Source organism: Clarias gariepinus, chromosome 21 (genome assembly GCF_024256425.1).
Source record: "Clarias gariepinus isolate MV-2021 ecotype Netherlands chromosome 21, CGAR_prim_01v2, whole genome shotgun sequence".
NCBI lineage: Eukaryota > Metazoa > Chordata > Actinopteri > Siluriformes > Clariidae > Clarias > Clarias gariepinus.
The window spans coordinates 19482224-19545187 of record NC_071120.1 but is presented as its reverse complement, the minus strand read 5'-3'; the positions used below and the strand labels follow the sequence as shown (position 1 = coordinate 19545187).

General features: G+C 39.1%; 1 protein-coding gene across 1 annotated transcript; it reads left to right on the top strand.

The window, feature by feature from the left end:
- The first annotated feature begins 24146 nt into the window (after nucleotides 1-24146).
- npffr2a (neuropeptide FF receptor 2a) lies at nucleotides 24147-53994 on the top strand. Its single transcript, XM_053481228.1, has 3 exons — nucleotides 24147-24462; nucleotides 31645-31744; nucleotides 52865-53994. Exons 1-3 carry the CDS (start codon nucleotides 24147-24149, stop codon nucleotides 53697-53699), a joined length of 1251 nt encoding a protein of 416 aa, XP_053337203.1. The 3' UTR covers nucleotides 53700-53994.
- Nucleotides 53995-62964: the final 8970 nt, after the last annotated feature.

The following is a 62964-nucleotide window of genomic DNA, read 5'->3' as shown; positions in this document are numbered from 1 at the left end:
AATCAGGTATGGAAAGAAATGAGAACTGTGTTTCAGAGATTGTGGGGAACAATAACTTAGAATATTCCTACAAAGGCACCGTTAATAAACAATCCTACCAATGAAACTATGAAATGCAACTGAATTTTGCAGGGACAGAAACCAGAGAGGTAAGGGGAAATGAAATCCTTTCAAAGCAATTTCTTACCATTTTGGTACGATTAATTCTATCCACACTCATATCCACCAAGTCTTCCTCACAGGGCAGTGTAAATGAGTGGGTTTTTCTATAATCCGTCAAACAGTAATTCTGTAATGTCAAAATGTCAACCCATCAGGCTTTGGTGTCAAGACTAAAGTAGTGCACTAAAGACTATGAATGAGAACAGTCTGGCCATTATATAGTAGAGAATCTAGTCTGTTTCCTTGTCTAGAAGAGAATGCTTACAAGAACCAATTTGTAAGGATGTTTAATGGGTGAGTGCCTACCAAAAGTAGTGTCATTTTGTAAAACGGGGACGTGAGATGGAGTGTCTACAGGGAACACTTTATGTAGAGATTTATTGTCAGACTAAGCAGCTACTCTATGTGCTGTAAAGATAGAGAAGTTAAAAGGTGAGCTGATTGAAAAATGCACTTGCTTTCAGCCTTTCAGCATATTTAAAGTACTTCAGACTACAAATGATGAAGATTGTTCCAGCTAATATTTATACTAGATGCTTTAGTGAAGTGAAGCATGTTCACCGCATATGTGCAATGGCGGCATAGTGTAATATCCATCAGTCGCTCGAATGTGACAGGTGCTCCATGCAGCCCAAACAGGAGTACTTGGTATTGCCAGTGTCCTGTACTCACTGCCTTGCAATGAGAGCCACCTGCTAGTATCCTTTTGTCAGGTCAAGTGTTGAAATGAAGCATGCTTTTCCCAGCTGTTCAATGAGGTTGTCAGGTTGGATTGTGCCGTCAGGTTTTGGAACCGACACAATGGGGCTAAACCAGGGGTTAGTGGACTCTTTGATGATGGCATTCTGTTTTATGCTATGGCACGGAGGTGGGCCTTTGGTGCTTGGTGCTTTGCATCTGGCGGACATTAACACCAGTTGACGTTTTAATATTGTGCCAAACCAGGTGGTTGAGTCCTGGTTCAGTGGAGAACATGTTGCTGAACTTATATTCCACTTCATTCAGCTCTCTGTTTTGGGCTGGAGTGAGATCCTCTCCATGCTGTACAATCTCACGTTTTAGCTGTTCAGGGGAGATAAAAGCAAGAACCGAAATGCGTGGTAACGGTTCAATCTATTTTTTTTAGTAAGTTTATGTGATAAAGCTTAGTGCTTTTCTGTAATTCACCAGTTCTACCACGGTGTAGGGACCTTGCCATCGGGCCAGGAATTTACATGTGTCCTGGACGGAACTCTGGGTCAATCGGTCATAGGCGTGCTTTTGTTCAGCTTGAGCCTTCTCCAGGTGTTCTTTCACTATAGGAAGTACATTCTTGATTTTATCTGCACATATTCTATTACTGACCTATAGGGAGATGGTTGTTCTTCCCAGGCTTCCTTGGCCACGTTAAGGCTTTACGGTCTGTCAAGCCTTCTTCCTCACAATAGCTTGAATGGCATAAAACCTGTAGATGCTTGTGGGTTTTCCTGCACCGCAAAGATTATGTACAGGAGGAGCTGATTCCAGTTTCAGGCACTCTTATCTATTGTGCGCGAAACATCTCCTTTAGCATCTGATTAAAGCTCTCTATCAGGCTGTCAGTTTGGGGATGGTAGATGGTAGAACAGCAGGTAAAATTGTATTTTTTTGTATGCATGTTGGCCAGCCAACTCATCTGACTTGAACCCTATAGACAAATTACGGGCTGTTGTCAAGATGAAGATGAGAAACACCTGACCCAACAATACGAATGAGCTGCTGTCAAAGCAGCATGGTGTTCAATAATGTTTCATGCAGCATTGATAATGGCCGTAATTCCTGCTAAAGAGTCCCAACCAAATAATGGGTGCACAAATGAACATTTCCATACATAAATTGACATTTATGTATTGTAAATAATTTTGCATTGATATAAGAAATATTCAATTATTTTGAAAAACTGAATTTTCTTTTTTCATGAAGTGTCAAAATGAAAACAAAATATTAAAATTGAAATATTTCATTCGATGTGTAATGAATCTACCTATCTAAATGTATGATATGGTCATCTGATTTTTATTAATATGGTCATATGATTTATATCAATAAAACATATGACCAAGTTTGGCCCTAATGGCTTCCCATAACCGCAGCACAGCTACCTGGCTGTGTGTGATGGCACGTTAATAGTACATATAACGCAGTTAATAATAAGATGACTGAGGAAACATCACCAGGTTTGCTGAATGGCAACTTTGCTTATAAAAAACATTTAGATGGATGTTTAGATAAAACCAAAAAGTTTTACAACACGACAGTTTTACAAAAGTTGTGTGTTCGAGGTACCTTCAAGGGGAACTATTTTTGCAAGAACACATTAAACATAAGTTGTGGGAGTGGTGGCTCATTCTCTAGGTTGGTCAGATCTGAGGAACTGGGTTCAAGCTTTATCGTCAGTAGGTTGCCACTCCCCATACTACCCAGCCACTGCACACGGTGCCGGTCCCATTTAAGAGATTTGAAATGTAAGTGTTAATGTTTGAGATATTATTATAATGTTTGAGATATTATAAGATAAGATAAGATATTATATTACTCAACACTGCCCACAATTTTCTTAAATGCATCAATTATTTAGAGTTGAGGACAATTTATTAATAATTAGTTATTAATAACTAATAAATAATAAACATGATTTAGTCTAAGAAATAAAACAATTTGTCTTTTCGCTTTACCTATTCACCTGAGGATAACCTGTCTATAAAACAGACATTTAATAGATACTATTATCATGAAATGAATTTTCATGTTATCTGTGAATAACTATATCAACCTAGAAACTCAATACTGTAACCTTTAAAAAATAAATAACTTGACTGCTTTCGAACTCACTTACCACTTTAAGAATTTCAATGCTCACTGCTCAGGAATATATAAAAAAAACAAAACCCATTAATACATGAGGGAAAAACACTATAACATGTTTCATTACCCCTGTACCTCTCCTCCCAAACTCAGACATCATACTTCACCCAACCACTTAACCACCCTCTACTGGCTACTGAATATGTTCCTACTGCTACTATTATTCATAATTCTGAGTAAAGGACCACTGTAAACTTAAAATGATTGATATATGCATCTTTGTTGTGCATACATCTGTGTTTGGTAAAGGTTGAGTTTTGGTCATATTCTGTTTTAATTACATTACTATCTTATTATATACCATTGTTTGATCCTTAGGCAATGCTGTCTATCTAGTGCACTTTATAAGCTCCCCCGATGCCTCACACTGTGTGCAGACATTGGTTTTACACCAGGAATGAAAGCAACTTCACACCACTCCAGTGTAAAAAAAAAGTGAAATGATAGTAGTTACAATGAGTATATAGTGATAGAAGTGGGTCGATAAAGGTGAGAACGGAAAAGAGTGGAAAGTACAGACAGGAAAAAGTCATCCTTAGTTGTGGTTTCCTGCAGAGATGCTAAAGATTTTGAGTTTGGTTTTGATTACACATTTTGCACACACAAGTCCTACACAGTCCCCACTCACCGACCAGACATGTTACACTGGCAGCACGGTACTCGTAACATCAAGGTGTGTGGTTCGAACACCGTTTACAAACAAACCTGTTCACCATGTGGTGTACATTTTAAAATCCATTCCAAGCTTGCCCTGGACTTTCTATAATCTGAGAAGTCCCAAAAGGGACTTAATCTCAAAACTTTTTCATACCCCCTTGTATATTGTAAGGCCCATAGTTTGAGTTTTTGAGTCCAATCCATCACATTGTCGCACTTGTTGGTGTGTCCGTATGACACACCAACAAGTGCGACAATGTGATGGATTGTTCTCTGTCAATCATTATGCAAAAGTTGACAAATGGTTTCGACATTTTCTGGGGTTGAGCTTGTTGAAGGTCTTCCTGATCTCTCATCATCTTCCAGTGGTGTCCTTCTGCTCGTGAAGCACGCATGCCATTCAAAACACCTCGAATGACTTAGCATTGCTGTAAACTTGCAGAATCATGTCAGACGTCTCTGTAACAGATTCGCCCAGCAGACATGGTAACGAACGTGGTCAGAATAGCAATAATTGCACAGCTCCTGATGTACCATGTTTTTTGGCACACTGACTTATGAAAGGTGATGCTCCCTGTGCATGAGGCCTTGTACTGCCATCTGTTGGCGTACTGTAGTCTTGAAACTTTTTGATACCTTATATCATGTTTTCTTACGCTGTATGTATCTTACAATTAGTTGATGATCAAGATGGTGCTAAGCTACCATAATACTTGTCAAGTGCTTAAACATATTTTTTGCATATTGGAGTTTTGGCTTTAACTGGCTGGAATTTACAGTATTAACAAATGAATCCAAAGCAATTTTAAAAACACTGTCACCAGGCAGCCCAGGGTCAACGTTCCAAAGAACAGAAGGGAGGGCAAGGCCATATTCAAATCTATTCAAGACGCTCGGATTCCACAAGATTGGCAGGCAAACTATAAAGCTATGCACAGAAGTCCAAGAAGAGAATCATTTGTGGGAGGGTGTCATCTGGTGTTTTGGAGGGAAAGTGCTACATGTGCTATAAATTTGCATCTATGCACACAAACCACATATTGTAGAACAATTAACTTGTAACTTTTTTTGTTTGTTTACTTTAATGTATTCTGTTGAGATTGCATTGAATCAAATGTTCAAGTCCATCTAGTTGATTGTCTCTTAAATGGTCTGGCCGAAATGTAATAAATTGACGTAATGCCTTTTAGAAGCCTGAGTTAATTATCAGTGCACATTGGACTGTTGAAGATCCAAAATTTAAAGGCAGTGCCTTTTTAATTTTGATACTATAGGAAACTTTAAGCAATTTCCAACAAGCAAAAGTATGTTGACATCTGTACAAATTTGTCACAGCAGTGTAGAGAAGGCCCATATAAGGACATGACAAGCTGTTGTTATGTTAAGTACGTTTTTGTAGTTCTGAAAGTGTTGCTGGAAAATCACAGTGCTGGTGTCATTCTATTTTAGTTTAAATATTCCTATGCAATTTTTTTCTCTTGCGGTAAACACATTTTGAAAGGCTATAACTTGGCGGTTGGAGCACTGGCACAAGTCAAATAAAACTTCATGAGAGCCTGTAGTTATTGTTAACAAAAAAAAAAAAAAAAAAACTCACCACACTAAGGTTTTATTTTTTAAGTCTTACACCACACCACATAACCGTTTTAAACTTAAAATTTTCAAATTGTTGGATGAAGCAATGAATGCAGTTTAACATTCAAGAAATGTCAATAAATTAAACTATTTTACAGGTTTCTAAAACATTTACAGTATAAGTTTGGTTAAATGTATTGAATATTTGTTATAGTTCCTATCCTAGACCCAAAGGGACAGTGTGGCTGCATGCTTTTATTCCAGCAGAATCTAAAACATATTGATTGGAGACGTACTGATTACATACAGTAAGTGGAAGCAGGTGTGACTTCTGTGCGGTTGGAATGAAAGTCAGCAGCCAGACCCGCTCTTTGTAAACAAGATAAGATAACCCTCCACCCCATCACACGCTAATGTTCTGTTAAAAAAAAAAAAAAATATATATATATATATATATAATTTGTATTTTTTTTAACAATTTATTTGTGAATTACTGTGTCAAATAAGTATTTATTGGACCTGTTATTTTGCTTCTGCTCATGATTCTAATTTAGTAGAATAGACAGGATCCATTAAACCCCATCTTTAATGCTCTGACTGAGGGAAGGAGGTTTTTGCCCAATATGTCACAATAAATGCCCCCGTTCATCCTCTCCTTAATACAGTGCAGTCGTCCTGTCCCCTGTGCAGAAAAACCCCACCTGAGCATGATGCTTCCAGCCCCATGCTTCACTGTAGGTATGGTATTATTAGGATGATAATTATCATTCTTCTTCCTTCAAACACTGCGAATGGAGTTAAGACCAAAAAGTTCTACTTTGGTCTCATCTGACCACAGGACTTTCTCCCATGACTCCTCTGGATCATACAGATGGTCCCTGGCAAACTTTAGACGGGCCTGGACATGGGCTGACTTAAGAACTGGAATCTTCCATGCGATTTTAAACCATGACGTCTTAGTGTATTACTGATAGTAGCCTTGGAAACAATTGTCCCAGCTCTCTTCACGGCATTGACCAGCTCCTCCCATGTAGTTCTAGGCTGATTCTTCACCATTTTTAGCATCATTTATATCCCATGTATCTACTTAGACTTTGGCTGTGGGGTGCACAGGTGTCTTTATTACAGCTAACGACCTTAAACAGGTGTTACTAATTTAAAGTCAGAGTAAGAGAACTTGCAAAATCACAGGGTGATCAAATACTTATTGACCTCACTGTATTGACCAACATTTTATATATTACAAAATTACTAGGATTAATTAATAACCAAATGCAGTTGTGCATTATTAAAAGTATATTTTTTCATAGAAAAATGTAAAATATTGTTTTTTGTAGTGGTGTGATTTTCGCATGCAACTGATGGCTTCAAAATTTTATGCGACTGAGAAATGAACAATGAAACATGTGCATGGGTATTTTGATGACCTAATTACAGTACTCCACTCTGCCCACTTGCACATATGTTTAGACTCATTATTAGGTAAAGATCTGAGCATATTGACTGATCCTTAACAGTTTATTTGGTTATGACTGATTGTTCGCCAGTAAATAAGAGCATGAATATATCAACACGAAAAGGTGTTGGCACAAAATCCCGTTTATTATTAAAAATGAATCAGAAGGATCAGAAGGATGGTTTATACCGTGTAAAACATAAATAAATTTAAATAAGCAAAAGGAAAGAATGGATGCATTAAATGCATTAATTAGACAATTACACTTCACCCTAATTAGATGTAATTAAACACACATTTGTCAGATATTTTATGTTTTGGGATATTTACAATAAAACTGAGTGACATAATCAAAAGCAGGAATCATCTAGGAACCTCTTTAGTCCAATAGGGAGAGTGGAGGCCAATAGTAAACCATCTGCATGTCTTTAAACTGTTAGAGGAAACCCACCAGGTGCGTGGAGGACCCGGCATGGTAATCAAACCCAGGACCTGGAGGTGCAAGGTGCTAACCACTATGCCACCATGCAGCCAATGTGATCTATTACAATATGGGGGCAGGGGTAGCTCAGTGGACCCTTGAGCAAGGTCTTCATCCCCAAGATACAATCGGTCATCGAGCTGGCCACCCACTCTTGTAAGTAACTGCCACAGAAACGATGACTAGATCTCCAGGGTGGGGTGTATCTGTCACTCGATGTGCCGGTTGGCATGGAAATAGACCTTTTTACCCCTTTCTTTTCATCACAGTATGATTGTGAGATTTATATTATGTCCTTTTTTCATGGACAGAATACTCCTCCATCTGTGGCACAGAAATACAATGCAATCATTTGTCATCATCAAGTGACAAATGAAGCAAAATAATTTGCTTTAGAACTGGCTTATAGCTTTTCTTACAATTGAATTTATACTGCATAAAATCCTATGAGATTGCTAACACTGGCATGTCACAGCTCTAGGGTCCATGTTTCAATCTAATGCTTAATCAGGAATTTAATGTCTGTGCAGTTTTGCAGTAAGTGGATTTGATGTGCTAAATTACCCCTGAGTGTAAATGAGTGTTTAAATCCATGGGATATACAGTAAAGGAGATTTCACATAAAAACAAACTCTCTAATTCTGCCCTACTTACCTTATTATTGCCTTATGATTAAATAGTGTAAGTATCATTGTTGATGGTTAAAGAGAGTGTAGAAATAGTCAAAGCTAAAAATAATCTAATGCTTAAATGTAATCAGTGATATTATTATATCAGGTTAAAGCCCTCGTACATGTCTGACTGTCTTTCTGTACAGCAGAACTTTCTGCCTAATTTATTATTGACAAATAAAAAACAATTTTGTAAGGTTGTGTATCTCGCGCTTTTTTTTTTTTTCATTAAGTTGTACTTCTTTCATCGTCAGCCAAATATACTCCCTGTTCGGTAATCGGTGAGTGAATCACAGATGAGAAACCCAGTCTGCACCCAGTCTGCGCTGGTTCCCTCCAAGTCAACTCTGGTTTGACATCCAAAAACAGGAACATCTACAGTGAGTGTGACTAAGCGGGCATGATTTATAAGCTACAGTATAGTCATTATCAGAAGGAGAAGACTTTGTTATTGGCAAGAAAATTTGACTGTTGGACCAGATAATAAAACCTAATCAGGCAGAAATGGCATGAGAAAACAGTTTCGAATCTATATATGTACTGCCTTTAAAGTGAGTTATTATCAGCACTACTCACTACTTTAGCAAGAGACTTTCGTAATGCCACATTTCCTCACAGTATGTTCATGGTTTGAGGGACAGAAGATATTGTAGAGCAAGTAGAAACAATCTATGATGCATTTTTTTCCTCATATGAGAATGAGATCAGAGGGAATGATAACACTAGTGAATGTAATACAGATTTCTATTATGTTGTGCGATAACTTCCTGACCTGTTTCCTTTTCTTTTTCTCTTTTTTTTAAATACATGTTTATCTAACAAAGTTATTCATACCGCATAAAAACCTTTATTCTATTTTTTCCTTATCAGATTTAAACAGATATTGGTACAGTGCTATGGATGATAAAATGTATTAAAATGTTACTGCAATGCATTTGTATGAGGCAACCTTTAAAAATAAGTGACTGGTGTGCTGGAACATCATCCTTATTTATAAGATAAGTTCATAACCAGTCTTGTGAGTTTTAGTACACTCACTCATCTTCTATACCCCTTTATCCTGTATTCAGGGTCACAGGGACCTGGAGCCTATCTCAGGAGTTTTAGGGCACAAGGCAAGTACACCGCTGAACAGGGTGCCAATTCATTGCAGGGAACACACACTCTCACTACTAACAACTTGGTAACACCAATTGGCCTAATCTACATGTCTTTGAACTGTGGGAGGAAACCCACCAAGCACAGCGAGAACATACAAACTCCATGCACACAGAGACGGGAATCGAGCCTGGCCGGGAATCAAACCTGGACCCTGGGGGTGCAAGGCGACAGTGCTAACCACTAAGCCACTGTGCCGCCTACAGGTTTCAGTACAGAGCTTGTTTATTGCTTTTGTTTTCTACTCTGTATTTTTCAAGATTTCTGTAATTAAATTATATTATTTTAAATGAATCTTTTTGGACAGGCATAATGAATGGTCCAGGTTAGGGCACCTTTTAGGACTTGTGAAATGTGTTGTGGTATTTTGGGAAGAACATATTGTTAAATACATTGTGCTGCAATGCAAATAATATCCAAAGCTGCAAATGACAAATATTTCACATCCACTGAGGATAAACAGTGACGAAACCGCAATTTAAATACCAAAATATGCGAAAATAGAAATGAACCCAATGGTTTGTAACAAGACCCAACTGACTTATAGATGATATCCTGTACAGTAGTCAGGGATATTTTTTATAGTTATAACCAACATCCTTTTAACCAAAATGCACAAATAGAGAAAAAAAAAACCTAAACTGCACCACATGCATACTGTCTAAAATGAAATCAGTCCATGGATAGAATAAACAGCAAAGGTGAACAAAAACTGTAACAAGCTTCTCAATCCTTATAAAAAAATGGGTGGAAAAAAAAGTACCAAAAAAAAAAAGCCACTGAGCTTCTTAAACAGATAATGTATAATAAAATGTATATTTATCTTTGATGCACATCTGTCAAAATTACATAAAAATGAAATATTGTTTTTTTTTATTTTTACAATTATTCCCCCCGAGGTTGAAATGTAAAATAGACACACTATAAATACAAAGCTCACATACCTTTAGCTACAAACTGCCTTCTCTCGAAAACTGATTTTTACTGACATATTCAATCTCTTTCTCACTCCGTATATTCTCCAGCTTTCTGTCTGTTCCCAAAAGTAGTAAGGTAACATCTCAATGTCTGAGAACATCTCTTGGCATTTGCCTTTTATAATTCACTCGTTTCAATCTTTAGACTGACCCGTATGATAATTAAAACCACCCACTCCCAAGACTTTTTTTTTTTTGTGTTCGGTCCCCAATCTCAACACACAGCTTTCATTTGAACGACCCATTACTGGAGTTGGGATTCTTCCATCTACTGTAGAATCTTTACACCAGATGGTGCAATAGGGAGTTTGGAGGATTATCAATGACCTTTGTCACCTGAACCACAGTCTGTTCATGCTTCCGTCTTCTGACAGCTTGGAACATACATAAGTAGGCTCAGAGACAGTTTCTTCCCATAAGAGTTGTTGGGCACTCCTTGCAGACTGCACAGTATAAAATGTACAGTATACAGGCTGTAATTAACGGAATGGCTAATACAGGATTATTATAGGTTTAGATATATATACTGTATATATTTTGACCGTAATCCCATTTTCCTTCGGATGGTGAAGATGTGCATAATATTCCCCCACTTTTTGCACTAGAATTGGAAAATATTTGTATTACTTTCATTGCAGTTTCTGAACTATCAATAGTTGCCTGTTACCAAAGAAAATGATTTAGGATTAATACTGTAGGTTAACCATAAACTGAAATAATTGGAAAATTATTTCCAATTGATGAAGATTAGAATTAAGACAAAAAGGAGATAAGAAGCTACCTTTGCTATGTTACATTTGAGAGTATACACTTACAAGATTTTTTTTAGAATTGTGAAAGTGATCACTTATCACTCACTCATACTCTAGACCACTTTATCCTGTATATACAGGGTAGCAGGGGTCCAACCCCAGGAGACTTACAGCACACCAATCCATCGCAGGACACACCCAAATACACAGACTAATTCACTCACTATGGGCAATTTGAACACCTATTAGCCTAATCTGCGTGTCTTTGGACTGTGGGAGGAAACTGAAGTAACTGGAGGAAACCCACCAAGCATGGGGAGAACATGCAAACTCCATGCACAGAGGTGGGAATCGAACCCGGACTTTGGAGGTGCAAAGCCACCGTGGCACCTGTAAAAAGGGTATTGGGATTTAAACCCAAATCCTTCATTTATCACAGCTGATGAAAGGGTCCCCTTATACAAAAAATACAGTACATTTTAGCTGTCGATGTCTAACGCTCTTAAACATTTAATTGGATCCGGAAAAAATTAATAGAGCAATAGTCAATATTTGTTAAATTATTAAATGCATGTTAATTACATCATGTTCAGAAATGTGCTGTGCTGTGCTTAGCTTAGTGTAGAGCCCTCAGCGTTAACACTTGAGAGTAATGATATTTACTATTATGATATGTAATGAATGTAGCAGCAAATTAGAATGTAATATACTGTAGGCTTCTTTTAGCACATTTCTTGTTTTTCTCTTACAGTATGTATTCTATTTCCTTTCCCACAGAGCATTCGTGACACAGCAGAACACAAATACCGAGCCGATAATAAAAACCAGTTAACACAGCGATCTAAATACAAAACAGTAGTCCCCAAGATGAAAAAAAAAAAAAAACGCAATATGATTTTTTTTTTTATGTCCCAATTAGAAAAAGATCTCATGGCTGTTGGAGCTTTAGGGTGAAGTCAATAGACCCTGGCGGAATAAAATGGGCTACCTGAAGTTCAATTTTCATCCCATCATGGTTGGTAAGAAAGTCATACCATGTTTTTGCCCAGCTGCAGGGAAAGTGTAATTGAAGTGTCGGAACATGATGTAAGTGCTCTTTCCACATACTGTACTACAGGATATTCCTTAATAATGATTATATAGTATATATGTGACACTGTACCTAAGTATAGTATGTTTCAATGCAATTCAATGGCAGTTGTAGAGCGCTTAAAACAATGGTCACTGTTGCAAAGCAGCTTTATGGAATTAAAAAACTATGGAAATGAATTATGAAAATGTAAGGAAATTTATTAATTATAATATATATTATTTATAATAGGTATCAATTTGTACCTGATGAGCAAGTCATGGGCAACAGTTGCAAGGAAAACTTCCTGAGCTAGAAAGAAACCACCACAGTCCACAGTGTCCAGACTCAACATTTAGAAGTCCCTTTTTCTCTGTTGGAAAACTGTTTGTACAAATTTTAGTCTTATACTATTTATCAACTATAGTCACAGAAAAACTGCCTGCATCACCTAAGGTCATTTTCATGGTCGTTGAGTAGAACCCATCCTTAGTCAGGAAAAAAGTTTGAGATCACTTGCAAATTTCTTTGTTTTCCAAAGAAAAACATATTTTCATGCAATTTACAAACAATTTTATCCATTTCACAAGCAATGGATACAGTCAGGAATTCTGACTGCAATGGAGCGGCCAGCACGGTCTCCGGATCTGACCCCTATTGAGCTGTCGTGGGAGTAGCTTGACCGTATGGTACGGAGAAAGACTCTATCAAGCCAATCCATCTTGTGGGAGATTCTACAGGAAGCATGGGGTGAAAACTAAAATGCCCATAATTTGCCAGGCTGTAATTGCTTCAAAAGATGTTTCTTTGTTTGTTTTTTATTAATGAAGGCAAAGTTTGAAAAACATAATTTCCATCAAAATCATTATTTCTGTCTCTGACAATGTCAGAATGTCTTGTTCTTTTCCTTTATTTTCTATTTGGACTAATTTCATGTTTGTTTTCTTGGAAAACAATAACATTTCTATGTGATCCCAAAAGTCATACCAAACTTTTGAGTGATAGTCTAAAAAATAATAAAGGAAGCAGCCTGCATAATTCATAAATAAAAATAAGTAATTAGGTGGGTCTTTATATAATTACATTTAGAAGAAACTGCTGCTGTATACGGTAAAAGGAGAATGGACTCAGGCAGTTTTTGGACATATTTTCGGCTTTACAGCTATTGCACTGTTTTTTTGTTAAAATTCAGTCAAGCGAGTCACAATAACTTGCACTTTTTCATCTATGAAAATTCATTTTTGCCTTTTGCTCATCATTTCATTTAAGTGGGCTTTGCCTTTTATTGAGTTCTTGGAGTGTTAACAAATGCAAATCAGTCGAGCATTACATGCACCTGGTAAATTATGGCTGATTTGCATTCATTAAAATACACATGTAAGTACGAAGAATATTAGCTTTTTTTTAGCTTACACAAACATTCACAAATAACTTTTCCTAAAAAAATATAATTAAGGCCCAGGGTTAGTACACCACATCCTAAACACACATTTATAACCAGTGATCATCAATCTAACATGTATACATGTATTTTAATATTAATGTGAAATGTCAGTGGGAGCTATTGCAGTGTGGATAGGATAAGGGGTGATGTGGTTATATCTTCTGTATCCTGTATAAGGACTGTGTGGCTGCTGCAATCTGGAATCACTGGAGCTTGTTTACAATTGTAAAGTTTTTACAGTAATCCAACCCATAGATTACAAAAGTATGACCTTTTTTTTCACCATGTATTGACGTTATATTTCTTAACGTAGCAATATTTATGAGATGAAAGGTGGCTATACTTGTATGATTATCTTCATGAGTATCAAAGTAGACACTGAAATCAATAATCACACCTTTTACTGCTGCCCATTATAAACAGAAAAGCCATCCATACTTCTAGCTGCATGTGGTCCTAATGCAGGTAAATCTGTATTATAAGCATCCGATGCCTACACATGTCCTTTACACATTCTTACATTTCTTAAGTTGGTGTCTCTCATATGGTTTTGATCAAATATAATGTGTAGCTTCAGCAATAACAGAGGAAACTGTGCCATGTCAAAAAAAAATTGTACCCATAGAAAGCATACTCTACATACACATATAAAAACAGTGGGCCTAAAAGAGAACCTTGCAGAACACTTGTCATTTACTTCTTACTCTAAAAACTCAGTTAATTAAGAACAGAGTTACAGTAGGAGCAGGCTGTAGGTGCTTTTAACTCCTACAACATTTTCTAGTCTATCAAAGTGAATCATGTGATCCACTGTGTCAAAAGTTGCATTAAGATCAAGCAGTACAAGTAAGGAGACACAAACCTAAATAAAGGTCAGTAGTAGGTCACTTAGCACTTTAACATATACCGTTGCTGTGCTATAACGAGGCCTAAATCATTACCAAATTTAGACCCAAGGGGTGCTTAAACAGCCCTAAATTTAATTTGAACACCACCAAAGACAATAATAATAATAATAATAATAATAATGCATGATTACAGCTTAATCTGCTTAAAAACACGACCAATAATTACAGGTTTAGCCAGTATTCTTGTTGGTGTGAGGTTATACTCTAATATAGTGGGTAGCCAAATTCACACAGCGAGTTCAGGTAGACAGCTATACTGTATAAGAGAAAGAGTCAGACTCCAGTTCCAATAAACAGACTAAACAGTCTGATATCTGGCAGCCATAAATTTAGTAGGGCAGACGAGGCCATGCAAATTCCATGTAGCCAAGGAATTTAGCCAGGAGAAACAGATAGCAGACAGACAGATATGTAGGGTTACCTTCAAGGAGCAGACTGAGAGCAGGTCCAGATTCAGAGACAGAATAAAACACAAATAATAACGGATTGAGTGAATTTTAAAAACCCGAGAGATGTTGGTCTGTCAGGGATAAGAATTCACAGACCTTTTTTTTTAGGGGTGTTTTTTTTTTGTCTTCCAGGAGTGTATGGTATCATATAAGATAAAGATAAAACAAAGGTCATAGACATGTGCAAGTAACTGCTGTACAGCAAGGATATCTTTCTTTAGAAAAAAAAATTACATTAAAAAAAATACTTAAACAAAAGCAAACAGTAATTAATGAAACAAAGTCAATAACTGATGTGATGACATATTGCTTAAAAAAGTCTAAGGGACAATTTGTGCAGTTTTATAATTAAATTAGCTACTTAGTTTTAATAAATGTTTAGCAGATGCAGATTTATATATATATAAACCTGCCTGTCCTTTAAAAGTGGTATTTTTGTATCTGCAGTGTCAAACATAATACTTTTTCATTAGCATTGCCTTAAAAAAATCGAAACTAAGGTAAGACTCACCCTTCCATATTTGCATAGATCTTGGCCAAATAATGACATATAATTACAGAACACACAACATAAATTACCGGACACAGTTTGGACCTCATTATTGTTTATCACCTACAGCCTTTATGCTTAAGCATGACCAAGTGGAAAAAACTACTTTGCTATTGCAATTCCCATTGTTCCCCAGGGAACAAAACACCTTTAAACTAGAATTAGAATAATTGAAGGAAATCTAAGTGCCCGGAGCTTTGATCAAACGAAATTCACTCAGACAGGCCACTTAGTTTCATTTCCAAGCCTGATTTGGAAATAAAGAAAAGTAAAGCAGTTCCTTCTTCTGTGTCAAAAAGCGTTTCAGCCTTAGAAACTCTTTTTTTTTTTCCCTAACAGTGTGCAGGACAAAATGTCTACAAAAATGTGTCTTTTGTAAAAGTAGGGTGCTCGTACTGTAAGTAGATGTATCATCAAGATTGTATTTCTGTCTTTTCGGGTGTGCTATTTTATTTGTCTGTGTGTGTACTTAGGTGTCTAATTTTCTAGCCTATTGCCCTGTGACTGTTCCCACACTATACTCCTGGTTGTCTGATTTCTTCTTCCTGGTTCTATTTGATGATACACCTACTATGTATCAGTCCAATTTTAGTACATACTGCTGTATAGGAAACGCCATTTATCCGGCCTTCTGAAATCTGTGCCCCTTGGGCTATTTTTTCTGCAGTGCTCACTTTGTTTGCTTTTTAGATTTGTTTCACTTGGGTATGTTTTGTGCATAGCATGCAACCGTATTGTAGGCACTGATAACAAACTGTCCTTCTTCTCTTTTTGCGTTATCATGGCTATCACACTCCACATAATTTATTACTTTACCTAACTGCTGCTTTCTGTAGTTTCCCACATCAAGTTAATTAACATCAGGATAAGTTTAGATGAAGACTAAAAGCGTTTTTGTAAGTATCTCTGGATAAGATTGTTTGTTAAATGCTGTACATGTAAAGTACACAGCTTGCCCACTTCTGGGTGGTTTAGATTACACCATGCATTCCCCATGCCATAGTTTATGACGGGCTTATCCAATCTTACAACATTTATTTCTATCCAGAGTTGCATTCATTTTTATCTGAGATCTTGTATTGATTCTTAATTCTTCCTGGACCATGCTTTCATAATTTGAGCTTGATGAATTTTGGCATTGTTGTTCTTTAATATGCCCATGCCATAAGAGAAGAAAAATCAATTGATGGGATAAGAGGCTTGTACAGTGGGCACGAGGCTTGATAGGTGCATAGCTTCATGCGCACCCATCACTCTGGAATATGGTCAATTTGGACTCATCATATCACATGGCATTTTTCATTGATCCAAAGTCCAACCTTTATGTTCCCCAGCAAATTAAAGCCATTTTTCCTAATAGGCTCACAAATGAGTAGCTTTCATATGGCCATACGGCTGTTTTGTCCTAATCCTATGAGTTCTCTACACATTGTGCATGTGGAACTGTGTTTGTGGTAATTGCTCTTAATTTCACTATTAAACACTGCCTTGGAGGCGGCACAGTGGCTTAGTGGTTATCACTGTTGCCTTCCACCTCCAGGCTCTGGGTTCTGTCTCATGTGCATGGAGTTTGCATGTTCTCCCCATGCTAGGTGGATTTCCTTTGGGTAGTCTCATTTCCTCCAACAGTCCAAAGACAGGCAGATTAGATCTTTTCCATGACCACAGGATATGCATTATAATATTGTTGTATAATAAATGAAAAGCTACAGTACTTACTAAATCAGTTAAAGTAAAAAGACTTGTTGTCAGCCGAACCATATTAATTGATGTCCCCAAAGAGTGTGAATGAGCATATGTGTGTGTGCCCTGCGATGGCTTGGCACCCCATCCAGGGTGTACCCCACCTTATGCCCTAAGTCTCCTGGAATGGCTTCTAGACCCACCATGACCATGTATACAGGATAAAGCGGTATAGATGATAAATGAGAGTGAGATATGTGCAAAGAGGTAAAAAAAAAGCAATATAAACAAATGCTGTTGGGGTCTTGTCAGCAATTAATATTTTTTGCATGTGGGTCATGATGATTATGACATCATACTGGAGAACTGTACACTTTGACTCGAGAACAACAAATGAACAAATATTAATTCTAAGTCAAATGTAATGCTGTCAAACTACACTCTGTGGCAGGTTTTAATGGGCTTTTAGAAATGATCTGCATATTTATATAAATTAGCATATCACATCTCTGTTGACTGTCACTGTTGATTATTAATGAGCATGGGTCAATAAAAAAAATCCTCCTTTTGCACTGGGCCAAATGCTGTAGAAAGTATTCATGATTTCGCATACATGTGCCCTTGAGGGGAAAAATCCTGCTGTGCTGATCTCCCAAAACGATGTTGAAATGACATTATTTCTTCTGGTAGAGTTGGTAACAGCTTCCTGAGTGCAATTTTGGCACATCATTTAGACAATGACCAAAAGTGTTCAGTTAAATGTCAATTAGCCCTACGTGATAGGATGTCATTTTACATTACTCATGCAGTTTTCTTGAGATGATAAATGTGAGATGTGGCAGGCTTTTAAATCAGTGATGCTAATCAATCACAACCTTTGGAGGGGGTCAGGGTTAGCTCAGTGGTTAAGGCATTGGCCTACAGTCCAGAAGATCTCAGGTTCAAATCCCCCCCAACCACCAGAATTGCCCTTGTTAGGCCCTTGAGCAAGGCCCTTAGCTCTCAACTGCTTGGATATACTGTATCGAACGAGGTATAAATGCTGCTCTGGATACGGGTGTCTGACAAATGCTGAAATGTAAGTATTGTATAATAAACAGTATTTATCTACTCCTCATAATAATAATGATGCATACTTTTTTTCGGCTGCTCCCATCAAGGGGTCACCAGAGGTTTTACACTGAATGCCCTTCCTGACGCAACCTTGTTTTAACTGGTGACCTGTAATAATATAATAATAATAATAACAATAATAATAATAATACAAATATTATTTGACATACTGTATTATTAACACGTTACATGTATGCACCCATTCTGTTCCGAGTGATTTTGACCTATCAACACTGCTCAGCTGTGTTATGTCTGTTTACTTCCTTGAAATGCTGGACAAATAGGTGCAATGCCCCATCATTCTTTTGCAATTATTGGTTCTCATAATTCTGTTTTCTAATTATAATGAATGGTCAGATGTTTGTTAATAATGATGTAACACACTTAGTTAGCTGTACAGTGTTTGATATTGCTTTGGAGAAATCAAACTTTACAGTTTCTTTACTTGTAAAAAAAAAAATACATCTTATAAATTCATCAATTAGTTAATTGCAGCCTTTGGTTTACATTTAGCCAGTTGGGTAGTCCATCCATTCATCCATACATCTAGGAACTTCTATAGTCCATCTAGGGACTGTGGAGGCCAATAGTGTCCATTGTATTTATTCCCATATTTACAACTGTGGTAGGACTTCTGGTGGTCATTCACACCAGAGTACCCAGAGAAAACCCATCAAGCACAAACCCACCAAGTAGAACATGCAAACTCCATGCATACAGACCAAAGGCGGGAATCGAAGCCATATCCTGGAGGTACAAAGCCACTCTGCTAATCACTAAGGCACCGTAATGGATAATGGGCTTCACAAGGGAAAAACACTTATTTTACCTTACCTTGTGCATGTGCAAAAAATTCACAGAAGTAACTAACAGTAAAAGGAACGTCCTCTGTCAATGTAGCATAAGCAATCTAAAAGACAGATGACTAGCAACTATATCTAATTAACGTTCAAAACAATGATGATATATGAAGAAGAATCTTCTTAGGCTTTACTAAGCATTATATTATATTTTCGTTTAAACTGTAATGATACTGTTCATTTTATAAGAGACAGAGTTGTCAGAAAAAGGTCTTATAGCAAATTGCTTTTTACTAATCGTGGCTTTTTCTTATTATAGAAATACATCATTGTGGCTTTACTTAAGCTGAAATTGCATTGATATTGATTCACAATTAAAAGTGGTGTAGATTTACTCCAGAGCTATTTAAATCTGAAATCACAAAACCAATCAGAAAACAAATCCTATGCATTCTTATAAAGTGCAAGATGAGTCTTGATGTACAAACTACACTATAATGCGGAAAAAAAACAAAAACATTTGTGGACTTTTGACCATCACATCCATCTGTCGGTCTTCCCCAGACAGTTCCTCCAAAGCTGGAAACACACAACTGTATAGAACGTTTTGTACGCTGTAGAATTAGTTGTCCTGTACACGTGACATGGAATATCTTGTGTGGCCTGTACAGAGCCCTGACCTTTGGGAGAAATTGAAATGCCAACTGATCCCAATACTCTCTTTTGCCCAGCAACAGTATCAGATGCACTCATGCTCTTGCAGTATGGGTTATTTCCCATAACCATGCTCTAAAATCCAGTACACCTTTCGTAAACCTTGCTTGAATAACAGAGGCTATTAGAAAAGATAAGAGGGGACTACATTTGCAATGGCATGTTCAAAAAGCACATGAATGTGATGGCCAGGTGTTCATAAACCTTTCAACGTATACAGTAGTATTTAAATCCCCCAGAAAACACGAATTATATGCAAAAACAGTCCATTTAAAGGGAGAAGTATTGTTGTGTTTCTGATCCCAAGTTTTGAAAACAAATGGAAAAACTGTAATTGCTAATTTGTGAGTCTGTTGGAGTATGAAAATACTTTTTGGGTAAATTATTAAAGTAAAGTTTTACTTTTGTAAAAAAATATGTTTTCATTCATCATATGGTTGATTTAAAGAGAAAAAAAATATTTATTTTGTTGGTAACTAAATTTCTGCCATTAAATAAAGATGCGAGTAATATTATCCCTCAATTTGTTCAAATGTTTTAATGAAAAACACTTTAACCTCTGAAAAGTATCCTGAAATGAACTCTTGTACTCTTGTGTATTATTTTTGACTTCAATTCTTTTTATTCCAGTATCAGAGCTAGGTCTATTGTGTTTGCTCAAGACCCATGCCACTCTACTAATTGAAGTCTTTGTTTCTTGCTCATGCTCATTATTTTTACCCTTATTCTGTATCATTATATTCTTACCTCTGACGGTTCTTACCTCTGTGTTATGTAAGTAGTTTTGTTCAAAATTTATATGATTGTTCTTAAAGTGGTGCCTATCATTATTCCTCTTAATACAAATTGGCCCTGTTCCTCTTCCGGGCAAAATGAATGCACATTTTTCACTCCACTGTTTTTTAAATGAGAGGTTTTCATTGACATCTTTATTTTTTATGTACTAGCCAATTTTAAAAACAACATTCATGAACATGATATTATTCCCCTGTTGCAGATTAGCCAAATGGCCTTTGAGGAGCAGCATGAGTTTGTAAACTATCAGCCCATCTCACTTGTGCCTGTTGTCATAGAAACTATTTTACAGGTCGGTGATGGGGAGTTGGAAAGGAGGGTCCACAAAGTTTTGCGCAAATGTGAAAGAAGAGTATTTATTTATTTATTTATTTATTTCCATTCATACTCCATATTAAAAATGGATTTACTTTAGGTCAAGACCTGCCTACTGAGCCCCACTGACTTAAGCAGTTGGTTTTGCGAAATATGGATGAGCTTATACCAGACACAAAAGCTTACGTCATCGCTCACTTACTCACTCATTGTCTACATTGTCTATACCGCTTTCTCTTGTATGGTGGGCTGGATCCTATCCTAGGAGACTTAGAGGTTAGCCTGTGATGGATTAGCTAGATGGCTGCTAATCCATCACAGGCAACCACTGCATGCTTTCATGGATAGATAGTAGAATAATCTATTTGGTTACATAGCTGCAGGGTCTCTGGTTTGAAGGCGCACCTTCCAATGTGTATCTTCATTTGTGAGGACGTAAGTACAATAAGTAGGCAGTACAGTGGCTTAGTGGGTACCATTGGCTCCTTGCACCCCCAGAGTTGGGGTTCGATTTCCACCTTGGGTCTGTGTGTGTAGAGTTTGCATGTTCTCCCCATGCTTGGTGTGTTTCCTTCGTACCTGAGACATGCAGATTAGGCTAATTGGCGTTCCCAAATTGCCTGTAGTGTGTAAATACTATTGACCTATAATGCAGTAAATAGTCTCACGCCACAGTACCTGAGTGATTCACCACACCTACTTTGCAGGCTGCTTGTCAGTACCATGTATTATGAAAACTGCAGCAGGGGCAGAGCTTTTTTTTTTTTTTTTTAAAAAAAAAACGGCCTTCTAATTAATATTCGGGACTCAGACACAGTTTTAGTGTATAAATATTGAAAGGCTGAAAGCCTATTTATTTTTAAAAGTTTTTTTGTAAATAGAACGGCCGTAGGTAAATGAGCAAATCAGGAGAACCCATATATGTAGAGTATTACGGTGAACTTTTCTGTCTGGATGTCCTTTTTCCTTCTGGCTCTCCTTTCTAGTTATGAGGGCATTGTTTGTCCTTTCAGAATCCCTAGTAGCACTCTGTGATAAATAAACATTTACCTTATACATTATGTGACTGTGACCATACCTAACTGTTACCTCTCTTTCTCTTCTCTGTCTGTCAAGCTACACATGTCGCTCCTGAGCTTCCAGTGATTCACATCCCCTCTGCCCTCTAGACTTGTCTGACTCATCCTGGTGCCCCAGTTCTGGTTGGAGATCTCATCGCATGGAGGTCCCATGTGGTCTTCTTGGGATGCGGGTGGTGACTGGGGACGGTTTCATTTTACCACAAAGACGGTCCCGGCCTCGGCTGATATAGACAGCTATTCCCCAAGGACTTGTGACAGCAGACGCTTAATAGTTTAGAACTGGAATTTCATACAGTTTTGTACCTGAGCCTCTAATAATGAACTTAACTTCATATTAACTTAAACACATCTTCTGTTATTTTGAACTTCCAGCCTCCTAACACCAACAAATCCCTGCTATCCAATATCACCCAAAAAAGGGTGGGTTCCCTGTTGAATCTGGTTCCTCTCAAGGATTCTTTCTATTGCAGCTCAGGTAGTTTTTCCGTGCCACTTTTGTCCTTAGCTTGGCCATTAGGAACAATCTGATTGTTTTGATTCATAAATATTTTCGTACATATTTCATATTCGTTTTCATAATTTCCGATTCGATTCTGTAAAGCTGCTTTGCGACAATGACTATTGCTAAACGTGCTATACAATTTAAGAATTGTATTTAACTCTTAGCACTGTCGTCTTGCACTTCCAGGGTCCAGGTTCGATTCCCAGCCGGGCTCGATTCCCGCTTCTGTTTACTCTGTTCTCCCATGCTTAGTGGGTTTTCTCCCACAGTCCAAATACATGCAGGCTAAACTAAGTGCCGTTCCCAAATTGCCTGTGGTGTGTGAATGAATGTGTGTGTACTGTATGTGTCCAGGTCCAGGGTGTACCCCACCTCGTGCCCTAAGTCTCCTGGGATAGGCTCCAGCAGAACACCCCCCCCCCCCCCCCCCCACACACACACACCCCACCTGTAAAAAGGTGGATAAATACAATCATTGTCCTTCAGGTAAAAGGTTCCTGGACTGTAACCTGATTATCAATTTAATCAATTTAGTAATAAAAAAAAACTATACTTGAAAAGTTTATTCTGAACCGGCAATAAGACTAGAAAGATAGATGTACACTAGTTACCTATCGTAGGTGACCTGGTGCAGGAGTACCTACAGTACCTGTGAACACGCGGTTGTAACGGAAGCAACAGGAGACGCGCAGGCACACGCGCGCACACGCGCACAAGTGACGCGCGCTCGCATAGTGACGCTGTTCATCAGCACGACTCTCTCTCTCTCTCTCTCTCTCTCTCTCTCTGTGTTTTTCTCTCTCTCACTTGAAATTTCCTGTTACAGAGCTGTTTCTCTCGGTGAGAGAAAGTTTCTAGCAGCACGACAGACAGAATGATGGTGGATCTAATAATGTTCCAGCTTTATTTCGGAGCGCAAGTCGGACTGACGCCGCGCAGCCCGGGGCTATGTCATGATAACGCGAATCGTTTATTCTTCGTTCGATAATAATTTTATTGTATTGACTGGTTTGGGTTTTTAATTAAGGAACATCATCTGCACTGGTTTATTCCGATTTTTTTTTTAAGAGGTAAGAGCTGACCCTGTGTCAGGATCACTGTGCGCTTTACTGTATTTAACCTAAGAAAATGTAACACTACAAGCAAAAGTCTGTGATTAAAACTTATGCTAGACATATTTTTTTGTGGTCTTTCTACTTACAATGTTTCTAGCATTTCTTTTGAATTGTACTTCAAAGGCATTCTTTTGTTTACTTTGCAAATGTTACCATGTATACTTTTATCTCTGATTCGAAATACATCTTTGCAAATGATACTTTGTATACTTTCATCATCTCTGATTCGAAATTCATCTCACCTTGTGCGCTTGGCACAGTGGCAGTTTACTGGCACTCCTTGATTGCCAACACTGTCCTACACATCATTACACATCTACTACGACTCAGGAAAGCCTGCCAGTTAGATAACTCATTAGATACAATGTATAAGCAGGGAAACATTTAAATGTGCACGAATAAGGAGAATCTAGGATCCGGGTTATATACAGTAATTACGTGCTTCAGGGTGTGTTAAAATCTGTGTGATTAAAATATAACTAGAATTTATTTACTGTTTCCATTTCTACACCTGCATCTTCAAATCAGAGATGATTTTTCTTCTTTTTCTAAAAAGCACATACAAAGATTCATTCTTATAGCTTCTTTTTCATTGGCTAGATAGATTAGATAGGTGATGATTGCAATGTGAAGACAAACTAGATTGCCTTTGCAATCCCAGTTATAGTTGGACTATTATCGACTTTGTGATTAGCTTCCATATCTTATCAGTGGTGATTCAGAAGAACATCCAATCACAGCTTGTACCAGTTATGAATAAAAATACAATATATATGTGTGTGTTGGAACAATTCAGCCAATAACAACCTAACCTCCTGTTTTTTAGATTTAAAAAATGGACAGAGAGCTGAACATCACCCTTGTGGGAGATGAGAACTGGACTTTGCCCACAGAATACACCATACACCGGAGCAACATAACATATGTTGGATTTTACCTGCACCAGCCATCAGTAGCTGCTATCTTCGTAGTGTTTTACTTACTCATTTTTTTGGTCTGCATGGTTGGCAATGGAGTTGTGTGCTTCATTGTCTTAAGGAGCAAGAATATGCGTACTGTCACTAACTTGTTTATTCTCAACCTGGCTGTTAGTGACCTCCTCGTTGGGATTTTTTGCATGCCAACAACTCTTCTTGACAACATCATTACAGGTTAGTGCAATTTATATTGTGTAGTGTTATTTAGACTCATGATTTCTTTTTCAAAATTATATAAAATGTTTTGCAAAGTAGGTGGCATGGCTGCTTAGTGGTAAGCACCGTTGCCCTGCACCTCCAGGGTCCAGGTTCAAATCCCGGCCAGGTTTAATTCCCATCTCCTTTTTGGGTTTCCTTCAGGTACTCTGATTTCCTCCCACAGTCCAAAGACTTGCAGATTAGGCTAATTGGCATCCTCAAATTGCCCAGAGTGTGTGTATGTGCCCTGCGATGGATTGGCACCTTGTCCAAGGTGTTCCTGCCTCGTGCCCTAAGAGAGACTCCATGCCCCCTGTGACCATGTACACAGGATAAAGTGGTATAGATGATGAGAGTGAGTAGGATAAGTTTTGCAAAGTTCTTAAACATTTGATAATTAGCATGCTCAGTTACAGTCCATTTTAAATAAATAGAACTACAATATAATGGAATGTCTTGTAACATCAAACAAAGTCAAAACTGTATCTTAAGTTCTATGTCATATTTCAAGCTGTAAGGGAAGATAATTAACTGTACTTGCTGATCCTAACCACTAACTCTGAAACCTCTATCAATGTGATGACCATACACATTTGCTTTAAAAGGCAGTGATTTTTTTCTTATAAAGCCTAATGAGGTGACAAATTGGAATATGCTGCCATGTCTCTTCGTTGGTGATGTACAAAACTCAAGCACAAGTGAAACGCCCGAATAAGAGTGTTAGTGTAACAGGCAATTATATAGAGAAATAACTGTGTTCAGTTATTCTGCAAAATCAAAAGTCACAGTTTGATTTTAACATCCGTCATATAATAGGCATAGTTTAATTAAAATTACGTGAATCTCAGTTTGTCAAGGTTTTAATATATCCCTAAAGTAGTTCTGCATTGGTTGCTATGTTGCAGCACCCACACGGCATCGCTTTAAGTAATCCTATTCATCTCTGTCATTCCTTAGTTGTGGTTGAGAGGTGTGAGGTGACAAGACACGTGAAAAGACTAAGCGCTCTGCAAAAGAGTCACTGCTAATCAAGTTCTACTGACTGATCATCTTTATCCAATGATGAAACATTTATATTCAGATGGAAGTGCTGTATTCCAGAAAGGTCCTGCCCCAATCACAAGGCATGAATTTTCGTGGAATAGATTCATGAGTATAAAATTAATGTAAATCATTTGACATGACCTTCACTGTCACCATACAACCCAGTTGAATCCAGTGTTAAACAGCAAAAGATTTTTAAAAAATGTAAGTGTTCGATCCTCCGGGACAATTCTAATTTAATTTTATTAAATTATTGTTTATATATAATAATGTGAAGATGAAAAAGGTTAAAGTGCCTTGTACTTGGTGGGTTTCCTCAGGATACTCCAGTTTCGTCCCACAGGCCAAAGACACGGAGATTGAGTTAATTGGTGTTCCCAATAATTGCTCATAGTGTATGTGTGCCCTGAAATGGATTAGCAGCGTATCCAAGGTGTACCCCGCCTCGTTTCCTGAGACAGGCTTCAAGCCCCTGTGATCCTGTACACAGGAAAAGTGGTATAGAAAATAAATGAATGAATGACTTGAGGCGCTCGAAGATCTTATGGTAGTTGTGCAAAACAGTGCTGGCTCATTAAGTGTGAAGACTCATTACGAATGTATGCATGATCAGAATATTTTCTAGGCAAATTGGGACAGGTTAAGATGTTACTGGGTAAATAGAGTCCCGAAAAAGTATGTACATTTATTATATGAGGGAAGGTGCTTATTAAATGATGTGAATGTGAAGGTTTAATAATCCATCACCAAGAGGGGGTGCTGTCTTACAACACAGATTAAAATAATGCAATAAAAAATGGCATAAAAGATGGATAAAAAAAAGGCAGACAATCACAAAACTGTTAATACTGTAATGACATCTTTGAAAATGTTTTTGAATATGTAAATGGATACCTGTAGGTTTGCAAACAATGTATAAAAATATTGCTGAGGAAAATAAAAGCAGGCTCTCTAGCAATTAGCAATTAGTATTATCTAATTAGTTTTTTTTAGTAGAGAAGTGTCACTTGTGATTGACACAATGCAGAATACACAATACATTTTTGACTACCTTATCTATATCCTTAGAATTTGTTTGAGGGCTTGGTGTAAATTAAAACGCACTTAAAGCAATTAAAACATCAAATAAAAAAATTACATGATAAAGAACGTGCATACATAAATCTCAATAAGGTGTATTTAAAAAGTGAGTAACCCAATAAAGGACAGAGGGTTATAAAAAAAAAAAGTAATAACAAGAAATGCATGTTTATTTATTTATTTATCTAATTATTTTAATTTTCAATGTTTTTATTTGTCATTTAAGCTACTCTAGGGCACAATGGTGGTCTTTTAGATTTGAATAGTTTTTTATGCTATAAAAACTTTACCATATTAATAATTGGGTGCACACCTTTCCAGTGTTAGTTATTTTAAAGTTGGCTAGGATATCTTTATTTTTTTTGTTACCTTTCACATTCAGCATAAAATTGTGATTTTTTTTTTTTTTTTTAGCCTAAAGAATGCTTAACATGCCATTATATTTTATTAGTGGGCAATAATATTCACATATCGACATTTCTATACAGCCCATACCTTCATGCCAGGTTAGTGTTACTGTAGGTTTGCACATGTGGATTACCTTCCATAATGTAGTTCACAGGCTAATAGAGTACAGATCCAAAGATTAAGAAGGAAAAACTACAGCTAAAACCATTCGTTTTTAGCTATAAGACAAAAAATGAGCACTGTGGCCAAGCATTGCTAATCACTGAGGAAAAAGAATAGAAGTAAAGAGGTTTGGTATTGAAAAGCGGAGACACATCTGTTTAATTTGGCCCTTTGGGTTTAAACAAGATGATCCCGTTCCCAAATCGAGTGTAAAACATCTCAAGCAGCAGGGTTCTTTTAAATTAAACCTAGTATTAGAAGTAGAAAGGGAATTGCCTTCCAGTCTTAAATGCAATGCAGAGAAATCCGTCTATTTTAATCCTGTTACGTTTTCTGACACTGGATCTCAAATGTGGTGCTTTCCAAAAAAAAAAAAAACGCTGTTGCACTTTCGAGGTTTAAGGAAAATGAAGGAACTCAACTGTCGGTTTGAGTTAACACACATACACATACAGACACACAAAGATCTCAGTAACTCTGCACAGGTGCAAGATATAACCTGCTGGTTCTCTAAGTCAACTGTCATTTACGGAAGACTTCAATCAACGTCTGGGGAAACAATCGTTCCCTTGAGCATTGGGTCAGTAAAGGAGTTCCAGGGAGGCCAGTGTTTCAGACATAAAGTCCGACCATGGCTTCAGCGTACTGAGAACTTTTATCCTTAATGGTATCCAAGCTTTAGTGAAATGCTGGGATACAGTAAGTGCATTAGTGTGGCAGGGGATTATATAAAGAAATAACATTAAGCTTTTACTCTCTGTGTTCTGTTATACTGCAGAAATGAAAGTCATGGTTTCATGCCAGTGGTTATGGCTGTAGACGAGAGTAAGTTGTGCCAACCTGGCAACCCACAATTCCAGCTGTAATTCCATTGGCACCTAGTGAAGTCGAGTGCTTTCCTGAAGGGATCCATTCATGCAAGCCTTCCAAACCGCTTGCTGCTATGAAAGTGCATCTGATCATGAAATTCGAATGTGGCTTTAATCTTGTACAAATCTCAAGCCTTCTTTATTTGTTTGTTTGTTCATTTGTTTTTGGGTTCACAAACTTTTAACTGTTTCTCTCAGTTTTATTATGAGTTTTACTCAATTGCAGTCTCTGTGTGCATAGAGTTTGTATGTTCACCACATGCTTGGTGGGTTTACTCCAGGTGCTCTGGTTTCCTTCCACAGCCCAAAGACATGCAGATTAGGCTAATTGGTGTTCCCAAATTGCACGAAGTGTGTGAATGAATGTGTGAGTGTGTATATATCTATATGTGTGTGTGCCCTGATGGATTGGTACTCTGTCCTGCTCTAAGTCTCCTGGGATAGGCTCCAGGCCCCCCGTGACCCTGTACACAGGATAAAGCTGTACAGATGATGATGATTACACTGTCCTAGCAGATGTTGCTGGCATTCAGCAGGCATTATGACATACTTGACATAGCAAAATCTAAATGAATTGCATATAGATGTAGCCTAGGAGCATTTATGAGAAAAAAGGTTTTGACTGTGCCACCTACCACCTTGACATACAGTACATAGGAATATTTCATGAAGAATGGAAGCGCATTTTATCATAGGAAAATAATATATATATATATATATATATATATATATATATATATATATATATAATATATTCTGATACTGTAGTCGGTAGTTGATTTGCCTTCCACAGAAATTTGCCAGTGAGTACAATTTGTTATTAACTACAACAAATTCTAAAGGTTCATTTAGAGTAACATCATAAATCATTAATAGCAACTTTGAACATTGGTTCCCCTAAGAACCTTTTTTTATTAATAAGACAACTTGACATGTTAAAAAAAGAAATGCAGTCATAAAGACTCTACCTTTATACACCAACTTTGAAGCCTCCTTTCATAAATGTTTAAAAAGTTAGACATGTTCTGATGGATATCTGAACAGTTGTTGATTCCAGTGAGAAAATCCCTTAACAAATATCACAAGCGGTGTTGTAAAACCCTTAATTGGCCTTTATCTCTACTAATTGTATCATCAAAGTCTGCCATCATCCAATATTTGAACACACCCACAACATTAAAGATGATTCAGCTAGACAGCATGTTTATTGTCTGTTATTATTAGAGAGGGGAAACACATCAGGCTTTGTGTGCGAGGTTTCACCTGGACCAAAAAGGAATACAACTGTAGGACAACTTACTCACTCATTGGACTGTATGTCTATACCGCTTTATGCAGTGGGAGGCCTGGAGGCACGAGGCGGGGTATCCGTTGCAGAGCACAGCGGATACACACAGATTCACAAACCACGGCCGAGAACATGAATTAGTCTAATCTGCATGTCTTTGGACTGTGGGAGGGAACATACAAACTCCATGCACACAGACCTGAGTCGGGAATCGAACCCAGATCCTGGAGGTGCAGGGCGATAAATCAATTTCACCAGACCAACAAAGCTGGGTTAAGTCATTAATGATCATGAAACTGCCTAGGAAGAGTTATTAGACATCACATTTCTGCTTGTATAGTTTTTAGAGTGTAGTTTTTCTTTTACAAAAGATTGTCAGTCAACATTAAATAACAAGCCAAAGGATAATTCGAGGCAGCATGGTGGCTTAGTGTCTTCGTCTTCGTATCTTAGTCTTCTTTCACCCGCCTAAAGTCTGTGTGCATGGATGGAGTACATGGAGTTTGCATGTTCTCCCTGTAAAGCTCCCTGTAAAACCCAAATTGCCTGTAGTGTGTGAGTGTGTAACCCACCACATGCCCTAAGTCCCCTGGGATAGGCTCCAGGGCCCCTGCATCCATGTATAAAGGATAAAGTGAGTGAGTGAGGATCTCATGACAGAAAAGGCATTTTGCGTAAATAATTAATGCTGTATGTTTTGAGATAAAATAAAATATTTTTTGAATGATTTTGTGATCTGTTCCTGAATATTTTTGGAGAAAATAATTTGTGCTTGCTTCCTCTAACCCAGAGGCTGGCAACCAGCAGCTCCCGAGCCACACACAGCTCTTCATCTCAACATTAGTGGCTCCCAGCCTTGTCACAAAAAGCTGAAAGTGAAAAACATTTTACATTTTGCTGTTATTATTATTATTGTAAGCCTAAAGTCATTCGGGATGAATGAAAGAAAGTGAGCAGTTTTAGAATTGATGCAAAAAGCAGAGCAGAAGTGAAAGTAGATTTTAGTAATGAATAAAAACTCCGTTACTTCTGTTAGTTTTGAGGCAGCTCAGAAGATACTGTACAGTAGGAAGAGCTATTTACATACTGTGAATCAAAAAAAGGATTACTCATTACACTATCAAGTAGCTATTCTGAGACAAGTAGTATCCTTCCCTTTGAACTGACTGTCAAAGACAGGGCCATAACGGGGGCAACAAACATTCCCAGCCTCTGTTCCATCATACTGTTGCTCGTAATAAGATCATGCAACTATCCGGGTATGTGAACACTAACGAGTCAAATCAAGAAATCATTGAGTTGATTGTGATAAAAGGGGAAAGATGTTAGAGAGGCTGTTATGAACTTTTTTAAAGCTAAAGCATACAGGAGCTACATGGTGCCAGTGATTACAGATGGGGCACATGGTATGAGAGCGACACAAAAATGGATTGTCCAAAAATGGACTACAGAACTCATCGGATTGAGAGCTGCTCATGTTTTACTGCATCTTGCACTAAGCTGCACCGTGCACACAAACTTTCCATCCCTAAGTGATGAACCTGATCTTTCTCAAGGTGAACAAAATAATAGCAGTAGGCTTAAACCACTGACCATACAGACTATACAGTACATTTCTAGATGAGGTTGGTGCCACATATCGGCAGCTCGTGCTCCGTAACGACATCTGGTGCATGTCCACAGGTTTGCCGCTTGTGCAAAACATGTGAAATCCTTCTTGCAAGTTAAAGGTCAAGGATCTCAATAGGTTTGAATTTTTGTTGCACTTCATGTTGGTTATACTGCAACAAGACTTGAACATGCTGAATAAAAGCTGCTCGAATGTGTTCTTGTCGACAGTGTTGGCGAGAGATGTATGCCAGAAAGACGTGCTTTCTCACTTTCATGCACTCCCAGGGAGAGTTCTAATCAAGCTTTGTGCACTGGTGCGCAGTCATGTTGGAACTTGTGTGTGGAGTCGGGCTCGGCCCCTTACTTCAAATGAAAGGAACTCTTAATGCTTCAGCATATCAAGACATTTTGGACAATTTCATGCTCCCAACTTTGTGGGAACAGTTTGGCGATGGCCCCCTTCCTGTTCCAACATGACCGTGCACCAGTGCATAAAGCAAGGTTTATAGAACTATCGCTATGGATTAAGAAATGGATGTTACTCAGGTTCATATGCATGTGAAGGCAATATACATAGTGGAGCTACTCAATTTCTAAGCAAGCATAGACTCAAATTCTTAGAATGTACAAACTTGTTATGAAGACTGCTCACCAAATCCCGCCAGAGAAAATCCATTTTCTCTGTTTTCTCCACAGGTTGGCCATTTGGAAGCATGGTTTGCAAAATGAGTGGTATGGTCCAGGGCATATCTGTCTCTGCCTCTGTCTTTACTCTGGTTGCTATTGCCGTTGACAGGTAATCTGATTTTCCATCTTATATGTTTGTATGTTTTTTTTTATTATTTTTTATTATTTTTATTTCTTACTTTGGCCATCAATCTATACACTACAAGCCACAAAATGAGGGCACGCTGTTAAAAGAAGAAGGCAAATTATGATTTTGGTAGATGGCAGATGAGGTTGATGAAAGGTAGCCCTAACTGAAGAGCAGCCCTCTTGAAGTATATCCAGTATAGGTTTTGTAAAATGATAATACAAAATTGAACTCTTAGGGCTTAAATCTATGAACTAAATTGGACAGAATACATATAATTAGCTAGCTAAAAGCATCACTACAGTAGCAGAGTTCTTCTAAGGAAGGTCAGGGTCAGAATTGTGCACAGGATTAATGCATCCAATACATATTTGTTTAGTTTACCTGGACTGAGAATAGCACTAAATAATAATAATAATAATAATAATTATAATAATAACTAGAGAGGTACATTTCCTGAAGAAAATGTGAGTGGTGCTTGCCGTGGCGAAACTCTGGCCCTCCATATCTCTACGACAATGGGATCTTGATAGCAACATGCTAATATAGCTAGCATCAAGATAGCACCATGCTAATCAGCTAAACATCATGCTAATTACACTAGCATGATGCTAGGAACATTCTATACATGTTATTAGCGAAAAGTTAGCATAATGCTAGCGACATGCTAATAGCGTTAGCATCATGCTAACGATGTGCTGATGAAATTAGCATAACACTAGCAAGATGCTAATTTTGTTAGCATCATGCTAGCAAAATGCTAATCGGGTTAGCATCATGCTAACAGCATGCTAATGAGGGTGCTAGGGGGCGTGGCTTATGAGCATAATGATAAATGCAAAAGTGTGTCTCTACGACAGTCGGTTCCACAGTTAAATCAATTTTAAGTCTGTGGGTGGTTAATTGCCCCCTGCGGGGGCAATTAACCACCCACCCCTTAGAAAAGTCACAGCACCCCGTTCCCGAAGATGGGCCGCACGGTTTGACACCTCACTCATGGGACTCAGTCAAAGTTGGACTCAATGTTAAGTCTGTGGGTGGTTAATTGCCCCCTGCGGGGGCAATTAACCACCCACCCCTTTCACCAGTCAGAGCACCCTACTCCCGAATAAGCCGCACGGTTTGACACCTCATTCATGGGTCTACGACGAACGGTGCAAGACTCAGTCAAAGTTGTTCTCAGTGTTAAGTCTGTGGGTGGTTAATTGCCCCCTGCGGGGGCAATTAACCACCCACCCCTTCCAACAGTCAAAGCACCCCACTCCCGAATAAGCTGCACGGTTTGACACCTCATTCATGGGTCTACGACGAACGGTGCAAGACTCAGTCAAAGTTGTTCTCAGTGTTAAGTCTGTGGGTGGTTAATTGCCCCCTGCGGGGGCAATTAACCACCCACCCCTTCAAACAGTCAAAGCACCCTACTCCCGAATAAGCCGCACGGGTTGACACCTCATTCATGGGTCTACGACGAACGGTGCGGCACTAGTAATTTTTTAAAATTCCCATTATAAGTCAATGGGCAAAGTTGCCAAAATCCCCATTCAAATTCTATGGGGCAACTTTGGGGACCCCTCTTGCCCCGGGGGTCGAACGTATCCCCTTGTGCGGGTTATCTTCTGACACAGGTTGCAAACCTCTTCAAATGTTGTAAATTTCACGTTTCTACAAAATCCCCTCTCTGCGCTACAAGCCGTCAAAGTTGGCCTCAATGTTAAGTCTATGGGACTTTTCGGGGCGGTTAATTGCCCCCTGCGGGGGCAATTAACCACCCACCCCTTAGAAAAGTCATAGCACCCCATTCCCGATTAGGCCGCACGATTTGACACCTCATTCATGGGTCTACGACAAACGGTGCGGGACTAGTTACGCGCCGAACTTTTGTCCGGAAGAATAATAATAATAAAAACTAGAGAGGTACATTTCCTGAAGAAAATGTGAGTGGTGCTTGCCGTGGCGAAACTCTGGCCCTCCATATCTCTACGACAATGGGATCTTGATAGCAACATGCTAATATAGCTAGCATCAAGCTAGCACCATGCTAATCAGCTAAACATCATGCTAATTACACTAGCATGATGCTAGGAACATTCTATACATGTGATTAGCGAAAAGTTAGCATAATGCTAGCGACATGCTAATAGCGTTAGCATCATGCTAGCGATGTGCTGATGAAATTAGCATAACGCTAGCAAGATGCTAATTTTGTTAGCATCATGCTAGCAAAATGCTAATCGTGTTAGCATCATGCTAACAGCATGCTAATGAGGGTGCTAGGGGGCGTGGCTTATGAGCATGATGATAAATGCAAAAGAATGTCTCTACGACAGTCGGTTCCACAGTTAAGTCAATGTTAAGTCTGTAGGTGGTTAATTGCCCCCTGCAGGGGCAATTAACCACCCACCCCTTAGAAAAGTCACAGCACCCCGTTCCCGAAGATGGGCCGCACGGTTTGACACCTCACTCATGGGACTCAGTCAAAGTTGGTCACAATGTTAAGTCTGTGGGTAGTTAATTGCCCCCTGCGGGGGCAATTAACCACCCACCCCTCAGAAAAGTCACAGCATCCTGTTCCCGAAAATGGGCCGCACAGTTTAACACCTCACTCATGGTACTCGGTCAAAGTTGGTCTCAATGTTAATTCTGTGGGTGGTTAATTGCCCCCTGCGGGGGCAATTAACCACCCACCCCTTCGAACAGTCAGAGCACCCTACTCCCGAATAAGCCGCACGGTTTGACACCTCATTCATGGGTCTACGACGAACGGTGCGGGCCTCAGTCAAAGTTGTTGTCAGTGTTAAGTCTGTAGGTGGTTAATTGCCCCCTGCGGGGGCAATTAACCACCCACCCCTTTCAACAGTGAGAGTACCCTACTCCCGAATGAGCCGCACGGTTTGACACCTCATTCATGGGTCTACGACGAACGGTGCAAGACTCAGTCAAAGTTGTTCTCAGTGTTAAGTCTGTAGGTGGTTAATTGCCCCCTGCGGGGGCAATTAACCACCCACCCCTTCGAACAGTCAAAGCACCCTACTCCCGAATAAGCCGCATGGGTAGACACCTGATTCATGGGTCTACGACGAACGGTGCGGCACTAGTAATTTTTTTAAATCCCCATTATAAGTCAATGGGCAAAGTCGCCAAAATCCCCATTCAAATTCTATGGGGCAACTTTGGGGACCTCTCTTGCCCCGGGGGTCGAACTTATCCCCCTGTGCCGGGTATCTTCTGACACAGGCTGCAAACCTCTTCAAATCTGGTAAGTTTGATGTCTCTACAAAATTCACTCTCTGCGCTATAATCCGTCAAAGTTGGTCTCAATGTTAAGTCAATGGGATTTTTGGGCCGGTTAATTGCCCCCTGCGGGGGCAATTAACCGCCCACCCCTTATAAAAGTCATAGCACCCCATTCCCGTATAGGCCGCACGATTTGACACCTCACCCATGGGTCTACGACAAACGGTGCGAGACTAGTTACGCGCCGAACTTTTGTACGGAAGAAGAATAATAATAACTAGAGAGGTACATTTCCTGAAGAAAATGTGAGTGGTGCTTGCCGTGGCGAAACTCTGGCCCCTCGTATCTCTATGAAAATGGGATCTTATCATTAAGTTAGTAAATTTTTAAAGATGTTGATAGCAACATGCTAATATAGCTAGCATCATGCTAATCAGCTAAACATCATGCTAATTACACTAGCATGATGCTAGGAACATTCTATACATGTTATTAGCGAAAAGTTAGCATAATGCTAGCGACATGCTAATAGCGTTAGCATCATGCTAGCGATGTGCTGATGAAATTAGCATACCGCTAGCAAGATGCTAATTTTGTTAGCATCATGCTAGCAAAATGCTAATCGCGTTAGCATCATGCTAACAGCATGCTAATGAGGGTGCTAGGGGGCGTGGCTTATGAGCATGATGATAAATGCAAAAGAGTGCCTCTACGACAGTCGGTTCCACAGTTAAATCAATGTTAAGTCTGTGGGTGGTTAATCGCCCCCTGCGGGGGCGATTAACCACCCACCCCTTAGAAAAGTCACAGCACCCCGTTCCAGAAGATGGGCCGCACGGTTTGACACCTCACTCATGGGACTCAGTCAAACTTGGTCTCAATGTTAAGTCTGTGGGTGGTTAATTGCCCCCTGCGGGGGCAATTAACCACCCACCCCTTCAAACAGTCAAAGCAGCCTACTCCCGAATAAGCCGCACGGTTTGACACCTCATTCATGGGTCTACGACGAACGGTGCAAGACTCAGTCAAAGTTGTTCTCAGTGTTAAGTCTGTGGGCGGTTAATTGCCCCCTGCGGGGGCAATTAACCACCCACCCCTCAGAAAAGTCACAGCACCCTGTTCCCGAAAATGGGCCGCACAGTTTGACACCTCACTCATGGTACTCGGTCAAAGTTGGTCTCAATGTTAAGTCTGTGGGTGGTTAATTGCCCCCTGCGGGGGCAATTAACCACCCACCCCTTCGAACAGTCAGAGCCCCCTACTCCCGAATAAGCCGCACGGTTTGACACCTCATTCATGGGTCTACGACGAACGGTGCGGGACTCAGTCAAATTTGTTGTCAGTGTTAAGTCTGTGGGTGGTTAATTGCCCCCTGCGGGGGCAATTAACCACCCACCCCTTCAAACAGTCAAAGCAACCTACTCCCGAATAAGCCGCACGGGTTGACACCTCATTCATGGGTCTACGACGAACGGTGCGGCACTAGTAATTTTTTAAAATTCCCATTATAAGTCAATGGGCAAAGTTGCCAAAATCCCCATTCAAATTCTATGGGGCAACTTTGGGGACCCCTCTTGCCCCGGGGGTCGAACGTATCCCCTTGTGCGGGGTATCTTCTGACGCAGGTTGCAAACCTCTTCAAATGTTGTAAATTTCACGTTTCTACAAAATCCCCTCTCTGCGCTACAAGCCGTCAAAGTTGGCCTCAATGTTAAGTCTATGGGACTTTTCGGGGCGGTTAATTGCCCCCTGCGGGGGCAATTAACCACCCACCCCTTAGAAAAGTCATAGCACCCCATTCCCGATTAGGCCGCATGATTTGACACCTCATTCATGGGTCTACGACAAACGGTGCGGGACTAGTTACGCGCCGAACTTTTGTCCGGAAGAATAATAATAATAACTAGAGAGGTACATTTCCTGAAGAAAATGTGAGTGGTGCTTGCCGTGGCGAAACTCTGGCCCTCCATATCTCCACGACAATGGGATCTTGATAGCAACATGCTAATATAGCTAGCATCAAGCTAGCACCATGCTAATCAGCTAAACATCGTGCTAATTACACTAGCATGATGCTAGGAACATTCTATACATGTTATTAGCGAAAAGTTAGCATAATGCTAGCGACATGCTAATAGCGTTAGCATCATGCTAGCGATGTGCTGATGAAATTAGCATAACGCTAGCAAGATGCTAATTTTGTTAGCATCATGCTAGCAAAATGCTAATCGCGTTAGCATCATGCTAACAGCATGCTAATGAGGGTGCTAGGGGGCGTGGCTTATGAGCATGATGATATATGCAAAAGAGTGTCTCTACGACAGACGGTTCCACAGTTAAATCAATGTTAAGTGTGTGTGTGGTTAATTGCCCCCTGCGGGGGCAATTAACCACCCACCCCTTAGAAAACTCACAGCACCCCATTCCCGAAGATGGGCCGCACGGTTTGACACCTCACTCATGGGACTCAGTCAAAGTTGGTCTCAATGTTAAGTCTGTGGGTGGTTAATTGCCCCCTGCGGGGGCAATTAACCACCCACCCCTTCAAACAGTCAAAGCACCCTACTCCCAAATAAGCCGCACGGTTTGACACCTCATTCATGGGTCTACGACGAACGGTGCAAGACTCAGTCAAAGTTGTTCTCAGTGTTAAGTCTGTGGGCGATTAATTGCCCCCTGCGGGGGCAATTAACCACCCACCCCTCAGAAAAGTCACAGCACCCTGTTCCCGAAAATGGGCCGCACAGTTTGACACCTCACTTATGGTACTCGGTCAAAGTTGGTCTCAATGTTAAGTCTGTGGGTGGTTAATTGCCCCCTGCGGGGGCAATTAACCACCCACCCCTTCAAACAGTCAGAGCACCCTACTCCCGAATAAGCCGCACGGTTTGACACCTCATTCATGAGTCTACGATGAACGGTGCGGGACTCAGTCAAAGTTGTTGTCAGTGTTAAGTCTGTGGGTGGTTAATTGCCCCCTGCGGGGGCAATTAACCACCCACCCCTTCAAACAGTCAAAGCACCCTACTCCCGAATAAGCCACACGGGTTGACACCTCATTCATGGGTCTACGACGAACGGTGCGGCACTAGTAATTTTTTTTAATTCCCATTATAAGTCAATGGGCAAAGTCACCAAATTCCCCATTCAAATTCTATGGGGCAACTTTGGGGACCTCTCTTGCCCCGGGGGTCGAACTTATCCCCCTGTGCCGGGTATCTTCTGACACAGGCTGCAAACCTCTTCAAATGTGGTAAATCTGACGTCTCTACAAAATTCACTCTCTGCGCTATAATTCGTCAAAGTTGGTCTCAATGTTAAGTCAATGGGATTTTTAGGGCGGTTAATTGCCCCCTGCGGGGGCAATTAACCGCCCACCCCTTATAAAAGTCATAGCACCCCATTCCCGTATAGGCCGCACGATTTGACACCTCACTCAGGGGTCTACGACAAACGGTGCGGGACTAGTTACGTGCCAAACTTTTGTACGGAAGAATAATAAAAATAATAAAAATAACTAGAGAGGTACATTTCCTGAAGAAAATGTGAGTGGTGCTTGCCGTGGCGAAACTCTGACCCTCCATATCTCTACGACAATGGGATCTTGATAGCAACATGCTAATATAGCTAGCATCAAGCTAGCACCATGCTAATCAGCTAAACATCATGCTAATTACACTAGCATGATGCTAGGACCATTCTATACATGTGATTAGCGAAAAGTTAGCATAATGCTAGCGACATGCTAATAGCGTTAGCATCATGCTAGCGATGTGCTGATGAAATTAGCATAAAGCTAGAAACATGCTAATTTTGGTAGCATCATGCTAGCAAAATGCTAATCGCGTTAGCATCATGCTAACAGCATGCTAATGAGGGTGCTAGGGGGCGTGGCTTATGAGCATGATGATAAATGCAAAAGAGTGTCTCTACGACAGTCGGTTCCACAGTTGAATCAATGTTAAATCTGTGGGTGGTTAATTGCCCCCTGCGGGGGCAATTAACCACCCACCCCTTAGAAAAGTCACAGCACCCCGTTCCCGAAGATGGCCTGCACGGTTTGACACCTCACTCATGGGACTCGGGCAAAGTTGGTCTCAATGTTAAGTCTGTGGGTGGTTAATTGCCCCCTGCGGGGGCAATTAACCACCCACCCCTTCAAACAGTCAAAGCAGCCTACTCCCGAATAAGCCGCACGGTTTGACACCTCATTCATGGGTCTACGACGAACGGTGCAAGACTCAGTCAAAGTTGTTCTCAGTGTTAAGTCTGTGGGTGGTTAATTGCCCCCTGCGGGGGCAATTAACCACCGACCCCTCAGAAAAGTCACAGCACCCTGTTCCCGAAAATGGGCCGCACAGTTTGACACCTCACTCATGGTACTCGGTCAAAGTTGGTCTCAATGTTAAGTCTGTGGGTGGTTAATTGCCCCCTGCGGGGGCAATTAACCACCCACCCCTTCGAACAGTCAGAGCACCCTACTCCCGAATAAGCCGCACGGTTTGACACCTCATTTATGGGTCTACGACGAACGGTGCGGGACTCAGTCAAAGTTATTCTCAGTGTTAAGTCTGTGGGTGGTTAATTGCCCCCTGCGGGGGCAATTAACCACCCACCCCTTCCAACAGTCAGAGCACCCTACCCCCAAATAAGCCGCACGGGCTGACACCTCATTCATGGGTCTATGACGAACGGTGCGGCACTAGTAATTTTTTTTAATTCCCATTATAAGTCAATGGGCAAAGTCGCCAAAATCCCCATTCAAATTCTATGGGGCAACTTTGGGGACCTCTCTTGCCCCGGGGGTCGAACTTATCCCCCTGTGCCGGGTATCTTCTGACACAGGCTGCAAACCTCTTCAAATGTGGTAAATCTGACGTCTCTACAAAATTCACTCTCTGCGCTACAATCCGTCAAAGTTGGCCTCAATGTTAAGTCTATGGGACTTTTCGGGGCGGTTAATTGCCCCCTGCGGGGGCAATTAACCACCCACCCCTTAGAAAAGTCATAGCACCCCATTCCCGTATAGGCCGCACGATTTGACACCTCATTCATGGGTCTACGACAAACGGTGCGGGACTAGTTACGCGCCGAACTTTTGTCCGGAAGAATAATAATAATAATAATAAAAATAATAATAATAAGTTCGCAAGATAACAGTAGTGATGCTTTGCAAGCACCACTAATAAGCCTGCAAGATAACAATAGTGATGCTTTGCAAGCACCACTAACTAGAGAGGTACATTTCCTGAAGAAAATGTGAGTGGTGCTTGCCGTGGCGAAACTCTGGCCCTCCATATCTCCACGACAATGGGATCTTGATAGCAACATGCTAATATAGCTAGCATCAAGCTAGCACCATGCTAATCAGCTAAACATCGTGCTAATTACACTAGCATGATGCTAGGAACATTCTATACATGTTATTAGCGAAAAGTTAGCATAATGCTAGCGACATGCTAATAGCGTTAGCATCATGCTAGCGATGTGCTGATGAAATTAGCATAACGCTAGCAAGATGCTAATTTTGTTAGCATCATGCTAGCAAAATGCTAATCGCGTTAGCATCATGCTAACAGCATGCTAATGAGGGTGCTAGGGGGCGTGGCTTATGAGCATGATGATATATGCAAAAGAGTGTCTCTACGACAGACGGTTCCACAGTTAAATCAATGTTAAGTGTGTGTGTGGTTAATTGCCCCCTGCGGGGGCAATTAACCACCCACCCCTTAGAAAACTCACAGCACCCCATTCCCGAAGATGGGCCGCACGGTTTGACACCTCACTCATGGGACTCAGTCAAAGTTGGTCTCAATGTTAAGTCTGTGGGTGGTTAATTGCCCCCTGCGGGGGCAATTAACCACCCACCCCTTCAAACAGTCAAAGCACCCTACTCCCAAATAAGCCGCACGGTTTGACACCTCATTCATGGGTCTACGACGAACGGTGCAAGACTCAGTCAAAGTTGTTCTCAGTGTTAAGTCTGTGGGCGATTAATTGCCCCCTGCGGGGGCAATTAACCACCCACCCCTCAGAAAAGTCACAGCACCCTGTTCCCGAAAATGGGCCGCACAGTTTGACACCTCACTTATGGTACTCGGTCAAAGTTGGTCTCAATGTTAAGTCTGTGGGTGGTTAATTGCCCCCTGCGGGGGGCAATTAACCCTACTCCCGAATAGGGTTACCCTGCGGGGGCAATTAACCACCCACCCCTTCAAACAGTCAGAGCACCCTACTCCCGAATAAGCCGCACGGTTTGACACCTCATTCATGAGTCTACGATGAACGGTGCGGGACTCAGTCAAAGTTGTTGTCAGTGTTAAGTCTGTGGGTGGTTAATTGCCCCCTGCGGGGGCAATTAACCACCCACCCCTTCAAACAGTCAAAGCACCCTACTCCCGAATAAGCCACACGGGTTGACACCTCATTCATGGGTCTACGACGAACGGTGCGGCACTAGTAATTTTTTTTAATTCCCATTATAAGTCAATGGGCAAAGTCACCAAATTCCCCATTCAAATTCTATGGGGCAACTTTGGGGACCTCTCTTGCCCCGGGGGTCGAACTTATCCCCCTGTGCCGGGTATCTTCTGACACAGGCTGCAAACCTCTTCAAATGTGGTAAATCTGACGTCTCTACAAAATTCACTCTCTGCGCTATAATTCGTCAAAGTTGGTCTCAATGTTAAGTCAATGGGATTTTTAGGGCGGTTAATTGCCCCCTGCGGGGGCAATTAACCGCCCACCCCTTATAAAAGTCATAGCACCCCATTCCCGTATAGGCCGCACGATTTGACACCTCACTCAGGGGTCTACGACAAACGGTGCGGGACTAGTTACGTGCCAAACTTTTGTACGGAAGAATAATAAAAATAATAAAAATAATAAGCCTGCAAGATAACAATAGTGATGCTTTGCAAGCACCACTAATAAGTTTGCAAGATAACAATAGTGATGCTTTGCAAGCACCACTAATAAAAATAATAAGTTCGCAAGAGAATAGTAGTGATGCTTTGCAAGCACCACTAATAATAAGTTCGCAAGAGAATAGTAGTGATGCTTTGCAAGCACCACTAATAATAAAATGTTGAGTTGCTTCAGAAAAAGCCCGAACTTGAGCCTATCTGCAAAGAGAACTTCACAAGCTTTTGCCGTCCAATTTCACCGTGCTTCATCTGCCTTGATCTTGCTTTCCAAACAATACAATGTTTTCAATGCAATTTGATATGAAACAATAATTAAGCTTAGAAAAGATTAAAAATAGATATGTGTTAGAAAAATGTGGGCGGGTATATTAAATATTAAACAGTAAATATTACTTTGTTTGCTGAGTAAAGTTCTTCTTTGATCATAAGTAAATTGTGTTTGTAAATGGACAATTTCCTTACAAAAATGTCATTCTTTACATTCCCCTTACTAATACACCTATTAAAAACACATCTTCCAAAGTGGGCTTTACATGGTTTAAGGCAGCCCTTTTAAAGTCTAAGTATAGGTTTTGTAAAATGATAATACAAAATTTAACTCTTGGGGTTTAAATCTAAGAATACATTAGACAGAATATATATAATTAGCTAATTAAAAGCATCACTACAGTAGCAGAGTCCTACCTAAGCAAGGTCGGGGTCAGAATGGTGTACGGATTAATGCATCCAATACATATTTGTTTAGTTCTCCACGCAGACTCAGATAAAGGTTTCCCTTTTGGAATAGCACTGAATAAATTAAGGATGTACCATGTACCAGTTCTTAAAATGAACCTGCAGTTGTCCAGATGATGCAGCATGGAAGTTCATGTCCATCAACAGAGTCCTTCTTGTGATGGCTACAGTGGGTTTAAAATAGGGTTGATGAGATTTTTCCAAATCGATAATGAGTCTGGAAAGCATCCGATAATGAGTTTAGATAAGCTACTTTCAGCTTCCATGCACTTCTCAAAACTAGCTGATTGAGAGTGAAGTGATGTTCAACTCTGGGCGCACTGATTAAGACAGAATTCACTACGCCAAATTGCGTGGATTGCACGGACAAAAATAACTGCACGAGTGGGTGCAATTTGTCAGAATTCCTTTGTGAATAGAAGGGATGGGATTTAAAGAAATAACAGTTTTTTTGCAAGAACTAAGTGTTCCCACAATATTCCTAAGTTATATTAAGAGCTAAAATGCTGCTTAATATTTCTTGGACAATATGCCGTTATTGCTGTGAGTTTTTTACAGAAAAACGCAACAAATCACAGAATAGAAACCAAATCAGCTGTAAATCTACCCATTTTATCAAACCTACCCATGTGACGTCGAGTCAAGTCAAGTCAATTACTGTAGGCTTTTATTGTTATTTCAACCACATACAGTTCAGTACACAGTGAAACGAAACAATGTTCCTCCAGGACCACGGTGCTACAATACATACAACATAAACTAAGAAAAACTAACTTAGAACCTAATTAGCTGACTAGCTGAGACAAGATAGAATGACAAGACATTTAAAGGTAACAGAAAAATCGACGTTTTATACAAAAGAGACAACATAAAGTGTGCGTGTACATGGGGCACTGGTGGCTCATGGGGTATCATGGGGCACTGGTGGCTCAGTGGTAGGTGTTTCGCTTGCCATGCGTAAGGCCTGGGTTCGATTCCTAGGCAGTTCCCAACCCCCAGCCACTGGATGCAATGCTGATCCCAAGCCCAGATAAAATAGGAGGCTTGTGTCAGGAAGGGCTTTCAGCGTAAAAACCTGTGCTAAGCTTGTATGTGCAGACCGGATGGTCTGCTGTGTCGACTCCTTGCCGGAAGACCACCAACAACATACATTAATATTCTAAAACAATAAAATAATATAAAAGGCAAACCTACACTACCAGTCAAAGGTTTAGACTCACCTAATTCGCCATGGTCCTTCCTGTTTTTTATTTCTTATCACATTGTAAAACAATGCTGAAGGCATCCAAAATATGCATTAATCTTTTATGAGCAGGTGATATTGAGATGTTCTGTAAAGCCTTCATAACGGCTCTAATTTGAGGTGCTAATTGGTGATTTCTAAGGCTGGTATCTCAAATGAAGAAGTTTTGGTCTTGCTTTCCTGTGAAAGTCTTCACGAGAGCCAGTTCCATCATGGTGCTCTGTTGCAGATGTCTAAAAATAACTGACTTTATTGTTGTTTGCTGTTATTTAATTCCATATACCTAAATCCAGTATTGTTCTAGAATGTAGCTTGTGTCCAAACTTTTGCCTTTTTTTTTGGTATCATTTTTTTATCGTATAGCATTTTTTGTATATTATAGTATTTAAAATAAATACCACTACCAGGTAGGTTTCATGTGGAAGGTCCGGGTTTATTTCTCATCCAATGCCCAAGTTGTGTGCAGACTGGATGGGTCGCTGTGGCGGCCCCTCGACATGAGCAGCCAAAAAACAACAACAGCATCATAAATTCCACTACCAGAAAAAAACTTCAAAAGCAGATATCTAGTTTAGCATTCTGTGCAACACATATGTCAACAAACTCGCTGGACAGTGCCTGGAGAAGACTGTCTGTCTCATCACATCTTGAATTGTTGTACATTTCGCAACATATCGCTATGTCTGGATTCATTTATAGGTGGGATTAGGGATATAGGAATAACTTTATCTGGATTATTTTATAGGTGTCAGATTTACCAGGCTGTGGGTTTTTTATATGCCTTTAAATATTTTTTTTCTTTTCACATCTTGAACAGCATCTATACATTTTTATGGTGGTACCATTTGAAAAAACCTCTCTCTCTCTCTTTGTCTGTGTGTTTAGCATTGCATCCTCGTTTGCTTCCGCTAGACTGTGGATCATGATATCATGTGCTGATCTCATAATTGCATTCTGCATATCGACCTCCCATCTGAATCATTTGCATTTACATCGTCTGTTAAAGTTTATATCTTTCCAAGGTGAGATGTTAATATGATTTTGCTTACAAAATGCGATAAACAAAATTTGTTTTGGATTTGCTTTTATTCCGTCAAAAGATTTTTCTCAAGCGCACAAGGTTGTCCTTATGTGTCTCACGATAAGGTTCCAACAAATCTTACATTTGAAAAGCACTTTGTTTCCTTTTTTTAGATGCTTTAAGCTTCAGGCAAAACCCAACCACTGAATGCAGCCCATCCATAAAGCGTCAATCACATCGCTTCTTTCTTTGGTCCAGTGGTGATGGTGATGTCTGGGCTGCCAGATGGGACGAAAGAGTATTTCCGTGGCATCAATAACCGCAAAATGAGGAGAGTGCCACAAATTAGGACACTACTCACTTGTCTGGTGCAGCAGCTGCCTTTTATATCACGTCACCATGTGCAGGAGAGCAGATAATCATCTGTCTCTCTCCAGCCATTTTGCATGCTTTTGTTGCCAACTTTGGCATCATACAGTATATGCTCACATACATGTAGGTCATTTTGGATGGTGCAATGCATATAATAGAAGGAAGCAGTTACCATGACGACTAAAAGTACCTGGCATTCCTTAAAAGTATTAAAACACGTATAGGAGAAAATCTGCTGTTGGTCCATGTGGTGCAGAAAAAAGTGAGACAAAAAAGAAAGTCTCTGCTGTCTGACGAGACACCACAAAGTGTAAAAAAATAATTGATTTTATTTAAGCAGGCTGCAGGTGAGGATGAGGAGAGTGGTAGAGAGGGAGAAGCATCAAAGAGGTGTGAGCAGAGAGCAGGTGCTGTATCGCGCTTACCTGCTATGTGCTGCACACCAGTGAAATAAACTTACTAAAGAACAAAATGTTTTCATTAACCTTGTGGTTTTAAAGACCAGATTCCAGCTGTTAGGGCACAAATGTTTAGAAAAGCTGTGTTTCTTAAAAAAATTAATAAATAAATAATTAATAGGAATTAACTTCGACAGTAAACCAGCAAAATAAACAGTCATTTTATTACTCTTTTTGTAGAAGAAATCGGTAAAAACTTATTCAACAGTCCACGCCGTATCAGCCATAACATTATGACCACCCGCCTAATATGGAGTAGGTCCCCTTTTTGCAACCATAACAGTGATGCACTGTGTATTCTGACACCTTTCTATCACAACCTTTTCCGGAATTTAATCTACACTAGCGCTTCTGTTGGATCGGACTACACGGGCCAGACTCCCTGTCGCTTAAATTGAGGAAAAGGTTATTGCTGGTTCCATAATGTTATGGCAGATCAGTGTACTGTACAAAAAGTGCACTTTGTAAGAAGGAGTTAGGGTTAGGGTTTTTAGCCCTATAGGGTTTTGAAATATTTGAAACGATGCTGATAATAGAAGCACCTTGCACCTCCAGGTTCCGGGTTCGAGTCTCACCTCGGGGTCTGTGTGCTTAGAGTCTGCATGTTCTCCATGTGCTTGGTGGGTTTCCTCCAGGTGCTTCAGTTTATTAGGCTCTAAATACATTATAACACGGTATAGATGATAGTTACAGTAGTGAGTGATTTCTGTTTGATCGTTTTTTCATGTATTTTTTCTCTTTTATAATGTATGATTCTTTAAACGCCAAGCATGAGTCGTTTATCAGCAAGTTCCAGGGCCACTTTTTTTTGGCAGTCTGGCCCTGCTCAACATCACTATCTACAAAATGAGAAACATGCAGCATGAGAGACACAATCAGGCCACTGTTGAGGTGACAGCCTTTTATAATGCAAAAGGGTAGATGATTATTCCTCTTCAGCTGCACTGCAATTCTCAGCTCTGACCTGCAAACATATGCTTCCTGGCTATTCCCAACAATGGTCCATCTATCTATCGATCCATCTATTCAATCCAACCCATGCAATGCAATGATTTGCATTTCACACTAAGAAGCTTAACATCAGTTTCTCCCTGCCATAAAATAGTTTTTATGCTCATTTTGACCTGATTTTAAATTATAATCTCAACATTATGAAAAAGATCCGATAACTTTGTGCATTCAATATTATGTACTGTATAATATCCAAGGCCAATGCATCTCCTGAAGTCATGCTTAATACTTAATGTCATCTAGAGAAGGTGCTATGTGATAATAGCATATACACCACCCTGTTGTGATGACTGTATGCAGTTCTTAAAGAGGGGGTGGAATGTTTCTTTTTAAAAGGCTAAATCTCTCACTTTTCTAAATAAGGAACAACACCAAGACCTACTTTCAGATAAACGGCCAAGAAGAAAAAAGGAAAACAAGTAAGCAGTTGACCACGCTGCACGAATACTGTATAAATAATAGATGTAATCTTTTTTTTGTAATCTTTCCTTTTTTCCAATTTCCAGAATCATCCATTTTAGTCCAAAAAAAAAAAAAAAAACCCAACCCACTCCAGTAGCATCTACTAAATCTGAAATCGCACAAACTACTCATTGAACGACTATATTTCACCTCTAAGGCTTCCTCTTTAAAAGATAAGTATTAAGGCAGGACATAAATGCAGACTGTATTAAATATATCAGGGTTAAAAGAAGTAAACCTGGTCTAGGATGATAATAGGATAAAACTTTTGTTAATCAAAACACACAGTTTTATACAGAACAACTAATCGAAGAGGGTTTTTTTTGTGATCCAAGTGAAAAATGAGTTTATGATTGACAGGACAATAGTGACAAAAAAAACTAATTGGGATGATGTTGTGCAGCACAGTGCCGTAGTGGTTAGCACAGTCACTGGCCTTGCCAAGGTCCGGGTTCGATTCCCAGTTCGTGGTCTGTGTGCATGGAGTTTTCATGTTCTTCCTGTGCTTGGTGGGTTTCCTCACAGTACTCCGGTTTCCTCCCACAGTCCAAACACAGACAGATTAAGCTAATTGGCGTTCCTACATTGCCTGTTATGTGTAAACAAGCATGTGTGCCCTAGAATAGATTGGCCCATCCCTAGTCCAGGGTGTACTCCGCCTCATGCCCCAAGTCTCCTGAGATAGGCTCAGGCGCTCCGTGACCCAGTAGACAAGATAAAGCATTATAGCCGATGATGTTGATGATGATCTAGTTATTTGGATAGAATTTTTTTTAAGTCTGTATTAATAATTTTGTTGATTCCACATTACTATAAGGATTATATGCAAAATGTAAGGTTGTAGGTAGTTCTCTGGTTAATGTATCCAGATACAACGAATCAGACCTTTTTAGTTAGTATTTTTAATTGACATAAGTTGATAAGCCGATGGGAGTGTAGAAATCAGCCCTAGCTGTGGAGCTAATTTGACTCTACAGTATATTGCTGTTTCTTAGATAGCTGGTGTTCCTCCCACGCTTGGGAACACAAACCCTTTTGAGCACCATACAAAACTCCCACTGGTGTAGCTGCGCTCAGTCAGATGCATTGCTTAGCTGAACACAAAGGAAAAGTGATTCGAGTGATTTTGTGGGAAACGCCAGAGATCGGAGTAATTGCAGTAACTGGAACAGGGAACAGTCTGTTTATGTATGGATGGGCGTGGCTGAAGCAGTGACGAAAATTCTTCCTCCGTTGATAAAAAAAGGCTTCTGTTAAACTTTTGCTGTACACTATATTTAGCGAGTTTTCCAAACTACAGACAACTTTGTTTCGATTCAGCGGTGGTATGATCCTACCTGCTTTTCTGTAAATCATTCTGATTCCCTGTTACAAAAGGTAATGCATCAAGGTAATGCGATCAATGCAATCGTGTAAACAAATTTCAAGCTTTCAACCTATTTCCTGGGGATTTAAAATCTTTTTGTTTGTTTGTTTTTTTATGTTTTTTAGGAATGACTAATTTCCCTGGACAAACCAGTAACTGCTCAGTGCCGACAACCTCAATTATCCAAAATGCTTTTACTCGAGAGATATTTACTCATAATTACTCGCTAATAATGAAGCCCAGAAAACTCCTACCATCCTGAAGCAGGTTTGTCAAAGAAAAAGCTTGTTGGCTTAGGAATAAAGTGGCATCCTCTGGAACAACAGTACATTTATGGCATTTGGCAGACAATCTTATTCAGAGCAACTTACACTTATGAGCAGTTTAGGGTTAAGGGCCTTGCTCAAGGGCACAACAGTGGCAGCTTGGTGGTGCTGGGGTTTGAACCTAGGACCTTCTAATGAGTACTGTAGTTGAATACCTTTACCACTGAGCTACCCATGCCCATGAAGCAATGCTGTATACTGTATACTGCAATACTGGTTACTGCTGTCATATAGCACTAGCATGCCTTTCAGCAAAAGAGCTGTATGATAACTTTTTTAATTGCATTTGTATAGATATGATTTGTACATTAACCAAACAGCGTTTTTGGGCTATTTTGAGGCACACTGTAAACATGTGGTTAGTTACATTTAAATAGAAAATATTACTTATAGTTTACACTAGCATTAGTACTCCTCATTGACGAGTAAAGAGTTTTTAGAATTATTTAAAAGGTTAAAGTTGAAAATTAGATGATCAGCGTCTGGCACATAACTGCTCTGCCATTCCCTTCGGCTCAGCATTTTGATTAGAATTATGGTGCAATGTTTATTTTTCATAGTGTAAGTACCATTTTTTTTTAGAGTGAGTCATGCATTGCGGTCGTTCCTGTATCTTGCACATTCATCGAAAAAAAAGTCAAATGCTGTTATGTAATCTGGCACAAAACTGCTTATACCATCTCTTCTACTCGTTTCAATATAATTATTGACACAAGTTTCAATTTAGGCAAATACATAAAAAGAGAGAGGTGTGTGTGTGTGTGTGTGTGTGGGAGAAGGCAAGAGAAGGAGGGGTGTGTGTGTGCGTGTGTGTGTGCGAGAAAGCAAGAGAAGGAGGGGTGTGTGTGCGTGTGTAAAGGCGAGAGGTGGATGGGTGTGTGCATGAAGGGGCACGGTGTCCAATGATACGCGCACACACATAACGACTGAAACAGAGAGAGAGAGAAAGAAAATGAGAGACTTTATTTTGCTTTACACGCGCGCACACACGTGTGTTATAAAAAACAGTATACAAGAAACGCATGCGTGATACATGATACTTGGTACTCGTAAACCAAGACTTGTTCGTTTTCCAAGTCAAAATTTATTAAAAATCTTTGCTCATCTTGCGGAACACTCGTAAACCGCGTTACTCGCAATTCAAGGTTTCACTGTATAGTAAGTTAAACTTAAACAAGTATCCATTCATCTTGTTTGAATGATTTAAAGCGAGTATGATCAGTTCACATTGTATTAATTATTATTGTATTAAAATATCTCTGAGGTTTTTTTTGCTGATAAAAGGAAATAACTAAAGGATTAAATTAACTTGACTAAGTAACATGTGGCATGATACAGTAGTGGCAGGCTTTGTCCTGAACTGAAGTAAATCCATGGAATTAAAAAATAAATAAATAAATATATATAATAATATATTATAATACATCTTAATTCATGAACGTGAAAACAATCTAAACAATATAAATAATAAACCCTAAAGCTATGATGCCACAACACTATGCCTACTGTAAGTTGAATACTGCCATTCTGCAAATAAATTTTACCTGCTTCTCCATCCTGAAACACTGCTACGAGAATTGTCTTCTTCTGAGTTCTTTAGACTAGCAATGTTTTAGTCTCAGATACTGGAATCTCAAGTTTTTTTTAAATTTTGTGTAGAATGAGATGCTTTTCTGCTCACTTTAGTTGCAAAAAACAACCTGCATGTACCCTCACTTCAGTCTATTCATTTTCTTCTGACTTCTTTCATCAACAAAGAACTGTTAGTTGCTGTCGTTGTTCATACCAGGTAGCTCAGTGGCTAAGGCATTGGACTACGTTTCAAAAGATCCCAGGTTCAAATCCCACAACCACCAAGTTGTCCGTGTTGGGCCCCTGAGCAAGGCCCTTAACCCTCAGATTTAAGCGTCTGCTAAATGCTTAAATGTAGATAGGCTACCATCCCTGCTTCCACCCAGGCAAGATGACCAGTTCTTGCTCCCATAGCTGCTAGCCAGGATGGCTTTGACGTCAATTTGCAATCATAATAAAATAGCAGCAGGAACCCTAACGTTGGATGACGTTGACGTATAGTTGTTATTAGGTCACAATATCATCCACCCGAAATATAACACTTGGATGATTTTATGACATTTAGAATTACTTGGATACAACACAACCCCAGCAACATAATATAACCTTTACTTACAGCATTATCTCTCCTTTTTTTTTTTTTTTTTTTTTACGATTATAACCTTTGAGTGCAACATGGCTGCTAAAAGCAGCAACATCAGTGCTAGTGCTTGCAGCAGCAATGAGAAATGGAGAAGTATTGATATGGGAGCGAACCAGAAGGTTCTTCCTTTAAACAACATGAAGCAACACGATATTGCTCATGATTTAGGCCTGTCACACTCATACGCGTGATACACACTACCGGAACTCGTTTAACTTTGCTAATTATCTCCATTACTCCTAATTACTGTACATCCTAACAGTTTCATAGAACGGATCTCAGCCATTAGGCAGTTTTTCCTCTTTTGGTTGCTCCCTAATTAAATGCTTCGGTAAATTTCAGGTGTCTAATATGGTTATTCTTTTACATAAAGGAGATATTTATGGCACTTGTTGTTTGACAAAGCAGCATATGTGCAAATAGTGCATGGTCCCTGGCGAACCAGTGGCTGGCATTCAGTGCTCTCACTATTAACACAGGCGTTCAAGTCCCGCTTGGGACATTAGCTGACTTGTTTAAAGAAAGGAAGAAAAAAACATTAGAGGTGTGATTGTTTTATGGATGTAATTCAGTTTGAATCTAAATTATTTTTATTATTATAAGTATTATAAGTATTGTTTCAATGGTGAGGTTGCAAAACAGTGTTGGGGTCACAATCAAAAATGTGGGTCAAAAAAGAAGGTAATGAACAATTGTTTTTAACCGGTAGGGGACGGGAAAAGACGTGAGAAAGGTCATTAGTGCAATAATTATAACTTTTCTATTGCAATTAAACTTTCCTTGTGTCAGTAGTAGTGCATCTGTTTATAGAGTCACAGGTTCATAGTGACCTCAGGCTCTTCCCTGAATTAAAAGCATTCCATTTGTCTTTCTTAATCCCAATATACACCTTTAACATGCAAATAATACTAGTTGTGCTTTTGCATGAAATATTTATACATTGCTTTGCCAAGATAATAAAAAAAAATTACACACACTAATATTTTCAATAATATTTTTCTTTTAGCTTTGATTATACAGTATGTCACACATTCGCCAAAACATTGTTTTGAACAAAGGATTGTAACGTCACATTAGTTACACATGGGTACACAAATACATACATTTTTTGCCAGATCTTATAAGAGGTAAACCACCGTTAAGCCTTCATTTGTCACATATATATTACTGCACAGTGAAATTCTTTCCTCGCTCTGATCCCCATAGCTGGAGTCAGCCATAATCCAGAGCCCCTAGAGCAGATAAGAGCCTTGCTCAAGGGCCAAACAATGGCAATTTGGTGGAGCTGGGGCTTGAACTACCGACCTTGCCATCAGTGACTCATTGCCTTAGCCCTCTGCACCACCACGGCCCCTTAAAGTCATCTCAAGTAAATCCCAAAGACTTTAAGAAGGATTATGTTATTATTATCTTTGTGGTGGGGAACATAAGGTGTGTGTGTGTGTGTGTGTGTGTGTGTGGCAGGTTTGTCCTGATCCGGATCAGCACTTATCGTTCCAGATTTTAATAATGTGTTGGCCAGTTCTAGTAATAACACTAAACACCAGTACAATGTGTAAAAAACAACAACCATAATTTAGCTGATTCTGTGGATTTATTAGTATGGGATGTGCACACCTTAACTTGATTGAGCTTACAGAATTAATATACAGTTCTATGATGTGATAAAGAATATTACAAATATATCGATTAGCTATATATTAAAATCTTCCTTTCTTTCCTCCCTTCTTTAGATTCAGATGCATTGTTTATCCTTTCAAGCAAAAACTGACATTATCGACTGCCACACTCATCATTGTAATCATCTGGGTCTTGGCCATATCAATCATGTGCCCCTCTGGAGTCATGCTTCAAGTGACCAAAGAGCAAACCATCCGGGTCTTTCTTGGGAATGGCAACAGGACCAGTCCGTTTTACTGGTGTCGGGAAAACTGGCCAAATCAAGAGATGAGAAAGATCTATACCACTGTTTTATTTGCCAACATATATCTGGCGCCTTTATCCCTAATAGTGATCATGTACGCAAGGATTGGGATCACCCTGTTCAAAACTGCTGTGCCGACTGGTGGAAAGCCGGGCCATGACAACCGCCACACTGTATCCAAGAAGAAACAGAGAGTCATCAAAATGCTTCTCATTGTGGCCTTCCTTTTCATTTTGTCCTGGTTGCCTTTGTGGACACTGATGATGCTTACTGATTATGCCAGACTTACTGCAAACCAGTACAGGCTGATTAATATCTACATCTATCCTTTTGCCCACTGGCTAGCCTTCTTCAACAGCAGTGTCAACCCGATCATTTATGGTTTCTTCAACGAGAATTTCCGCCGTGGATTTCAAGCAATTTTTAAATTCAACCTGTGCTCAGTGGGTGGTCATAGACGAAGGACCTACTCACATAGAATGCAGAGTAACTCTGTGTTGCCGGCAAACCCTCATCCCTCTACTGAGCCTATCTCATTGAACAGTGTGGACAACCCCAGGGTCAACCATGTGAACGAGCAGGACCTAGTCATGGAGGACCTGGAAAAAGTATCTGAAAGCAGTTTGGCGGGAGCTTCTGTCTAAAAGCGGCCCACTGGGGAGGTGGTTGCGTTCAGATTTTATTGTAAACGCAGTGCTGTACTGTATGATGTAAAATGTCCCGTGATTTTGTATGTACAGTATATTGTTCTATAAAGGGTAAAAAATGTTTGTGAGTACTAAATTGTGTATTGTAGTGAGCTCCTCCAAATCCAAAAGCCAGGAAGTAACAGTTTTACATATTTTTTATGATTCTTTAAGCAATCTGCATGAGTACTGTAATCAGTGCTAACTTATTGGCTTGACATTTTGTGCCAGGAACTACATTTTATACAGTATGTGTGTGGTATATCTTACACACACACACACACAAACACTTGGATGTACAGTATGTATGTTTAAAGCATCCTCTTAAAGGCCAAACTGGCAGGTAAATATAAAGGTCTCCCATAATACTTGGTTGCAATTGGAATTTACAGTATAAATGATCTGCTTAAAATCATATGGTACTTTATGTCACAATGTCATAAGACACATGTAATCTAATATTGCTTTGTAAGCCTCCATATAAAAAAAGCAATAAAAAACATCTTAGATCTAATTATTTAATTAAGGGTAGAATTTTCACTTAATTTAAGCAAAAATTAGTAAACAAATGTTATATTTCTGTTAAATTCTTCTCTTTAATTGAACTGAAATATGTACGTTTATTCTATTATATTTTAATATAACTTTATTATATCTATTGTTACAGTTACTTTCAGCACAGCAATCTGATTGAACAAGACTTATTCTACTTCTTCTAAGTGGTGATAATAGAAGGTAACAGCACTGGGATGTTTAACTATATGTACAGTATCACTCTGCATATTGGAGCAGGTGTTCTAACAATCGTTAATTACACAGACTATTGGACAGTGAAAGTAGGTCGCTATGGTTCACAGTACTAAGGAGGGAGCAGCTTCCTGCTAAAACCCACATTCAAAACACATCAATGATGTAATCATACATGATGATGTAATTACCTTAAAACAAAACCACTTTGTCTCCCAGACATGTAGACTCCCAACACGTCTACATACACACAAATCTTGGCTATAGTTCCAGTAGTTAAAATATTACAATGCAGCTAAGGAGATTTTATAATAAACAGAATGAGCAGCTCACATCTCATATCTTCTGGTCCGAGTCATTCATTCTTTTAAATTTATTGCACTGCATAGCGTCTATGGGAGTCACGTGAAAAAGGAACAATCGATTTGGACGAAAAGACTTAAAGGTAACCACTCATTTCTGTTTCCTGTACGTAACCACCGGATGTTTTGCTTTGTGTATGCACGCTCAGTAGGAAACGAACGAATCACTCTCTGAGACTACTTGTTCCTCTGAGTCATTGAAGACTCGTTAAAAAAGAATGAATCGTTCATGAACGACCCATCACTCCACTCTACTACTTCCATAGTTGATTTTCCTCAGGGTTTGGCTACATACTGTCGGTTGCCAGCTCTGCCAGTCTCAACCGGTTAGCTCCGGCCAGGCGCCTAAGGATATGTCTTAACAAAGCAGAATAACTGGTTAAACGAAAAAACAAATCCAAATCTCTTGATAATAAATGTGTTTGTGGCGATGTTGTGTCATAATGGCATAATTAATGGAATAATAATAATAATAATAATAATAATAGTAATAATTACTTTTTAAAGTTTGATGACATTATAATATAAGAGTATCACAGGTATTTAGTATTTTGGGAATTCATTTCAGTTTTTTTTTATAAAATATAATTTAGCTTTTTAGGCACCATTAACCTATCAGTTCTATGCTGCTGTATAGCATCCTGAGATATGTGTTGTGCTGTGAACTAGCAATTTAACTAGTTATTCATGAACCATAATGTGAATTCAACATTCCTTCATTTGATGTTTACCCACAAGGAAATACAGTATGGAAGGATATGTTTAATTTATGGAGCTTCTTTCTCTTTACTTTATAGGATGAACAGAGTTTGGAATTTAAAACGCAACAAATTAAGAAACAACACCTCCACTAGTGAATAATTTAAAGTTGGAAGGCTCTATGCAGCCTCACTGTGCACGTGGAGTGTATGGCTATGATCATGTAAAAAAAAAAGTTTGTAGGATAAAAGCCGTAGGATAAACCAGTAGTTTGCTGTATGGATGAAAAACGTTTGCCAAGTGAGGTTTGCATATATTATTTTTAACATGCTGAATGTTTTAGCTGGATTTGGATGATGGAAGACATCAGCCTGGCTTTGTGTCCAACAATTGTTTTGATTTGAATGTTCTAATTTAAAGCCCAAATGCCTGAAAACTTGGAAAAGAGTTCCCAGTTATGCCAAGGTTACACACCACAGGGAATGGTTGGATAATCACCCAATCAATGATAATGACACAGTCTAGACAGCTAGAAATTAAGGATTTGGGCTGATTTTTGTGTGCTGCTAGTAAATCAGGTCTGTTAGTGAGATGCAGCTGTGAAACAGATGGAATTGCCTTTGCAACATGTGAAGCTTGTTGTATAGTGTGTGGTGTACTAGGTATCCTTTATGTGTATGTGTGCAAGCATTTAAGCATTTAAGGATGTGTTGAGAAAAAAAAAAAATATATATATATAGAGAGAGAGAGAGAGGAAATCAGTGATGGTGTTCATTGTAATTAATCATTATGCTGGGGAAAATAGCGAAACAACAAATACAATAATAATAATAATAATAATAATATGGTTTAGCACATTTGTGCATATTATGTATTATGTGCAACTGTCTGCTGTTTATTACACTATCGTTTGCTTATGTCATGTTGATTAAAATGTAAATGCTCTCTGTCGAGTAGTCCAACCCCAAAACATTGACACATTAGGAAATTACATAAGGCATTACATTCAAAATGGTTAAACCAGTGCCATTATTCGTCAAGAATAACTTCTTTACATTTCTATTAAACCCTTTCTGTAAATCGATGAATTGATCCCAGCTGAATCCTGAATTTCGCAGGGGAATGTTTAAAGCTATAGATCAGCCAATGATCACCGCCTTCTCTGAAATAGCTGGCTGCCATGGATACAACATACTGTATGAGCAAATCACAGCAGATGTGGAGATGTGGATGAGAATCTGTGTCCCAACAGACAGGAGCTGTAGAAAGACTGCACTGTAATTCCCCATACAGCCTTGTGCATTTTCAGTCATCGTCTTGATCCTAGGACACTTGCAGAATACCTGATTATTGACAACACATCTAAGCATTTTAATCATCCTGTTTGTAACTACTGACACAAAGACTTGTCGTGCTAATGGCACTGTCGTGTTCACTGACAGATATTGACTTTTGAGAGATTTTGAACTAAGAATTTTGTAAAAGATACAGGTTTTGAAGTTTATCCATTGTGTGGTGCTACTTACACTGTTTTGAAAAATGCATTTTTTGTTCTGAGAATGGTTACGATGACTCAATGATTCACACTTGAGAAAAATGGTAAGCACAGACATGACACGACCACAATATGAACTGAAAAATATGTCTTAAAGAAGTATTAAATACTTAAATATGACTATTATTTAAATAATTATGTCACTCAATTTTTGGTTGGGTGCTAAGGACTTTGGAGGGGGGCAGTGTCTGAGTGTCAGATTTTTCCAACACGTGTTTATTTTTGATGAGATGGTTGATTAATTTTACACATTTTGTGTTAATGTTATGTGGTGTTGATATTATGGCTGATCATTGTAAATATACAGTATATGGAAAAAATATTTATAAATACAAATTATTTCCATTGTGTTTTTTTTATTTCATTTTAAACTTAATTTAACAGCAATTTTATTTTTGTTCTTTAGTCCTCAATGTTTTTCCCAATGTTTTAGCTTAAAAGCAAGTGCTTGTGTCTACTAGGCAGTGGTCTACTGTAGATGCTACTGAAAGTCTTAGTTTTCTGATAACCTCAGCTACGGAACTCCAGTCACACATTCTGCATTTTAGTTTTATGTATCAAGGCACTACCAATGAACTGTATATTATACTGTCTAGATGCGCTGGGTTCCACTACCTCAAATCCCTAAACGGCTTAACATGAAGTGTAAATAAATAAATAAATTAATCAATAAATAACACTTAATGGAGCTAATTTGTAAATTATTTTGACTACAATGTGAATTCAGTATGAGTAAGTTCAAGCCGTGCTTTCCCCAGCAACCTGATTCTGGAAAATAATATAACCTCTTGAGCTGTCAATCATACAGTATAGCCTACAGGCTAGTGCTACAGTATAATGTAGGTCTTAACATAGACAAGTACGATTCTTTAAATTACTGTGAGTCACTATGACATGCCAATCAAAGAGAATTATAAAGTCCATTTTTGTGACACATGGAGAAAAGAATGTGAATAAAGGGCTTCATGGGGTTTTTATCACAGACCTGCCAATGCAGAGTAATTTGATGCAGAGTGATTTGAGGCTCTGAATTTATCATTTTTATTTATTTAATATTGAGCAAAATATATTATATATATATATGTATTTTGTTGCTACTACAATCAAATAAAGTAAAAATGCTACAGTATCTTTGTGAACCCTCATCAAAAGGATTCACCAGAAGTCGTTACCTGTATTTACAAGTTTGTATTCAATTTGCGTGACTTCACAGCGTGGGCTCTCAAAATTTCAACTTAAAGTCAAGATGTTAAAATTGTGTTTGTTACCAGGTGTACAGAAATACAGTACTTGGAAAATTATATGAAGTAAATAAAACCAAAATGAAATCCATAAACAGTACCCAGACTTTCACCAGTTTATTTTTGATTAACGATATCTTAAAATATATACATCAGGAAGCACATGCTAATACTTTCCTTTATGTTTAATACAAGAATGTGTGCAAATAATAATAATTAAAAAAAGTATACTCCCTGGCCAAAGAAAGTTGTACATTTTACATTTTCATTGGATAAAGTATTTGATTGCAGCACGCATTTGCATGCCATTGATTTGCAACATGTATTTCCATCCACAGTTGCATACATTTTTTTGGCTGAGATATTATACTGATAATGGGGAGCCAAACCACTCCATAAAATCTTGCCCAGCACATTCCAAAAACATTCAATGGGATTAAGGTCAAGACTCTGCGATTGGTTGAAAATGACTCCTCTTGCTCACAGAACCACTTTTTCACAGTTTGTGCTTTATGAATCATGGTCATCATTATGGTCCTGGAATATGGCCGCATGGTTTGGAAAAAAATTCAATTGAATAAAGAAATATTCAATACATTTAGTTGTCTAGCTGACTTAATTTAGTTGACACATATGGTACTGTTGCTGGACCTAGACCTGACTAGGAGAAGCAACACCAGATCATAACACCAGCCTCCAGAAGCTTGTACAGTGGCACCAATGCATGATCACTTCATGAGCTTCCCTTCTTACCCTGACACACCATATTATTGCATAATTATTTTTGCATTGTTCGGTATACAGTATCACATTCTGGACTAATTGGAGCTTCTTTAATTGAACATCCAGGCAGTAAGGTGTTACTGTTTTTCTGCATCGTTTAGTGACAATATATTCCTTGTCTTGGCAATAATTCTGAGATGAAAGAATGATATTCTGGTAATATTATCTACATGAGTTTCAAATGACAGATTGGTATTGGAAAGGTCTAGCTGTATGTGGTGGTAGTACCAGTATTTTCGTCTTCTCAGGGTAAAGCAGAAGCAGGTTAATTAGCATTCAGTCTCTTAACACATTGCTCAACTTTATTAAGCTGGCTTTTCTTATCTGGCAGAATAGACACCATTTAAATCTACAAACGATCAGTCAAATTTCCAATTTCCCATTCCACAACCATAGGACCTCAGGCCAACGTTCACACACATTTACACCAATTAGCCTAATCTACATGTCTTTGGACAATGGGAGAAAACCATGGAGGGAATCGAACCCAGACCCTGGAGGTGCAGTGCTAACCACTAAGACAGTGTGCAGTCACACAAAGTGATTTTACTGATAAAGTTAATTGTGTTTGAATTCATCACTGTGCATATGACTTCAGCCACACCATTGCTGGTTATATGGCCTAATATAGCGCTGGTCCTCCCCTTGTTGCTCTAATAGATAACACTCTAAGGCTTTCCACAAGATTTTGGTTCATGGCTGTGGGGATTTGTTCCCATTTAGCCACAATGTTACATTTTAGAACTAAATGGTTTTACTGTGTGCGTTGATGTTGGGCAATAAAGCCCCAAATTGCATTCTGTGGTCTGTGTAATCCCAAGGAATGGAGGTGAGATCCAGGGAGATCGGGAAGGTGGGGTTCCTCCATAGCAAATCCATTTTTATGGACCTTAGTGGCACATTGCATACTGAACCAGGAAACAGCGTTTTTCACAAAGGTTTTTTGGAAAGCCTTATTTATTGTCATTTTATGATGCTGTAAAGAGATACATTAATACCTTTGCCCATTTAGTACAGTATATCTCATTGGTCATTGTAGAAGTTTTAGTTACATAATATTGCATTAACATACATCACGCATTATAAACGCAAGAAAAAGGTCTTCAAACCCTCTTTCATTACCTGGATTTATGCATTACATATTCATAATAATTTTGACATCCTGCCTACATGGATAACACAAAAACAAACGTAAAGTTTTGAATTTTTTATGGCTCAATCTTAATAAGCGAAAAAGAAATCTTATCTCTTGAATAAGATAACTCATATTTCAAGCTGGAAATAAACCTGAGCCTCCAGCGTAAATAATAACCATACTGCTCAGACTCAGTGGGGATAATTCATAGACCATTACCCTAACTGTTAGATTGTATTATTATAAAGTCCAAATCATGGTGCTTCTACCATAATGTTTTCTGAAAATCATTATTTTCTTAAAGTCAAACTGGGACTTTTGATTGCACAGAATAACAGAACACAGTTATGAGAATAAGAACTCCCTTTATTTCTCTATATTTCTCCTGCTACACCAATTCACTCATCCCACTGTTTCACTAGTGCTTGGATACCATCAAGGTAGAACGTTTTAGAGTCATGATCCGATTCCCTGCTTCACGTCTGAAATGCTGTGCTCCCAGGTGAGTTTCTGTAATGTGCAAGTGCTGTTCGTGAACGATTGTGTGTACAGATAAATCTCTTATGCAAGTTGGCTATAAGTTATCTGTCGATTTTAAGGATCAGGCGCTCCACTTGGTGAATGTTCATCACAAGTACCGGTTTGACTTAAACACCTCGACAAAAACCTATAAAACACAGACCTACAGTAGGGTATCATTTATCAATAGTTTTTTGAACTTTGTGTACAAAAGTTTGTATGCATCAAATAGAATTTGAAATAGAAAAGTTTTGCTTTGTTCATGCTTTGTCAAGATGAGTGATGACATGTCTTAGCAGCACAAAAGAGCAAAAATGTAATGCTTACTTCATTACAGAATTTATAAAAGCAAAAAAGTACAGAATGTTTGAACATACAGTATGCTTTGTACAAGAAGCTTGTATGGGAAGCAATTTACATAAATATACATGAGCAATTTGTGTACAAAAGACATGAGATGCATGCACTGTGTAACGCAAGCTAATGTACTGTACTGCTCATGCTGTGTGCATTTAAGGTATTTGCTTTGTCTGGTTCTGTAATATTATAAATAGACACTTTATGGATCCTGAAAGAAATATTTAACCTTATGACCACTGTCACCTTGCACCTCAAGGGTCTGGGTTCCATTCCCGGCCAGGTTCGATTCCCGTTTCTGTGTGCATGGAGTTTGCATGTTCTCCCCGTGCTTGGTGGGTTTCCTCTCACAGTCCAAAGACCTGCAGATTAGGCTAATTGGTGTCCCCAAATTTGCCTGTAGTGTGTGTTGGTGTGTGCCCTGCGATGGATTGGCACCCTGTCCATTAATTGGCCTGATCTGCATGTCTTTGGACTTATTTTTTTTTAAATATTTATTTATTTATTTATTTATATTTATATATATCATATATTTGCAATGTTGTACATATGGGTACTTACTTGCAGCAGTGTGCACGGTCATGAGCGTAAGACCCTTTTTGCTTTTACTGTATATAGGTTTAAGGACATAATCACTGGGAGTCTGGGTACTTGAGACTGTAGTAGACTCTTACCGTCATTATACTGGTGCAATACTCCTTGAGCTCTAAGGTGCTTGGCATGCATTACCTACTGTACAGTATGTCTGCTGTCACAACTTATTATTATTATTATGTGACTAATATATCTTTAAAAAAAAACGAGGAGTTTAATCACTGAATCGTATCACATGTTCTGTATGTGGGTATGTTCCTGAAACATATTGTAACGATGTGTACTTGATAACATATTTATGGTGCATGTTCATATTTCTAGGTTGCTGTCGAGGGCATAGGCACTGCTCTTACATTGGGGCTCATTTATAAATCTTTAAATGGAGTGTAAATGTTTCATATGCCAAACCAAACTAAAATCCTGCCAATTGTCCAAAAGCTTCTGTAGTTTTCTTTGTCTTTGTGAATACTGCTGGTGGATGCCAATCATCTGTAAATTATTAAGGGTATTCACAGCTCAGCTAATTTAGTAACATGAACAAAAACATCAAAATCACAAGTGAATAGTGAAAAGCATCCTTCTAAATTCACCATTTGTAAAAATCTTACAGTAATACAGATCAAACACTTCAGGATGGCAACTGCCACAAAGGAATTTAAGTGCAAATGAAACATGGATGCTATTTTCCCATAAACCTGGCGTCGTAATCTCTATAGGCTGTGGCGTTGCTGTAACTCAAATCAATGAAAAAAGAAAAATCCCAAAATTCAAATTCCATATTAATCAATCCCCTAGTACACACATTCATATTAGCAATTTGCAACACTACAATCATATTTAATGTATCTACTTCACTATATAGTGTTACTGTTACTGTATATACACATGCAAATTATTCTGCACTGTGAAAATGCACTTTTGGTTAGGTGCTAACTGTATTTCCTTGTTGCCTTGTACCTACAGTACTTGTGCAGTCACAGTAAAGTTGAATTCAATCTAATTGGTCTAATCTAATATTTTTGCATATAAAAACAATAAAAAATTTAAAAAGAACATGTACATGACGTAAACTATCAAATAAATAGACATTAAACATCACTTAGGTGGTACGGTGGTGTAGTGGTTAGCACTGACACCTTGCACCTACAGGATCTTGGTGGGTTTCGTCCGGTTACTCCGGTTTCCTCTAACAGTCCAAAGATATGTAGATTAGGCTAATTGGCATTCCCAA

Bases quoted from the DNA above. Each gene is read 5' to 3' on its own strand.
- npffr2a (XM_053481228.1), top strand. From the start codon at position 24,147: ATGGACAGAGAGCTGAACATCACCCTTGTGGGAGATGAGAACTGGACT. The intron at 24,463-31,644 runs GTTAGTGCAATT...TTTTCTCCACAG, and splicing joins TCTTGACAACATCATTACAG to GTTGGCCATTTGGAAGCATG. The intron at 31,745-52,864 runs GTAATCTGATTT...TCCCTTCTTTAG, and splicing joins GTTGCTATTGCCGTTGACAG to ATTCAGATGCATTGTTTATC.